Source organism: Prionailurus viverrinus, chromosome A1, assembly GCF_022837055.1.
Source record: "Prionailurus viverrinus isolate Anna chromosome A1, UM_Priviv_1.0, whole genome shotgun sequence".
NCBI classification, from domain to species: domain Eukaryota; kingdom Metazoa; phylum Chordata; class Mammalia; order Carnivora; family Felidae; genus Prionailurus; species Prionailurus viverrinus.
Genome location: NC_062561.1, coordinates 91755042 through 91819313, shown reverse-complemented (window position 1 = coordinate 91819313; position 64272 = coordinate 91755042). Strand labels below are relative to the sequence as shown.

The 64272-nt window shown below is 42.3% G+C and overlaps 3 protein-coding genes across 5 annotated transcripts in view; all 3 read left to right on the top strand.

Annotated features, from left to right (window-relative positions):
- Nucleotides 1-3525: 3525 nt before the first annotated feature.
- On the top strand, nt 3526-26049 carry ZNF354B (zinc finger protein 354B). The gene is made up of 5 exons (XM_047848804.1): nt 3526-3702; nt 4686-4771; nt 8901-9027; nt 10221-10316; nt 24403-26049. The coding sequence occupies exons 2-5, from the start codon at nt 4739-4741 to the stop codon at nt 25983-25985; spliced, it is 1839 nt and encodes a 612-aa protein (XP_047704760.1). The 5' UTR covers nt 3526-3702; nt 4686-4738; the 3' UTR covers nt 25986-26049.
- Nucleotides 26050-32366: 6317 nt separating this feature from the next.
- LOC125160171 (zinc finger protein 891-like) lies at nt 32367-55632 on the top strand. The gene is made up of 8 exons (XM_047848854.1): nt 32367-32573; nt 34603-34644; nt 35095-35191; nt 43552-43684; nt 43940-44032; nt 46538-46718; nt 53514-53584; nt 55262-55632. Exons 3-6 carry the CDS (start codon nt 35159-35161, stop codon nt 46693-46695), a joined length of 417 nt encoding a protein of 138 aa, XP_047704810.1. The 5' UTR covers nt 32367-32573; nt 34603-34644; nt 35095-35158; the 3' UTR covers nt 46696-46718; nt 53514-53584; nt 55262-55632.
- Nucleotides 55633-59562: 3930 nt separating this feature from the next.
- ZNF454 (zinc finger protein 454) overlaps nt 59563-64272 on the top strand; it is a 23010-nt gene continuing 18300 nt past the window's right edge. The window contains exons 1-4 of one of the 3 annotated variants that reach the window (XM_047848815.1): nt 59563-59778; nt 60815-60912; nt 63663-63789; nt 64209-64272. The exon at nt 64209-64272 is cut by the window's right edge and continues 26 nt beyond it. In XM_047848815.1, the coding sequence (XP_047704771.1) occupies nt 60880-60912; nt 63663-63789; nt 64209-64272 (224 nt within the window). In that variant the 5' untranslated portion in view covers nt 59563-59778; nt 60815-60879. Of the gene's footprint in view, nt 59779-59847; nt 60495-60814; nt 60913-63662; nt 63790-64208 lie in introns of those variants that run through there. The other 2 variants (XM_047848835.1, XM_047848825.1) reach the window with 2 other exon arrangements.

Here is a 64272-nt window from a genome sequence, read left to right as displayed (position 1 = left end):
CAGAATTGGAAACAGGCTCCAGGCTCTGAGCCATCAGCCCAGAGCCTGACGCGGGGCTCGAACTCACGGACCGCGAGATCGTGACCTGGCTGAAGTCGGACGCCTAACCGACTGCGCCACCCAGGCACCCCTATAGAATGTTTTAGAGTGTATCACTTTGTAGTTTTTTTTTTGATGGTTGCTCTAGATATAACAATATACATTCATAACTTATCAGTCAGCTGAGTGCAGAAACCTTATTTCCATGCCTCCTCACTTTTAAAATATAATTAAGTATTCCCATTATATACATCGAGAATGTCAAATGGTGTTATTTTTGCTTCAACCATCATGTCTGACGTAAGAAACTCATGAGTAGGATAGTGTATTTTATAGTATCCGTTTTTTTTTACCCCTCCCCTTAAAAGCTTTTTAAATGTTTATTTATTTTTGAGAGAGACAGAGTGCAAGGGGGGTGGGTCGGGGTAGAGAGAGAGGGAGACACAGTATCTGAAGCAGGCTCCAGGCTTTGAGCTGGAATCACATGAATGAAATCACATACAGGGAGATCATGACCTGAGCCGAAGTCGGATGCACGCTTAACTGACTGAGCCACCCAGGTGCCCCAATCCCCCATCCCTTTTTTAATCCATTTTTATGTTCTTTTCTTTCATCAGTTTCAAGCCTTTGTTGTTGTTACCATTTACTTCGTTTAGAGTATTTCATTCAGTAATTCTTTAAGGGTGGGTTTGCTGGCAATCAATACTCTTAGTTATCTTTTGAAAATGTCTTTATTTCCTTTTTATTCCTGAATGATATGTTCACTGGATATAGAATTCATTGTTGACAATTCCTCTCGTTCCACTTGAGAAACATATGCTATTTCCTCTGGCTTCCATGGTTCAGATCAGGGCAAGAGGGTGTTTTTTCCACTGGTATTTGAAGTAAGGTGGGCATTACCAACAAAGTTCTCTGTTAGGCCACCCTTTTCCTGGTTTTGACAAGGAGGAACAGGCTTAGAGCTTTTTTGGTTTGTGTCTGTTGGAGGTTCTGGTATGGCAGCTTCTGGAACACATTAGCAGAAAGATATGGGAGAAGATAAGAAAAAACAAAGGGAATTTATCACCATGTTGCTCCTCAGCCCTGAAGTTCTTACAATTTGCCTTCTTCTTTTCACATTTCAGAGTCTTCATATGCTTGTTTATTGTTTGCCCAGGATTTTTCAGTTGTAAGAGGAATGACTTAGGAGGAATGGTGGTCATCTGTTTTGTCTCAACCCCCTGATACAGAGTTTTTCCCAACATTTTATTATGAAAACTTTCAAACACAAAGTTGAAAGAATTTTATAGTGAACACCCATATACCAACACCTAGATTCTACTATTAATATGAGAAGGGGTCTACTTCTCAACTTGGGGAGATGTCTTTAGAATTAGGTGTTGGGGTGCCTGGGTGGCTCAGTTGGTTAAGCACTCGACTTCAGTTCAGGTCACAATTGCATGGTAGGTGAGTTGGAGCCCTGCATTGGGCTCTCTGCTGTCAGGTAGAGCCTACTTAGAATCCTCTGTCTCCCCCACCCTGCCCCTCTCTGTGTGCACACTCTCTCTCTCAAAAATAAACATTAAAAAAATTTTTAAATTATTTTTTATAAATTTTATAAATTATATATAAATTATTTTTTAATTATGTTATTGTTGGATTGTATGTTCCAGTTGCCTTTCTGGATATTTCACATTTTTAAAACTATGAAAAATATGATTCTATTTTTGTTTCATACACACAAATGTGTGTAAGCACACACAGTAGCATATATGAATAGACGTAGTGTTTCTTTATTAATATTTCTTCATTCCACATACTATGTGTAAACTTTTTATAATTTTATTTTCAAAATCAGGTAAACAAGAACATCTCTTTACAAAACTTGTGCATATGCAACATACCAAAATTTTGAAAACTTTTTTTTTTAACGTTTAGTTATTTATTTTTGAGAGAGAGAGAAAAAGCATTAGGGGAGGAGGAGCAGAGAGAGAGACAGAGAGACAGAGAATCCCCAGCAGGCTCCACACTGATATGGGGCTCAAACCCAGAAACTGAGATCATGAGGTGACCCAGACTTCAGATGTTTAACAGACTGAGCCACCCAGGCCCCCTTGAACATTTCAATATAAAGTACATATACAAGCAATTAAAATTGGAAAATATTTAAATGGTTCGATAAATATGAGATCATATTTAATTTCACAAGTACTCAAAATTAGATATAAAAAATTTGGCCTACTGAATAAACAAAAGCTTTTTCAAAAAAAATGTTAAAAAAAAAAAACAGAGTAGGCATGGATGCTAGGCACAGCACATATTGCCACCAACTGCTTATGGAAATAAAAACTGTAAAATCTTCCAGGAATGCAACTAGACAATGGGCTTAGAATTCCACCAGTCTTTGATCCAGTAACTCAAGAATTTTAAACTAAGAAAACAATCTTCAAAGATATAGGTACAAGAATATTAATGGAGCAAAAAACTGGAAATAATATAACAATAGGGTTAAATAAATTGAGCTTAGTTCAATACACGTAACTAAAAAAATTTAATTAGTCGTAGTGGGATGCGCTGAAGCCATTCAAAATAGTACTGAAGGAGACTATTTATTGGCAAATTCAAATGCTCAAACCACATTCTTAAGCAGGGAAAAACCCAAAAGAGGTTACAATTGCTATCTGCAAGATTCCATTTTGTTAAAAGGAGGTCAGCAGTGATTGAGAGATTAACATGGAGTTTAAAGGGCTGTTAAAAGATGTTCACCAAATCGTTAACCTCTTCTGTGTACTGGCATCAGGTGCAAACCTTCCAAATGGGACATATTCCTAGTACGAAAAAAAGGGAGAAAAGGGAGGGAAGGAAGGAAGGAAGAACGAAAAGATAGCCTTTGACTTCTCTGCACCTAGAATGCCCCTACCCTCCTTCACTGCCCCGGAATCTTCCCTCCATTGCCTCTCCTGGAGGGCTGCCAGAGAAACCCCACTCTTCCAAACCCACCCAGATCCCCCGACCCTGCTTTCCTTTCGCTGTTTTCCATAACGCGTATTTTTTTAAATGTTATATAATTATGTTCATGGCTTATTGTCTGCTCTGTACCAACTTCCCCAAAAGTTCTCAAAAGCAATGATCTTTGCTTTGTTCACCAACTGATTTCCAACCAATGGTGTTTGGCACGTAGCAGGTGCTAGATACCATGCGGTTGAATCACTGAAGGGAAAATAAGTTTGTTCTCGGCGGTTGTCTACTTGCCTTACTATCATTTACCCACATGCACAGCTTCAAGGCACAGCCCTTGGCGAACCTACGTTTGCATTCCGTGGTACTGGGAGACACAGCTTCGCAGCTCAAGGACTGTGACCCCCGAGCCCGGAAGTGGGATCTGGGCACGTGACAGGCTATCGCGCAGAACTACACTTCCCAGAATGCTTGGGTCCTCGCGTGAACTACATTCCCCAGAGGCCTTAGCGGCCGTCCCTAATTCACCCCCTGCCCCGCCTCTCTGGACACCCGGCTTCAGCAGCAAGCGGCTTCGGGCCTCAGGTCCGCGCAGGCAGCGCCCAGGCATCGCCAGGGGAAGGATTCCGACCCCGGGCTGCTGTCTGCCGAAGCAGCGCTGGAGCCTCAGCCTGCGGCGCACGGCCGGGGAGGCGCGGTGCCCAGAGCCCCCGAGGTCTTGGCGAGGTGAGCGGCGGAGGGTCGGTGGAATGAGGGAGGGAGGACCGGGGCCTCGGGAGGATGCGGCGCCGGGGCGCGGGGCACAGGCCCGAGAGGCGCGAGCGGGGTCTTTGTAGTTGTGGGCGGGCCAGGGGCCGGGCACCCCCGATGTGCCCGCCTGGGACCGGCCGTCCCGCGGTCGTGCCCGTGACCTCGGCAGGTCGGACACTTCTCCCCACCGGCCCAGGCCCCCCTCCGCTCCCTCCCAACCGGTTTCCAGAGTGCTACCTGCCCAGCTACCGGCTGTCAGCAAACGTGAGGAATTGTGTTTCCGCCCCTCACCGGCGCCACTGCCCTCCGGGCGGCGGGCGCAGAGATGCGTTTTCCGCCAGAAGTGAGTTGTCCGCTTCCCCCCACGGCAGATCCTGGACGGGAACCGAAGTTTTCGGTTTCTGTGCCTGTTCTCCAAATAGCAGCCATAGGAAAACTGATGTCATCCCATTCCGAAGCAGTTTTCTCCAAAAATCTGGAGATTCCTTGACAGGAGGGGAGTTGGGTGGGGAAAGCTTGAGGTGGAGAAAAGTTGTCCCATGCAGGCAGCGAGGTTGGGGCAGGTGTTCTGGAGGCGCGTGGCATAGATCCCGGTGCGCCCTCCCTGGCTGTGTGAACTGGGGCAAGGTGCTCCCGCTCTACCCTCGATTTCCTGATCTGTAGAATGGGGGTGCTGACAATGGCAGCTGTGCTGCTGGACTAAACCGGTGTTGGCAGTCCCTGGCATGCGGTGAGATTCAGTGAGTCGCTGCGGCTGCTGATAGTCCTAACACCCTTTTTCTCTGAGCCAGAGCGACCCGGCACTTCTCTGGTCCTGTCTGCTCACAGCTCCTTATTTCCCTCTCTGGGGGCACACGGGGTCATTCTCAGGTGGTGTGAGGATTTCAGAGTTGGTGATTCTGAGGGGGTTTGAAAGCAGAAGGGGCTTCTCCCTCCTGGCTCCCTTTTTCTTCTTTCAGATCTGCCTTCTGGAGACTCCACCCATCCTAAAGGAAGAGCCCAGAAAGAAGACATGGCTATTGGACAGAGGGAAGCAAGGCCTCGGGTGAGTTCATTGCCATCTCAGATCTTAGAGACAGATTGATTGATTGATTGACTTTCTTACTTACCCACCTGGGAACTGAAGTTCCCTACTCAGTATAACCTTCTCCAGGGGTTGGAGTCCAAGCCCTTTTCTCTTTGAAGAGTTGGTCCACCCTGATGGATGGCAGATTGTGTAGGGAATGCTAACCTCCTACCCGCCATGTCCAGTGTTTCTCTTTTCTTTTCCTAACAGACACTCTTTTATTCATCAATCACAATATACTGTCTGATTACTAACTTGACAGGTAGATGTCACATGGGGACAGAACAAACATGCACACTTGGCAGTTCCTTTCTGGCCTTGCTTCCTTGGCTTGCCCTGGTCTCCCTCCCTACCTTTGACTTTTCTTTATGATACCTTCCCTAGGCTCTTCCAGACCAGTGTTTTTTTCTCTCTCTTAACCTTTTGGATCATGTGCCTTGCTTCTGCACTCTCTTGAAAACTGTTCTTGACCTGCCATTTTCATCTTCATGTTGTGGAACGGGGGAGGGACCCCATTCCGGGAGGCCCGTGCATGAACAAGGAATAGCCGTGTTGGAGGGGACACAGTTGGAGAGGTCTCTTGACTGCGAGGGCAGAAAGAAGACTCCTCAGGAAGCAGCAGGGAGGATTTTGTGGGGTATCAGTAGTGGAGAGGCAGGGTATCCAGTGGCTGACAAGTGGGGCTTTTAAGCCAGACTGCTGGGTTTGAACCCATCTCCTTCGTTGTTGTCTCTGGGCCTTGGACAAATAGCTCCATCTCTCTGTGCCTGTTTCCACACCTGGAAAGTGGGGATCACAACCATGCCTACCTCATAGGGCAGGTGAGAGGATCACGTGAATTCAAGTGCATGGAAAGTGTTTAGATCGGGCCGGGCCCTCGCAGATGGTCACTGTGTGGCAGCTCTGGGAGCTGATGATGTTACTGCAGTAGTAATATCAGTGCTGACAGACGGGAACTGCCATCCAGTGTTTCCAGGACCCGGGAGATACGGGTCCTTCCATGACTCACCTTCACCTGACAGTAGCAGTTAATGTCCCGTGGGGGGACTTCTTGAGGGCTTTGCCTTTGTTCTCACTCTCCTGCCTGTGCAGCAATTATCATACCCATTTTACATATGAGGAAATGGAGGCTCAAGGAAGCCCGGTGACCTGAATTGAAACCCAAGTGTGTCTGGCCTCTCGGTTCATGCTCATTACTGTCCAGCCATTCCCCTGGTGCCTCTCTCAGAACTCAGGGCAGACCCAGCTCCCGTGTCACCAGCACCCTTCTCCACTGTGACATTGTGTTTCGGACCCATGAAACTCGCTAGTGTCTGATCTTTGGGCCGAGGCCTGCCATTGCATGTTCCAGCTGCTTTTCTCTAAGGCTTTCCTCTTCCATTCCATTGGAGCCATGTTACTCTCTTGGCCAGAATCTTCTCCATCCCTGCGTGTGAGTGAATCCTTGTGGCATTCTCCCTAACCTCACCTGCCACCCTTTTGTCACCTGCACGGGCTTGTGTGTAAAAGTCAGTGACAGGGTGTTTAAGAGCAGAGAGAGAATATACCGAGTGCTGGGTTAAAGGCAGACTTGAGTTATTGTCCTGCCTCTGCTACTAAGAAAGTATGTGACCTGGGTCTTGACTGCCCTGGAACTTCTGGTTCTCGTCCCTAAAATGAGGATTGAACTGGGAAACGGCATACAGCCCTGTCCAGCTACACAGTTTCCTTTCATTGAGCAAATCATTGCACACGGTTTTCTTCTGGTCTGTCAGTTGGATTGTAAATTCTTATGAGGGCTAAGATTATTTCTATATTAACTATTTCTAACTATATTAACTATTTCTAAGTTACCTTGTTATGCATGTATTGCATGCTCATGTTTAAAATTTCAGAGAATAGGCACACATGGGTGGCTCAGTCGGTTAAGACTCCAACTTCGGCTCAGGTAATGATCTTGCAGTTTGTGAGTTCAAGCCCCACGTTGGGCTCTGTGTTGACAGCTCAGAGGCTGGAGCCTGCTTTGGATTTTGTGTCCCCCTCTCTCTCTCTGTCCCTCCCCTGCTTGTACGCTCACTTGCACTCTCTTTCTCTCTCTCAAAAATAAACTTTAAAAAAATAATTAAATTTCAGAAATAAAAAATATATACATAAAGAAGAAAGTGAAATCACTCTTAACGCAGCATCGAGAGATAGTTGCTGTCACCCCTTTGGTATATGTCCATCAGAATCCTTTTCTATTCACTTTTGTGTTTTGTTTATGTATGTATTTATATGTACATAGGTATGCATCTGTTTTACCATTTTAGCTTTTTTATTGTAATAAAATATACATGACATTATCACCTTAGCTTTTTTTGCGTGTATAATTCAGTGGTATTAAGTACATTCACATTATTGTGCGATTATCACCACCATCCATCTCCGTTGTATAGATTATCCCATTTATTTCTTAACCTCATGAGGTAGACATTGAGAGGCAGTATTGTAGAGTGGTTAAGAATGGAGCCTTGGATGTCCTCCAAATTGCAATTCTACCTCTACCTCTGACCAGCTGTGATATTGTGATTCATAGTATGAAATATATATTTGGTCTTCATTGCTGTTCCTGGCACATAGGAGATTATAAGAGTTTGGAAGCTAAATGATGAAAAATAGTAGTTGGTTTTTATTCTTGAAATAACTTCAGAGCAACAAAGGTGAAATTGCTGTGTTTTGTTACTCATAACAAGTCATTTCAACCAAGCCAAAGTTGATATGAATGAGGTGACTTTTGAAAAGCCCCTAAGGATCCAATCCAATCAGGGGAACCAACCTTGATTAGAGGGTTCGATCTTTCAGGCTCTCTACCCCAACCCAGGGCCATTCATGCCTATGTAATGGCCAATGATTTGATTCATTGTGCCCATAATGAAGCGGCCATAAAAACCCAGAAGGACAGGGTTCCAACAGCTTCTGGGTGGGTGAACAGTTGTCGGTGGGGAGAGTGGTGCATCCAGGGAGGGCGTGGAAGCTCCACACCCTTCCCACATACCTTTCACCTCTTTCCCGGGTCTGTTCTCAATAATATCCTTTTGGAATAAACCAGTAATCTATTAAGTAAATGTTTTCCTGCATTGTGGCACTTTCCCTGCATTTACCACTTGAGCAAGTTAATTAAACCTGAGGAGGGGAGTGGTGGAAACCTGTGCAATTTATAGCCATTTGGTAAGAAGCAAAGGTTACCGTCTGGACTTGGGATTGGCGTCTGAAGTTGAGGCAGCCTTGTGGGACTGAGCCTTAACCTGTGGAATCGGGCTCTCTCTCCAGGTAGATGGCATGAGAATGGAATTAAATCGTAAGACACCTAGCTGATGTCACACAATTGCTTGGCGTGTGGAAAACACACATGTCTGGTGTCAGAAGTAAAGCAGTATTGTAGTATTGAGAGTCGATACACAGGGGGAGTGAGTCTTCCTCTATACCAGCTGTTTGGTTTGGACAAATTTCTTTCTTTTCTTGTGTAAGATGGGGGCAATATAGTACCTATTTTATAGGGTTGTTGTAAAGATAAGTATTTACACTAAAAGTTAATACAAATCTCTTAAGAAGAGCTTGGTCCAAAGAAAGCTTTCAATAAATAATAGCTATTTAGATTTCCATTATTATTGTCCTCTGGCTTCAAGACAATGTCTCAAGTTAGTTAACCTAACTTAAGCCTGCAGTGATTTTATCAGTAACAGCATGATAAACACCTTGGACGTGCATTTTTGCACACTGTTCGTTGTGATGCAAATATAGTAATTGTTAAGTTAAAAGATCCACACATTCTAAGTCTTTAAATATCTATTATCAAATTGTCATCAGAAATGTTATTCTAATTAACATTCCCACTAATGTCCTTAATTCCTCCCCACGTTGCCTTACAGTGTTTATTAACACAGGGCCTGGTTAACAATCCATGCTTTCATGAACACTTCAGTATATATTTGTCACTGGCCGATTGTTCATTAAACAAATGACCTGAAACCTTCAGAAACCAGAATAACATCAGAAGCGTTTCATGGGAGCCCATCTACCCCCTACTGCCACCTTCTTCACTCTGTGTGATGGGAGGTCCTGGGTGAGCTGGGATGGCTTGTCATTACAGGTGTCACTGACGTTCGAGGATGTGGCTGTGCTCTTTACGCGGGAGGAGTGGAGAAAGCTGGGTCCTTCTCAGAGAAACTTGTACCAGGACGTGATGCTGGAGAACTATAGTAACCTGGTCTCATTGGGTAAGGAATTTTTCTCTGTAGATAAAAAAAAATTCAGAAATTAGGATAAGTCAACACCTGCTTCCCAGGATAAAAGCCATGGGTCATCAGGAACTTTTAGCTGAATTTTGCCTTAAGACTGTACAAATTGTTAATAACTATTTAAAACTTTTTTCCCCTTATAGGAATGGATTTCTCCCATGACAGGACAACTGACATACTTTTATGTTAGAAGTTCCCTCTTGGTTAGGCAACATTTTCCCGCTATAGGAGTTTCTGTGATTTGTTTGCTTGGCTCACAGCAGACAGCATCCATCAACTGTCTTCATTAACCCACCACCAGCCTTTCCCAATTCGCTTTTACATCCCAATGAGCATTGTATGATCCATCTTTGAAAGGGAATCAGATAGTGTTTTCTCGTTTAAAAAAACTAAAAAGAAACTTTTTTTAATGTTTATTTGTTCTTGAGAGAGAGAGAGAGAGAGAAAGTGAGCAGGGGAGGGGCAGAGAAAAGGGGGACACAGCATCTGAAACTGGCTCCAGGCTCTGAGCTGTCAGCACAGAGCCCTGTGTGGGGCTTGAACCCCAGAACCATGAGATAATGACCTGACATGAAGTAAGATGCTTAACCTGAGTCACCCAGGCATACCTAAAAACGTTTTTTTCAGTTTATTTATTTATTTCGAGATAGAGATAGAGCGAGTGGAAGAGGGGCAGAGAGAGAGGGACACAGAGAATCCCAAGCAGGCTCCATGCGTCAGTGAAGAGCCTGACGTGGAACTCGAACTCACAATCTGTGAGATCATGACCTGTGCTGAAATCAAGAGTTGGATGCTTAACCAACTGAGTTACCCAGGCGCCCCTGTGTTTTCTCATTTTAAACAGGGGACTTGGTACCTGTTCACAAATATGTAGTCTGTACATCTAACATAGTCCCTCTTCTGTAGAAAGCCCTTGATACTCCATGAATCAAAGCTGCATATTTATCATATTTCTCTAACATACAATTATTACATAGGTATGTCCTAAAGGTCACTTGCCTTTTCCCTCATACATGCCCTCACATCATGGGGACACAGCGGGAGCACCCCCCAGAATCTCTTTGTACCATCCTCTGAGTTTTCCACATAGATCTGTGATGCTTCTTTGAGTCAAAACAAAGACTTGGGTTTTTTTGTCTCGTTTTATTTTTCTTTTTTTTGTCTATGAGCAGGACTCCTGTTTTCCAAACCAAAAGTGATCTCCCTGTTGCAGCAAGGAGAAGATCCCTGGAAGGTAGAGAAAGAAAGTCCTGGAGGCCCCTCTCTAGGTGAGTGGCTGGGACGGAGGAGCCCGGGAACTGCTTTGGGCAGCAGTCTGTTTACTAAGTGACGGTGGGGCTTGGAGATGTTGGTTGGGGAAGCTTCTCTGTCCTCAAGAAGTGGCGGGGAGGGGACACTAAGGCCCCAGACAGGAGCCTCCTCTTATTCTGCAGGAATCACTTCCCAAGTGAATCTCTCGGGATCTCCTCTTATTCTTTCCTGTTCTCAGAGGAGGGCGGCACATCAGGTATTCAGTCAGCAAACAGTGTATTTGAAGAATGGCAAAGAATTCATTTTGATGGAGGCTCAGGGGATGCATGTGAGACAAGGAGCTGAGAAAGGAAAGGGTGTCAGAAAGCTAGCAGGGGCCATGTTACAATGTGCTTTAACAAGATTCTTGGAGATGGACTGTCCCATGGAAAGAAAGGATTTTAAGCAGGAGAATGATATGGTCTTGGTGTTTTAGAAAAATTGGCCTAAATCTGAAACAATGTAGAGGTCTTCCAATAAACGCATGGCTTAAGAAGCTGTGGCAAGTCCCTTGCCCTGGCATGGAGCGCCACGTCAGACAGAAGAGCACGCTGGTGTGGCCAGAGCTCCAGGGCAGGTCACAGAGCATGATGGTGATGTGCCCCCATTTGTGTTTAAGGAAAATTACGTGGCTGTTTGTATGTATAATATGTGTGGAAGTGCAGAGAGAAAGGTTAGGGGACACACCTTAGCTGGTAACAGTAGTCCTACTTGGAATGGAATCGAGAATGGGGGCGGGGGTGGGGATCAAGAATGGGCAGGATGAAAGAGGGCTTTACTTATGTGGAATCTTAATATTTCAGAGAATACATTCATGGAGTCCTTATGTAATTTGAATTTAATAAGAATGGTCACCTTGGAAGCATTGTGGGGAATAGATTTAAAATGAGGGAAAACGTGATGTGGAACCTTCTGGTAACACTTAGTCATGTAGGCAAGATGTTTCTAGTGGGCTCCAGGAGGGAAGACGAGGGGTCCCTTTGTTAAGGGTGTAGCTGAGTTCGCTGTGGGATGGGTCTCAGTTGAGGCACAGGTGGAATGCTTCAGTAGAGACGCTGGTGGACAGTTGATTGAGGTCTGTGGGGACTCGAAAGAGATGTCAGGGAGCTATGGGTACAAAGGTGGCATCTGAAACCTTGAACTGACCAGGTGAGGGCACAGGGTACAGGACAGAATACTAGGAAACCTCACCATTTACGAGGTGGGTTAGGAAAGAAGAATCTGGCCAAGACTGAGAAGTCATCAGAGGAGAGGAACAGGAGAGGCTGCTGTCACGGAAGTTTGCGACAGATAGCTGATGAATGTTGGGGGGGTGGGGGGTACTCGGCTTCTGGAGCATCTGGGTTCAAACCCTCACCCATGGCTTTCCTGTCGGTAATAAATGGTGAGTGAGCTCCACCCTAGGCACTGGCAACGTTACATTGACAGAAAGACACAGGTCCCGCTGGCTGCAGGTCAGGGTCGAGTGGGGGCACAAGTGTTCAGGAACTGAGTGCACACAGGGTATGGAATGACAACTGGTCAGGCCCCCACTGGAAAGATGCATAGTGCTGTGAGAGCTTGTGGCCAGAGGGGACGGGCCCAGCAGGAGGGGGGATGGGTGCAGCAGGAGGGAGATGGCTCAGCGGGAGGGGTGGGGTGGGGGGGGTGGGGGGTACAGCAGGAGGGCAAAGGTGCAGGCAGAGTGTGCCCAGTGGGCAAAGACTTCCAGAGGAGGTGGGATCTGAGGATGCAGAGAAATAGTCCAGGCACAGAAAAGGGCATGTGTGTTTATGCAGAGAAAGGAAGCCAGCAGGTGCTGACGGGAGCCGGGAGAGAGCAGCAGGGACCAGAACCCACTGAGCCAGGGAAGCCCGGACACAGGATTTGGACTGTGTCCAAGAGCCACGCACAGTGCGTGAGGAGTCGGAAGTAACTGGCCACGGACCCAGGTTTACCCCCTGCAGAGATCAGCCTGCAGTGGACAGGGAGCCTGTTGGTGTAGAAGTGGGGACTGGTCCCAGCTGTCCTCAGGTCCACACGAGTCAGTGACGGCCTCCCATTCTATGGGCCCCACAGAGGACCCGCAGGATAGGTGGACTCCTTCTCCAAGTCCCCAGGTCAGGGGAGCCTTCTTCCTGCCATAGGTTGAGGTTTTTGATGTGGGAACCACCCTTGTCTGTATTTCTATCTTTTTAACTTTGATTTGGAAGAAGGACACAAATTCTGTGGCAGCTGGTAGAGGCCACCACGAAGTGATCAGAGAATGCAGGCCATCAGGGAACCAGGTGGGGTTGAGGAGGGTCCTCAGTCCCACTGTTGGGTGTGAGCCGGGTCTGGCATGGAAGGTCAGAGGAAGAGCCGGGCTGCCTTTGCCCTGACCTCAGGAGCCTCTGATCCATTAATGAATCTGAGTGAAGTGAGTATTCGTTCAGTTAAAGGGAATAGATAGTGTGACTGGAGTCCAAAGCTGTCCTGAGAGGCTCTGGGGCCACCGGGTGGTGGGGTAGGAGTCCAGTCAGCCTCCTCCTCCATTCTGGGGAGATGTCCCTGAGGGTAGACCGTGGGTGGACGTCGGACGGACATAAGGACATCACAGCTGACCAGTATGTGGGTGTCTCTAGATGGGATGAACCCCCTCTCTTCCCTCAGGTGGAAGTCACATGGGCCACCCTGGGAGTCCGGGCATGTGGCTGTGTCTGTCCTGTACCCCTGGGGGGTTGGGGGGCTCCATCTGTCTGGACTGAGGTGACCTCAGAGCAGCTTCCCTTCCCGAGGGCAGCTCACTCCCCTGCGAGCACGGGTGAGGGAGCCGGTGTTCATGGGAGTGCCTCGGCTTGTTCACTCTAGACCCAAACCAAAACCTTCCCCTTGGGCAGCCAGTGATGGAAAAGCCCGTGCTCCCGGGGTAGGACTCCTAGAACCTCTAACTGCCTCCAAATATCCTCTTTTTAAAAAAATTACTTTTATTTCAATACTATTCACAAATAGGAAAAACAAAACAAAAACGAACTGTCATCCCAGGTATGTATGCTTTAACTTGAGAGATGGAAGGAGATGGCACACAGGGTGTGTGTCTCTTCTGAGTCTATGAGCCTAAACTGTAATCACTGAGGTGGCGCTTTTCTGGAAGAGTTGTAATAAGGTGATACACATCATGAGTTTGCTTTACACCCAAACGTGGAACTATTCTTGAAATCTAAAATTCAAAAAATGCAGGGAGGGGTACCTGGGCGGTTCAGTGGTTGAGTGACTGGCTCCTGATTTCAGCTCAGGTCCTGATCTCATGGTTGTGAGATCGAGCCCTGCGTGGGGCTCCTTGCTGAGTATGGAGCCTGCTTGGGATTCTCTCTCTCCTCTCCTCTCCTCTCCTCTCCTCTCCTCTCCTCTCCTCTCCCTCTCTCTGCCCCTCCCCTGCTCGCTTTTTCTCAAAATAAATAAATATTTTTAAAAATTCAAGAATGATCTAGGTAAACAATTACCTCCAATGAAAATATGTTCTTCTTTCCCCATCATTTTCTCTTTGTTATCTGAACGCAAGAAGCCTTGTAGGGTGGACTGAACCTGGGCCACGTGGTCAGCCAGGGGGCCACCTGGGAGTTGCCTTCCACCCACCAAGCTGTGCTTGGACTGCCCCTGCACAGGGGGCAGGGGGCAGGGGTCTTCTAATTTGCACGAAAGTGCTGCCCTTAGCAGCCTAGTGACCCAGCAGATGGTGGTTTAAAGAGTGAATCTCTTAAGAGGTAAAAGCAGAGCCCAGGTGCTCCGGAGCCGTGTCCAGTATGTTCAGGTCAGTCTTCTCCTTGTTCCTTTCCCTCCCTAACAAGACCCCTGCATGGCCCTGCACCTCCCTACTGCCACCAGCATCTGTTCTTGTAGCTGCCAGAATGCTCTATTAAAAGGTAAATCAGGGGGCACCTGGGTGGCTCAGTCGGTTGAGCGGCCGACTTCGGCTCAGGTCATGATCTCGCAGTCCCTGAGTTTGAGCCCTGCATCGGGCTCTGTGCTGACAGCTCCTAGCCTGGAGCCTGTTTCAGATTCTGTGTCTCCCTCTCTCTGACCCTCCCCCATTCATGCTCTGTCTCTCTCTGTCTCAAAAATAAATAAATGTTAAAAAAAAAAATTAAAAAAAAAAAAAAGAGGTAAATCAGGTCATCTCACTCCCCTGTGCAAAACTCCAGGCTTCCTTCTTGATGCTTACCTTTCAAAGAGACAGCTCCCAGCCTCTTAAGAACATCTTTGGGTTATAATGTTCACAGAGGCTTTACAAGATTTATATACATATCCTATCAAAAGCATAGAGAAAGATTTACAAATACAAATTTTCTCAAAGAAATGCTTTAAGAAAAAGGTAAGGACACATGGTTCCCTTTTGAGGTGCTGCCACACTATTTTCCAGAGTGTTTGTACTCCTTGACATTGCCACCAGCTGTGTATGTAGTTAGCTTCCAATTTATCCACAGTGTTGACAAAACTTTCTGTCATCCCCTAATGATTTTTTTATTATGGTACAAATGTAAAATTTACCATGTTAACCATTTTTAAATGTACAGTTTGGTGGCATTAAGTTCATTCACGGTGCTGTGCAACCATCCCCACCATCTAGCTGCAGAAGTTCTTCATAATCCCTTCCTGAATTGTCCCCACTAAACTAATTCCCCATCCACCTCTCTCCTCATCCCCTGCTAATCACTGTTCTATTCTCTGTCTCTCCGTGTTTGACTATTCTAGGAAACTTACAGAATTAGTATCCTGTAACACTTGTCATTTTGTGTCTGGCTTATGTCACTCCACATTATATCTTCAAGGTTAATCCATGTTATAGCATCTGTCAGAACTTCTTTTCTTCTTAAGGCTGAATAATATTCTGTTAATATGGATATACCACATTTTGTTTATCCATTCATCTGTCACTAGAAATTTGAGTGTTTTCCACCTTTGGCTATTATGAATAACACTACTGTGAACATGGATGTACAGATACCTCTTTCAGTCCTTGCTTTCAGTAATTTTGGGTACATAAGGAGTGGAATTGCTGGATCACACAATAATTCTCCACTTAACTTTCTGAGGCACTGCTGTGTTGTTTTCCACCATGGCCCCTTTCATTTTTATTCCCACCAGCAATGTATATGTGTTCCAGTTTCTCCCTATCCTTGACAACATTTATTTTCTGGTTTGTTGTTTTTTAATAATAGCCATACTAATGGGTTTAAAGTGGTATCTGGTGGTTTTGATTTGCATTTCCTTACTGATTAGTGATGTTGAGTGTCTTTTCATGTACTGATTGGTCATTGGTATATCTCCCATAGAGAAATGTCTGTTCAAGTCCTTTGCCCATTTTGTTTTTCTTTTCTTTCTTTTTTGTAATTCCAGTATAGTTCACATCCTTTATTGTATTAGTTTGAGGTGTACAATATAGTGATTCGACAATTCTGTACATTACTCAGTGTTCATCAAAAGTAAGTATAGTCTTTAATCTCCATCACCTATTTCACCCATCCCCCTCACACCTCCCCTCTGGTAACCATGTTTTCTCTACAGTTAAGTCTGTTTATTGGTTTGCCTCTTTTTTTCTTTGTTCATTTGTTTTGTTTCTTAAATTCCATACATGAGTGAAATTATATGGTATTGTCTTTCTCTGACTTCTTTCACTTAGTATTATACTTTCTAGCTCCATCTATGTTGTAGCAAATGGCAAAATATCATGCTTTTTTATAGCTGAATAATATCCATTGTATGTATATATATGCCACTTACTCTTTATCTGTTCATCAGTTGGTGGACACTTGCTTTGCCCATTTTTGAGTTTTTGTTTTTGTTTTTGTTTTTTACTGTTGAGTTGTAGGAGTTCTTTGTATATTCTGGATATTAATCCTTTATCAGATATCAGATTAGCAAATATTTTCTCCCCATTCTGTATGTTACCTTTTTATTCTGCTGATAGTATTCTTTGATGCACAAAAGCTTTAATTTTGATGAAGTCCAATTATTTGTGCGCTATCTCAGAAATCATTGCCAAATCTAATATCATGAAGTTTTTGCCCTGTTTTCTTTTAAGAATTGTATAGTTTTAGCTCTTCAAGTGATAGATCCATTTTTGAGTTACTTTTTTGTGTGGAGTTGTTAAGGGCCTAACTTCATTTTTTTGCATGAGGATATCCAGTTTTCCCAGCACCATTTGTTGAAAAGACTGTCTCTTCCTCATTGAATGGTCTTGGCATCCTTGTCAAAATCATTTATCCTATATGTGAGGGCTTATTTCTGGATTTTGTATTCTATTCTATTGGTCTATATGTCTGTCTATGCCAGTACCACACTATTTAAATTACTAATAAGTTTGTAATAAGTTCTGAAATCACTATACTTTTGTAATAAGTTGTGATACTCCCAACTTTGTTCTTCTTTTTCAAGATGATTTTGGCTTTTCAGGGTCCCTTGAGATTCCATATGAAGTTTAGGATGGGTTTTTCTATTTATGCAGAAAAAAAAATACAGCATTGGAATTTTGATAGGGATAACACTGAATCTGTAGATCACTTCAAGTAGAATTGCTATCTTAATAGTAAGTCTTATAATCCATGAACACCTGGTGTCTTTTCATGTCTTCTTTACTTTCTTTCTGCATTGTTTATAGTTTTCATTCTGTCACCTCCTTCTTTGAGGTAATTCCTCAGCATTTTATTCTTTTTGATGCTATTGTAAATGAAATCATTTTGTCTATTTTCCTTTTGCATTGTTCATTGTTAGTGTATAAAAACACAGGTGAGTTTTGTGTTACTACTGCTGCTTTGCTGAATTTGTTAGTTCTAACAGTTTTTGTGTGGAATCTTCAGGATTTTCTACGTATAAGATCATTCCATCCATGAGTGAGATAATTTTATTTCTTCCTTTCCAATTTGGTATCTTTTAATTATTTTTCTTCACTGATTGCTCTGGCTAGAAATTCTAACACTATGTCGAATAGAAGTGGTAGCAGTGGACATCCTTGCTTCGTTCCTGATCTTAGAGAAAAAGATGAGTTTTTCATATGTGGCCTTTATTACCTTGGGTTAGTTTCCTTCCATTCCCAGTTTGTTGAGTGTATTTTATCACAAAAAGGTATTGAATTTTGTTAAATGCTTTTTCTGCATCACTTGAGATGATTGTATGGTTTTACCCCTTCATTCTGCTAATGTGATACATTACATTGATTGCTTTTCATGTGTTAACCATGCTTGCATTACAAGGATAACTTCCTTTGGTCCTGGTGTATAATCCTTTTATTATTATCCTGAATTATGTTTGCTAGTATTTTATTGAAGATTTAAAAGTCAGTATTCATAAGGAATATTGGTCTTCAGCTTTCTTGTAGTGTTTTTGTTTGACTTTATTATCAGGGCAATGCTGGCTTCATAGAAAAAGTTACAAAGTGGTTCCCTCCTCTTCAGTTTGTTGGAAGAGTTTGAAAAAGATTGGTGTTAGTTCTTTAATATTTGGTAGAATTCACCAGTGAAAACCATCTAGAGCAGGGCTTTCCTTTGTTGGAAGGTTTTTGAATACTGATTCAATCATCTTACTAGTTATCTGTCTATTCAGATTTTCCTCTGAATAGTATAAATTTTCCTCCTAGCACTGCATTCCATAAGTTTTGATAAGTTGTGATTTCATTTTCATTTATCTGTATTTTTAATTTCCTGTGTGATTTCTTCTTTAACTCATTTCTTTAAGATCGTGTTGTTTAATTTACACATATTTGTGAATTTTCCAGATTTACTTCTGTTATTGATTTCTAACTTCATCCCATTGTGGTTGAATACCTGTGTGATACCTGTATCTTTAAATCTGTTGAAACTTGTTTTTGGTGTAACATATGGTCTACTCTGGAGGATGTCTCTTGCATTTGTGAAGAATGCGTATTCTGTTTTTGATGGATAGCACATTTTGTATGTATCCATTAGATCTAGTTGGTTTATTGTATTGTTCAAGTCCTTTATTTGCTTTCTTCTTTTCATCTGGTTTTTCTGTTCCTTATTGAGTATGGGGTATTGAAATCTCCAACTACTATTGTATAACGATTTCTCCCTTCAGTTTTGTTAATTTTTCCTTCATGTTTTTTGAGGTGTGTTACTAGGTATGTAAATGCTTACATTGTAATATCTTCTTGCTGAATTGAAACTTTTATGAATATACTTTATCCTTCTCTGTGTCTTGTAAGTTTTTTTCTAAACTTTATTTTGTTTGATACTATTATAGCTACTCCCGCTCTCTTTTGGTACTTCCATGTATATGAAGTATCTTTCCATCTTCTCACTTTGAACCTATTTATTTCTTTGGATCTAAAGCAAATCTCTTATTCAAACAAAAAACAAACTGTGAGATACAGAGAACAAACTGTTGCTTGAGGTGGGTGGGAAGAGGGGTGAAATAGATAAAGAGGATCAAGAGTACAACTATCTTATGAGCACTGAGTAATGTGTAGAATTGTTGACTCATTATATTGTACACCTGAAACTATATGTTAATTCTACTTCAAGAAAAAGAAAAAGAAAAAGAAAGAAATGAGCCTTTTAGATAGCATATAGTTAGGTTATGGTTTTTTTTTTCCCCATTCTGCCAATTTTGAAGTAATTACTGATATGGAGAGACTTACTTCCATTTTGCAGTTTGTTTTCTATATGCCTTATATCATTTTGTCCCTGGTTTCCTGCATTATTGTCTCCTTTTGTGTTTGGTTAATTTTTTGTAGTGAAACATTTTAATTCTCCCATTTTTAAATATATATTGTATTTTTTATTACATTGCGATTATGTTTAACATCCTAAACTTATAACACTCTGATTTGAATTTATACCACCTTAAGTACAATAATGTACAAACTCTCTGCTTCTGTACACCTGTATCCTCATCCCCTTTTCAGTTATTGTTGTCACAGATTGCATCATTATACATTGTGTGCCTTAAAAACACAGTCTTGTGTTTAAATACACTTAATTTTTAATACATTTGTCTTTAAATCATATAGAAGATAAAAAGCAGAGTTATAAGCCAACATTACAATAATACTGGTTATTATATTGACCATGCATTTACCTTTACCAGAGATCTTCATTTTGTATCACTTTGCCTTGCATCCTTTCATTTCAACTTGAAAGACTCCCTTTAATAATTCTTGCAAGGCAGGTCTAGTAGTAATAAACCCCCTCCGCATTTGTTTACCTGGGAATATCTTAATTTCTTCATCATCTTTGAAGGGCAGTTTACCAGATGGAGAATTCTCTGTTGAAAGTTTTTTTCCCTTTCTTTCAGCACTTCGACTAGATCAGCTCACTACTTTCTGGCCTTTAAAATGTCTGATGAGAAATTTGATAATCTTATAAAAGATCCCTTGCATGTTATGCGTCTTGCTTCTCTTTTGCTGCTTTCAATATTCTCTTTTTGGCTTTGGGTTTTTGACAGTTTGGTGATAATGTGTCTCAGTGTTGGTCTCTTTTGAGTTTATCCTTTTTGGAGTTCATTAAGCTTCACAGATTTGTAGATTCATATCTCACATCAAATTTGGAAAACTTTCAGCCATTGTCTTCAAATGATCTCTCTGCCCCTTTCCTTCTCTTTCTAGGACTTCCGCAAGGCTATTTTGGTCCACCTGAGGGTGTCCCACAGGTCTCTTAGGCTCTGTTCACTTTCTTCAATATTTGTTGTTGTTATTCTTCCTCAGACTCAGTAATTTTAATGACCTATCCTCAAGCTTGTGGATTCTGCCTGCTGTAATCTGATTTTGAATCTCTCTAGTGAAATTTTCAGTTATTGTACTCTTTGACGCTAGTATTTCTTTTTGGTTTCTTTCTGTGTTTTCTATCTTTTTATTGATATTTTCATTTTTTAAATCATCTTCTTGACTTTACCCATATCTTTCCTTAGCTCTTGAAAACTATTTAAAGTTTAAAAGTTTTTGTGTAATATGCCTATCATCATCTCTTCCTCATAGATGTTTTTTGTCTATTTATTTTGTTCCTTTGAGTGAGTCCTATCTTATTTTTTTAATGCCTTGTGAGTTTTGTTTGTGTTGAAAATCGGACATTTGAATTTTATAATGTTGTAACTCTAGGAATTAGATTCTCCCCCTTCCCAGAGTGATTTCCTTCTCATACATTTCCTCCTTTTCACAAGGATAGGACTAGCTTAGCTATTTGATAAAGCCTCTTCCAGGCCTGAATCTCCTGACTATGATTTACTGTAGTGTCTGAATACTTTTATGTCACAGTAGCATGGAACATTAGAGAACAGCCTAGATTTTTAGCTGATAGAGAATCAGCTTAAATATCACCGAATTTTAGTTTTAGGAAAAATTGGTTTTATTTCCAGCTTTATTACTATTAGGTATTTGAGCTTGTGTAAATCGCTTAATCTTTGAGTCTAGTTTTCTTAGGAAATGAAAATATTATGCTAAATGATTTCCAAGTTTGCAGCTAGTCCTAGAGTTCTGTATTTGTACAAAATTGAAATATTCTATCGTGCTATTGCTGGGGAATACAAACCAACACTTTTGAAGCTACTAATTTTATGTTGAGCTTTGAAGTCCATAATTGTTATCTTGGAAAATAATATTTGACCTACAGTATGTCCACATAAATTCAAGAAAATCACTTTATAACAGGGAAAAATGTGTGTGTGTGTGTGTGTGTGTGTGTGTGTGTGTGTGTGTGTATCTTCATATATACAACTGATTTTTTGTTGTTTTTGTCAGGTGTCTCTGTGCCATGGACCAGCCTGAGATATAAACTAAAGGTTTTCTCATGTCTTTTCTGAGCCTTTGTCTTTCCCTTGGCATGTATGATGACTTTCTAAATTCCCTGTGTATGCAGTTACTTTTGAATTTCCTTATACTTAAATATGTGTTTCCCCAAAGTAGGAAAAAGGTAACATGCAAGTGGGAGAGGGTAGGGGGAAGACAGACATGGGCCCTGAAATTCCCTGGCAGCTGCTTCAGCTAGTGGGGCAACAATGGCAGCTTGCCTTTCTGTCTGTACCTCCATGATCCCAAGCAATAATCCTCAGACAGAACCCAGATCTACAATAATTGGAGAACAAGGTTCTTGTTGTCATCCTGGCTCCTGCAAGCCATCTCAAGAATGCCAGTACAGCTGCCTGCCATGGGGCTGGAGGCTGGGGCATGGGTAGCTGCTACTGACTGAAGTTAAACTGCAATTTCCTGATCAAGCCTTCCCTTAGAAGCTGCCAGCCTTCAAATAGATTCCACAGTTTCAAAATCCTTCCATCAGTCAGATTCTGCCAGTTCATTTGTTGTCTAGGTAGGGAGGCAGAATCCTAGAGCTTCCTACTCTGTAATCTTCCTTGATGTCCACTTTTCCCTCTTTTTTTTAAAGATTTTATTTTTAAGTAACCTCTACACCCAACCTGGGGCTCAAACCCACAACCCCAAGATCAAGAGTCACATGTGCCACCAACTGAGCCAGCCAAGCACCTGCACTTTTCCCTTTTTTAACTCACATTTTACAAGTTTTAGTATTTTCTTTCTTCTTTCTCAAGTAATGTTGAAGATGAGGACTTGGATAGAAATCTCATAGTTATGAAGTTATTTCTTATCATTTGGGGAAGCAATTTTGATAATTTGCTTACACTGAGCTACCATTGTCTTCAGTTATCCAGAAAGCTTTGGTATTTACTATTTATTTTTTTAAGTTTATTTATTTATTTTGAGAGAGAGAGAGAGAAAAAAGTGAGTTGGGGGCGGGGGCAGAGAGAGAGGGAGAGAGAATCCCATGCAAGCTCCGTGCTGTCAGTGGAGAGCCCAACACAGGGCTCAATCTCACGAACCATGACATTGGTCGAAACCAAGAGTTGGATGTTTAACCAACTGAGCTACCCAGGCACCTCAGTATTTACTATTTAAAGATAAGTTTTATAATTCTATAAGTATTCTAATTTTCTACTTAGGAAGTGTGTTTTTTAAGTAAAAGTATTTTTTTAAGATCTTGTCTTTTGTATATTGATATTTTTAAATTCAGGTGTGGAACACTGACTTTTAAAATTGCAGGTCTCAGGGTGCCTGGGTGGCTCAGTTGGGTAAGTATCTGACTCTTGGTTTTGGCCCAGGTCATGAGCTCATTTATGGTTCCTGAGTTTGAGCCCCACATTGGGCTCCATGCTGACAGTAAATAAAGTTGCAAGTCTCTTATTAGATATGATCTTTAAGAGGAAAAAGATTAATCTATTCACTCCTATTGCAATAAATAACAGAAAGTGGAAGAAGAGTTAATTTTTAGTTTTATTATGGAAAGTGTAAACATGGGAAGGTAGGAGTGGTAGAAAGGGTAGGTGCTAAAGCACAGGGCAGCCCCACAACAAAGAATTATCTATCCCCAAATGTCAGTTGAGGTTGAGAAATCCTGATCTCTACACAGGATTTAAAATATTTTTATGTATTTTCTTTAAATTATCTTTATATTTTTATAACAATAAGTTGGTCCATCCAAGAATAGAAGAGGTCATTCCATTCGTTCAGATGTACTTTAATGTCATTCAAGACTGTTTTCAAATTTTCTTCATAGAAGTTTTTTTACATTTCCTGTAAATTCATTCCTCTAATCCTTTGTTAGGGTCAGTGAAGGTTATTGTCTGTAGCATGTTAATTTTCTATCCTGCTACATCACTGACCAAGTTTTTATTGTTGGTTTTCTGGAGTTAAGTAGATAGAGTATAATATCACCGGCAAATAGGGCTAGTTTATTTCCTCTTTACTCATCCTTGTACATCTGATTTTTCTTATGTAACTGTATTAATACAATACAACACCACACAATACAATACAATACAATACAATTAAGTGAATACAATAAAGTGAAAATAATGGGCATCCTTGTCTTGTTCTTGATCACAGTGGAAATGTGTTTCTTCATTAAATAAGATACTGGTAGGGGCGCCTGGGTGGCTCAGTCAGTTAAGTGTCTGACTTTGGCTCAGGTCATGATCTCACTATTTGTGAGTTCAAGCCCTGCTTCAGGCTCTGTGCTGAGATCTCAGAGCCTGGAGTCTGCTTCATATTCTGTGTCTCCCTCTCTCTCTGTCCCTCTCCCACTTGCACTCTGTGTGTCTCTGTCTCAAAAATAAATAAACATTAAAAAAATTTTTTTTTAAAAGATACTGGTTTTAGGAGTAAAATATATGTATTTTAGCATGTTGAGAAAGTATCCCTAAATTCGTATTTTCTTCAATGTTTTTACTGCTGAATTTTTTTGAAGGCTTTCTCATTGTCTCTGAATATGCTCATAATTTTCTCCCTTAGGTATATAAATTAAAGTATATACCACAGTAAGTGGTTTAATAAAGGGAATGGATTGTGAAAGGGTACTGGAGCCTCCAGTGAACCCAGTGCCCATGGCACTGGAGCCTCCAGTGAACCCAGTGCCCGCGGCACACAGGGTACACAGGGTACACAGAGGAGTTAATGCTGGAACTGAGTCTGAAGGCTACAGAAAAGTTTGGAGGGATGACATTCATTCAGCAGTAGAAATAATTGCATTAATGAGAACAATGTCATGGAAATAAATAATGTGTAAGTCTGTCATAGGCTTTGGATGCCAGACCGCATGTCCTAATCCTCCAATCCTGCCTCTCCATTCATTCTCCTGGTCACTTGTACACTCTCACCTTACTTTTTTTTTTTTTTTAATTTTTTATAATGTTCATTTATTTTTGAGAGAGATAGAGAGAGACAGAGCATGAGCATGGAAGGGGCAGAGAGAGAGGGAGACACAGAATCTGAAGCAGGCTCCAGGCTCTGAGCTGTCAGCACAGAGCCCGACACGGGGCTTGAACCCACGAACCATGAGATCATGACCTGAGCCGAATTTGGATGCTTAAGCAACTGAGCCACCCAGGTGCCCCAACTCTCAGCTTCCTTAAATATGCTTCTTTGATTTTTTTAGTCACCCTTGTCCTTTGCCATCATCCATTATTATTTATTTTTTTCTCTTGCTAGGAAGCCAGAAAGCAAGCCCTTATTTAGGTATCATTAACATTTATTCTTTGTACACATTAAGTTTCAGCCAGTCATGTGAATCATAAGCATTTTTTTTTTTCCAGGATATAAGAGCAGTCCTAAAACTACAAAGTCAACTCAAACTCAAGATTCATTATTTCAGGAGCTAATAAGGAAAAGACTCAAAAGGGATGAACCCTGGAATTTCATATCAGAAAAATCCTGTGTATATGAAGACAGATTAAAGAAACAAAAGGACAAAAATGAAAGTTTACAAATAATTTCAATCACCCATACAAAACTCCTCACTGTAGAAAGAAGCCATAAAAATACTGACTTTGGCCAAAATTTCAGCCTGAGATCAGTCTTTGTGAAGCAACAGAGGGTCGCTAGAGAAAAAACACCCTCAAAATATGAAACACAAAGAAATAGCTTCAAGCAGAATTCAAATTTACTTAACCAACCAAAAATCAAGATAGCAGAGAAACGCTATAAATGTAATATATGTGAAAAAGCCTTCATTCACAATTCATCCCTTCGTAAACATCAGAAAAACCACACCGGAGAGAAATTATTTAAATGTAAAGAATGTTTGAAAGCCTTTAGCCAAAGTTCAGCTCTCATTCAACATCAAAGAACTCATACTGGAGAGAAACCCTATATCTGTAAAGAATGTGGGAAAGCTTTCAGCCATAGTGCGTCCCTTTGTAAACACCTTAGAATCCATACTGTGGAAAAATCCTATAGATGTAAAGAATGTGGTAAATCCTTCAGCAGGAGATCTGGCCTTTTTATACATCAAAAAATCCACGCTCGAGAAAATCCCCATAAATATAATCCGGGTAGGAAGGCAACCGGCCTTCCTGGATGTCAGAGAATTCACCTCAGAAAGAAGTCCTATTTATGCAATGAATGTGGCAACACCTTCAAGTCTAGTTCATCCCTTCGTTATCATCAGAGGATTCACACAGGAGAGAAACCTTTTAAGTGTAGTGAATGTGGGAGAGCCTTCAGTCAGAGCGCATCTCTTATTCAGCATGAAAGAATTCACACTGGAGAAAAGCCCTATCGATGCAATGAATGTGGAAAAGGTTTTACTTCGATTTCCCGACTGAACAGACACCGAATTATTCATACTGGTGAGAAACTGTACAATTGTAATGAATGTGGTAAAGCCTTAAGTTCCCACTCGACGCTGATCATCCATGAAAGAATTCACACTGGAGAGAAACCGTGTAAATGTAAAGTGTGTGGGAAAGCCTTCAGGCAGAGTTCAGCCCTCATTCAACATCAGAGAATGCACACTGGAGAAAGACCCTATAAATGCAACGAGTGTGGGAAAACATTCAGGTGTAACTCATCCCTTAGTAACCACCAGAGAATTCACACAGGAGAGAAACCATATCGATGTCTGGAATGTGGGATATCTTTTGGCCAAAGTGCAGCTCTTATTCAACATCAGAGGATTCATACAGGAGAAAAACCCTTTGAGTGTAACACATGTGGGAAAACTTTCAGACAGAGCTCATCACTTATTGCCCATCAAAGAATTCATACTGGAGAGAAACCCTATGAATGTAATACATGTGGGAAACTTTTCAGCCAGAGGTCATCCCTTACTAATCATTACAAAATCCACATTGAAGAAGATTCCTTGAAAGTAGATTTGCATGTGTGCAAGCCTTAAACCAAAGCTCATCACAGGATACATATTTGAGATTGATTTAATAAATGTAATGAACATGAGAAAACATATCTATTTTAATTTTGTTTTCATCAGATATTAAATTCTAAGGATAAAAAGCTTTGAGTATGTAATGAGTATATGGAAAACTTTTGTACCTTTCTGTCACTTTTGAAAATATCCCAAGACAAGTAAATCACAGTTGCAAATACTGATTTTAACCACTTGTAAGATAAAAGATGGGGATTTTTCTATCTCTTTATAGAGCATTATACACTATATGTGATAGGTAAACATGAGAAAAATCTGGGGGTAGGAATTCTGGGTTTCTCAAAGACATCCACTGTATGAGCCAGTAGCAAAAGATAATTGATCTTAAAATATATGCACATGTAGACCAAATAATAGGTAAAAAACAAACTGCAAACTACCTCAGTCTCTGGAATTTGCCTTTTGCAAAACTGTTGTCAAACGTTCTGCATGGTTTTCATTAAAAAAGAGAAAGGAAAAAAAAAAAAAAAACCCTGTTCTCTTGCTCCTTTATTCTTCTAGTTATTTCCAAACTACATCTAAGAGTCTCCCAAAATTTTTAAAACAATTTCTTTTTAAAAAAATTTTTTAACATTTATTTATTTTGGAGAGACATACAGGTCATGAGCGGGAGATGGGCAAAGAGAGAGGAAGACAGAATCTGAAGCAGGCTCCAGGCTCTGAGCTGTCAGCACAGAGCCCAACGCGGGGCTCAAACCCACAAATTGTGAGACTGAGCCAACCAGGTGCCCCTAAAACAATTTCTAATTTTGTTCTCAGAATTCCTTCTTAGTCGCCTTGAAGTCATGTATTATTTAACTGTACTTGCTGTGTTCTGAACAGCATGTTAATTTAAGTAGAAAAAATGTAGTTTTTTAACTTCCAGGTTAATAGCTTCAGAGTTAAAGCTATTAATATTTTTTTTTAGTTGGCTGCAAAAGAAATCCTAAGAAGTAATTTAAAGAACATGTCACTGTGGCAACATCTTGAAAATGAATCAATCTCATGAAATAAAAGCATGTTTTCCCTACTTGATCTTTTCAAATTAAAAAAAAAAAAAAGACTGCAAAGGCAAATAAAGGAAATAATTCTAAGCCTTAGAAATGGTTTGCTTAATCCCAGGTTTGAGCCAAGCACTATCCCGGGCGCTGGTAATTATACAGAAAAGAGAAACAGTCCCTATCTTCAAGAAGTCATGAATTGAGAGGATGGGGTTGAAGGGAATAGTGAATAAATAAGCAAATTATCATAACGTATTGAAGTATTTTTCACAGAGAAATAGAGGTTACAATGATACTGTGTTACAGAACATCTTATAGAGATTTAAACAGGATTCAGAAAGAAGGAACAGAGCCTAACCAAGGGACCTTGACCATATACATGACCTATATGACAGTGATGCCTGAGCCCAGTTTTGAAAGAATAGCAATTCTCCAGAGAGTGAAATAAGTACTCCCTTAAAAAAAAAAAAATTATTTGAGACAGCACATGCTTGAGAGCAGGGCAGGGACAGAGAGAGAGGGAGAGAGAATCCCAAGCAGGCTCTGCGCTGTCAGTGCAGAGCCTGATCTGGGGTTTGATCTCACAAACGGTGAGATTATGACCTGAGCTGAAATCAAGAGTCAGGTGCTTAACTTCTAAGCTTCAGTCTGTTCAGTTATCTTTGACCTCCTAAACTCATTCTCCACACATTATCGTCAGAGCAATTTCCCTTACATATAATCTTTAATTGGTTCTATAATTTCAGAATCAAATTCAAATTCCTTTAGAATAGCAATTAAGACCTTTGGTCTTAATTGGCCTCTGCCTTCTTCTCAAGCTTCAACCTCTGTCATTCTCATTATTTGATAGATGTTTTACAAATGTGCCATGCTATCACCCACCTGTACATTTGCATATGTGGCTCCCTCTCTTTGAAGTACTGATCTCTCTCACTCAGGGCGCCTTTATGTTTGCCGGTGGGAGATGATAAATCTTTAAATGGAAAGGTCAGGAACCAGCATCACTGGTAGAAGTAACGTCTGATCCCTGTATTCAAAAACCTGTCAGGAAGTATCTGTGTGTCTGGATATTATTCAGGTTCAGTAATGAATGAAAAAATCTGAAAACTGACAGAACGAAAGGATTTTAACTAAAGAATTCCTGGCCTGGAAGGGCTCTTCCTTTGCTTCAGGAAATGTGATATCTGTCCTTGTAAGGAGCCTCATTTACCAGGCTACTGACCAGGATTCTGTGGGTAAAGTCAGAGTTCCAGGTACACAGAGTCACAGGCCTGTTATCCATGGAGCTGCCCTGTGGGCCAGGACAGGAACTTAGGGCTAAGAAAGGTCCTAAGCCTGGGGTGAGAAATATAGAAAAAAAGAAAATGGATGTTAGATTGTTGTGATCAAAAGGCTGCTCTTGTCCCTCAGTTTGTCTTCCTTTGTTGCCTTAAAATTTTTAATATTTCATTAGCATAATACCCATCCATGTTGTCACAAATGGCAGCAGTTATCATCCTCTTTATGAATGAGTATAATCCATTGTGTATATATGCCACATCTTTCTTATCTATTCATCTATCAATGGTGGACACTTAGGTGGTTTCCATATCTTGGCTATTGTAAATAATGCTGCAATAAACATAGGGGTGCAGGGGCACCTGGGTGGCTCAGTCAGTTAAACTCATTCAGCTCAGGTCATGATCTCGTGGTTTGTGGTCCTGAGCCCCACATCTCGCTCTAAGCTGACAGCTCCGAGCCTGCTTGGGATTCTCTCTCTATCCCTACCCCCACTTGTGCTTTCTCTCTCTCTCTCAGAATAAACTTAAAAAAAAAAAAACCATAGGGGTGCATATATCTTTCAAATTAGTGTTTTTGTGTTCTTAGGGTCAATATGCAGTAGTGGAAATATTGGACCATATAGTATTTCTAACTTTTGAGGAAAATCCATATTGTTTTCCACAGTGGCTATGCCAACATTCCCACCAACAGTGTATAAGGGTTCCTTAAGTCAGACTGAGAAATACAAATGCCATATGATTTCATTTTTATGTGGAATCTAAAGAAACAAAACCAAAAACAAATGAATAAGCACACAAAAAGCAGAATCATACCTATAATATAGAGGACAAACTATGGGGGGGGGGCACAGGTAAAATGGGTGAGGGAGAGTGGGAGGTACAGGCTTCCATTTATGGAATGAATAAGTCACAAGAATAAAAGGTAAAGCATAGGGGGCACGTGGGTGGCTCAGTCAGTTGAGCATCCAACTTCGGCTCAGGTCATGATCTCAAAGTTCATGGGTTCAAGCCCCACATCCGGCTCTGTGCTGACAGCTCAAAGCCTGGAGCCTGCTTTAGATTCTGTCTCTCTCTGCCCCTCCCCTGCTCATGCACTGTCTCTCTCTCTCTCAAATAAACATTAAAAATTTTAAAGTACAGCATATGGAATATACTCAATGATAAGGTAATAGCATGGTATTGTGACAGATGGTAGCTACACGTGTGGTGAACATAGCATAATGTATAAACTTAATCACTATGTTGTACACCTGAGACTAATGTAACATTTGTCAACTATACACAAGTTAAAAAGAAAGATTCTTAATAATTCAGTTGAGTCACCTAATCAAAAAAATTAAAAGATATTTTAACATTAGGTAATCCATTAATGTCTTACCCGTGAATTTGTTAAAATATGGGAGATCACGGTATTGAAAATAATAATCTAATGTTTTAAGAACTAAGCTAGTAATATGTCATTTTAAGGTAATAAAGAATCTTGAGCTTCCCCTTCTGTCTGTAATGAAGTCACAAGATCCATACTTCCTTCCAGCATCAAATGAGTAAAAAGCCCGATGAACTACAATGAAGCATAACGACAGGAGTGCAGGGCGCTGTCTGGAGGCAGGAACCATCCTGGCTGTCCCAGCTCAGAACTTCTGGAGCTTCCAGGATGCAGTGAGGAAGGGATCCAGGCAGAAAGCAGGGGTCCCCCTGAGTTAAGGAAATAGGGATGACAATTTGAGAAGGGAAAGGCAGCCTCAGGTCCAAGTATTAAGGAGGCATGTATGTACTTGCTGCAACAAGGGGGCAGTTTTTAAAAAAGCTCAGAAGAGTCTGATGAGAGTGTGGTAAAGGAAAGAATCTGTTAGCGTGACTGGCCCAGTCTCTAAATAGTCCCTTTACCTAAATTTTTAAAGAAGTTTCTGATCTTTTAAAAAAAATGTCTAATTGGCATTGTTATGAAATTATGTGGTTTTTCTGATACCAGTTCTTTGAAATGTTCGAGACTACTTTATAGCCTAGCATGAGGTAATTTTTAAAAATAAAAGTGTTAAAAATGTGTTTTCATTAATTTTGGAATTTCTATATGTCTCTAAATTAAATCAAACATTAATTTTTCTGTTCAGAAATTCTATATACTTGGTGACTTTTTGGGGGGGAGTTGGGGATCAGCTTTTCTATCAGTTACTGATAATAATAAGTTAAAAATATCTCTGTAATGGATTTGTCAATTCTCTTGTCAATTTTTGCTTTATATATTTTGAAGCTACATCGTTAAATACATGAGTTTATTAATATTTTCTTGGTGAATTAACTTTTTATTGTTATGTAATTACTTTTCCTACTTCTAGTAGTGTTTTTTCTTAACGTGTTATTTTGCATTTAACCAAATGTAGCCACATGAATTTTCTTTGTTTAATTATTTGCCAGGTGTATCTTTTTCCATCTTTCTACTTAGAAGATGTGTGTATCCTTGTTTTAGCAGATATCTATATTTTTAAAAATCTAGTCTTACAGTATTTTTAATTTGAAAGTTCATTCCATCTGCATATCTAGTAGTTACTGATAGACCTAGGTTTATTGCTACCATCTCCTTATGTACATTTGGTCTAAATTTTTGTTTCTGGGTTGTTAGTTTTTTTTGTGGATGTAGTTCATGTCATGTCATGTCATGTCATGTCATGTCATGTCATGTCATGTCATTTATTTTGTCTTCCCTCTTCCCTGTTCCTTACCCTCTGCCTACTTGTTTGGAAATTGCACGCTTTATGTTTTGAGTTTTATCAAGGACCATTTCTATACCAGAGCAAGTATGATGAATATGTTCATGTAGTTGCTAATGTAAGAATGCCCTGTAGTGGTGGATAAACTGTTGGTTCAAGGTATTTGTCATACTGTAATGACATATTTTTTATTTAGTTTGGTACTATCTGCATTACCTTACTTAGCTTGGATAAATGAATTTGAAGACTTTCATATTTTTCAACATTTTGCAGTAGTTGGGGCTGCTCTCAAAGGAAATAAAGTTAGTTAAATAAAGACACTAGTTAAAAGTAGTAAAGAAATATTTTATTCAGTACTACTGCAATAGGGGAGAGAGGCTTCAGTAAAATTGAACTCCATTCCCAATACAGCAAAGACAGCTGCAGATTTACAGCAACAAGTAGAGTAAGGGGATCATGGATGGAAAATTACCAAAAGGAGACAGCAAAGTTGGGGGATTCTTGCAAACCTGTCTCAATAGGATTCTTGCTAAAGGCAGGACAAGAATGTAAACATCAAGAGTAGAGGATAAGGAACTTGATCATATATCAAGAATGGGGCTTCTACCTAAATTGACTTAGCAGGATTCTTGCTAAAACTAGGGCTCTGCAGGACAGGGATTGGGCCCAAAGATGTGGCCTAGAGGACTCAGAGGGAAATGTCTGAAGTTTGGTCAAGTCTTTGTCACAGCAGTAGAAAGAGACAGAAGAAACTAGCAGTTATCTTTATATAACGAAATATTACAATCTACACTACCATATTGATCTCTTGAGCTACCAAATGTCATCTATTTCTCCAGTGTTCCAGCTGAAACAACTCTGGCCATATATTTAACTGGAGATTTTTGCTGCATTCTACACTGTGCTAATCTTGAAGCACTTAGCATAGCGCCTGACACTGAGCTACGGTTGGGGGCACCTTAATCACCATTCACGTAGTGCCCACTAAGAATGCGGCAAGTTACTACCTTCTGACAAACTTTGGAAGAGACTGGTTATTTCACACCAGAAAAGTGAGACTTATTTAAGGTTCTCTTCCCCTTTCTCCCCTACGCCTGAGTTAGGCACCCACAGGCTCTAACGAGGAGGGGCTTCCTTGGGGTAGCGGGGGTAAGGTCGCCACGCAGTTCCCACCCAGCTTCTCAAGACAAAATCTCCCTAACTTGAGACAGCGCTGCTGGAAGCCACCACAGTCCTACAGTCGAAGGCGCCCCACCCTCCCGCGGGCTCGCGCCTGCGCACTCACTCCGGCGCCGCATCCCTGCGGCCTTGTGGGAAATGTAGTCCGGCGCCCCGGGCGTAGGCGCCGGGCAGGACTGCGTGAGCACTAGCTGCTCCTGCCCTGCTCGGAGAGGGAGAGGGTGAGTGCAGGGCTGCGGCGGGACCGGCCGGATCGGGCTGGCGCCAGGCGGAGACCCAAGCAGCAGGCGGCCGGGACGGCCTGGCGAGGCCCCTGAGGGGCGGGGCCGGAGGTGGATGGGCCCGGGGCCGCGCTCTCTCCGTCCCTGCGCGGCGCCGGGCCGCTTGCTCCAGGTGCGCCCTCTCTCGTCCTGGGAGCCCGGCCGGGTGGGAATACCTAGAGCTGAGGGCCGCCACCTGTCAGGAGCGGCGAGGGCGGGGGACCTGGTGCGGGCCCCCCGAGGGGCCAGTGAGGGGCCGAAGGCTCTGGGAGTCGTTAGCACACTGCGTTCCTCCCTGCCGGCTTTCTCCGGGCCCCGCTTTAGAAGTCTCGGGGGGATGCTGCACCCGGTGCGCGGTCTGGGGGCTCCGGCACCTGCCCTTTGTGTAGACCTCGTCTCGCGGACGCGCCCTCTATGGTTCCCGATTCCGAGCGGTGCTGGCGTGGGCTCCCCTTGACCCATCTCCTCTAGGAATGGGGGGGTGGGGGTGGACAACCCCGTGCAGATTTTCTATTTCAGGAAGTCCTTTTCTTTCCTTTTTTAAAGCAATTTTTTCTCCTCCTCCCCCATCCCCCAAAAAGAAAAAGTTCACTATAGGAAAACTAGAAAATTCAGAGGAGCATAAAGGAAAAAATTACCTGAAAACTGCATTTTGGCGTGTATATATATATGAACATTGAAATGCTTTGTTTTTACACAAAGATGTGGACTTCAGTATCCTTTTCTCCATTTACTGTTAATGAGTTTTGTGGGGCCTTGGGTGGCTCACGTCATGATCTCCCGGTTCTTGAGTTCGATCCCAATGTCGGGTGCTGTGCTGACAGCTCAGAGGCTGGAGCCTGCTTCAGATTCTGTGTCTCCCGCACTCTCTGCTCCTCCGCTGTTCACACTCTGTCTCTCTGTCTCTCTGTCTCTCTGTCTCTCTGTCTCTCTCTCTCTCTCAAAAATAAACAAACATTAAAAAGGAGTTTTGAAATACATTTGGAAAGGGTTTGAAGTGCACGAATGTTAAGCTTCGCGATTTTTTACAAATGTTTTTATCTAAGTACCACTTGAGCCAAGTGGATAAAAAACTTTTTACAAAACATTTTTTGAAAACATCTAGTTATACTAATGTTTAAAAACAACTCTCATTTTAAAGGGTGTGAGAAAAAGTATGTTTGTGCCCTATTCACTCCTTCAAGCCTTTGTAGTCTTTCTCAGTTTTTTTTTTTTTTTTTTTTTTTTTTTTTTGTCTTCCTCATCTGTTATAAACAATATAGGCCATCCCTGTCTCATTCTTTAAATCTCTTCACATGAAATTTCTGGGTCATACTGTAAGGCTTTTGATCCCACATCTTATTCTCTCCAGAAACGTAGCAGTTTGTAAACATTTGCAGTGTGTGCCTGATGGACCCACATCAAGTCTGGGTGTTCCTATACTCTAACTTTCTGAGAAGGTTGTTTAAATTTGCATTATGAACACTAATGAATATTTTTATGCAATCTGAGTTTTGTTTTTAAATTTTGTATGATACAGTGTTTTCTAACTAGGCAGAAATGTTACATTTTCATATGGTTAGACATGAAAACCATCCCTTCAAGTCTGTGTCAAGTCTGTGTTTGGACATCATCTATCCCATTATGATCACAAAAAGTTCATCTGTACTTCTAGTACTGTAGCTTCATTTTATTTATTTATTTTTTTAATTTTTTTTTTTCAACATTTATTTATTTTTGGGACAGAGAGAGACAGAGCATGAACGGGGGAGGGGCAGAGAGAGAGGGAGACACAGAATCGGAAACAGGCTCCAGGCTCTGAGCCATCAGCCCAGAGCCTGACACGGGGCTCGAACTCACGGACCGCGAGATCGTGACCTGGCTGAAGTCGGACGCTTAACCGACTGCGCCACCCAGGCGCCCCGGTAGCTTCATTTTATGTGCAAACTTTTATTTTCCAAATGGTAAGCCCTTGTTCTAAGTCCTAGTTCATCCTTTTCTCACTGATATGAAATATCACTTTTTCATATCCTGAATTCTTATGTGTAAAATTTTTTCTGAACCGTTTGTGTTGGAAGGGTTTTAATTTGTTCTACTGACCCTTTTCTCGGCTAGACTATGATCTGTGAGAGAGAAAATTTATCTGGTTTACAACTGTATTTGTAATGGTATCTCTCCCCTAGGAATGGTACCTGGTACGCAGTTGGTGGTCAACAATATATCTGGTAAATGACTCAGCCTGTTCCATAACACTGTGCTAATTACTGTAGCTTTATAGATATCTGGTGGATAGGTCCTCCCTCATCATTCTTCCAAGTGTTTCCTGGCTGTTGTTAAACAACACAATTAATTTTTTAAAAAAACCTCTTTTCCATAATGATCTTTAAAATACAATTACTTGGTATAACTTGGTTGGAAATATGTGAAGTTTATAAATTAATTTCAAAGAAGTGACAACTTAAGGACACTGTGACATCCTATCCAGGAATGTGGTATGTCTCTCTATTCATCCTTCTTTATGAATCTAAATAGCTTAGTAAAATAAATTTCATAAGTAAAAACCCCAGTTTTTCTTAAGTCAATACCACACATATCTTATTTGGTTTCTCTGTAGGTATTTTATTTTTTGTTGTTGCAGGAGCCTCATTTCTCATGGTTTCTTTTCCTTCCCTCAGCTCCGTCTCCTCTGGATCCTGCCCATCCCCTAGGAAGGGTCCCACAGGAAGGAAAGAGAAGGCAATGGCTGCTCGGCCTCTGCCACTGGGAACTCAGGTAAGCTCCTTCTCTCTGAAACCTCTCCCTTACTCCCTACTACTTATTCCCATACTGTACCTGGGCTTCACGGCAGAGGACAGGGCTACAGAAATCTCTAAATCTGAAAATTTCCCACATATCCCCCATTAGTGTCCCTCAGCTGGAAGCCCTCATTCAGCTGGAAGCCCTGGACTGCTGGGCTTTTGGTGGCGCTCAAGGGTCACAAAAGGAACGAAAATCATATGAAAATTGGTCTGGGTACTTACAGGGACTCTCAGGGAACGTAAAAGAAGTCACTTCTCTACAAGATAGTCATGATGACCGTACGTGAATAGGATAATAAGAACAAGTATGGCTAGGTACCCAGACTGTCAGTGTCCCAAGACCTGGAGGAGGACATCAGTGTGGCAACCGGGAGAAGTAAGGTTGGATAGGGATAACTGGAGAAGATTTTCTGTGATGGAGTTAAAGTGTCCCAAGATTAAATCCTGACTCTACCATTAATAGTTGCATTGTCTTGGATAAGTAACCTGACTTCCCTGAAGTTCCTAATGAGGATGATGGAAATAACCACACTAACTGATCCTTTGCTACATACTTGACATTCTTAAGCATTTCACCTGGTTCATTTCGTTTAATAATACGTACTTCCTGCGTCTGTTGAAACATGAAAGAATGTAAGTAGAAAGTGCCCAGCATAGTTACTGGAATGTTAAAGGTACTCTCCGTAAGGCATTCCTAGCATTATTCCAGCTTGGTGGAGCAAATGTGGCAGTGACTGGTGGTGAGAAGGAATCAGATACAAAGTTTGGGATCAAATGCCAGGAAGGAGGAAGGAGTTTGTGTATATGCTAGGCATGGGGGTAGAAGAGGAGGAATTTTTTTTTTTCAATATATGAAGTTTATTGTCAAATTGGTTTCCATACAACACCCAGTGCTCATCCCCAAAGGTGCTCTCCTCAATACCCATCACCCACCCTCCCCTCCCTCCCACCCCCCATCAACCCTCAGTTTGTTCTCGGTTTTTAAGAGTCTCTTATGCTTTGGCTCAAAGAGGAGGAATTTTGATAAGAGAGTTGGCATGTTCCTAGCTTTCTTAGGAAGAAGCAGTGTCCCAACAGCTAAAAGAAATCATGCAGGGGCACCTGGGTGGTTCAGTCGATTGAGTGTCTGACTTCAGCTCAGGTCATGATCTCACAGTTCATGAGTTCAAGCCCTGCTTTGGGCTCTGTGCTGACAGCGCAGAGCCTGGAGCCTGCTTCAGATTCTGTGTCTCCCTCTCTCTCTGCCCCTCCCCTGCTCGTGCTCTGTCTCTCTCTCTCTCTCTCTCTCTCTCTCTCTCTCTCTCTCAAAAATAAACAAACATAGAAAGAAAGAAAGAAAGAAAGAAAGAAAGAAAGAAAGAAAGAAATCATGCATGAAAGAGTAGTGAGAAGCCCAGGGTTTTTTGTTTTTTGGGTTTTTTTGTGGGTTTTTTTGCCCTGCGAGATTGCTTGCAAATGGAACCTGCTAGTTTTTTTTTAAATTTTTTTTTTTTCTTTTTTTTTCAACGTTTTTATTTATTTTTGGGACAGAGAGAGACAGAGCATGAACGGGGGAGGGGCAGAGAGAGAGGGAGACACAGAATCGGAAACAGGCTCCAGGCTCTGAGCCATCAGCCCAGAGCCCGACGCGGGGCTCGAACTCCCGGACCGCGAGATCGTGACCTGGCTGAAGTCGGACGCTTAACCGACTGCGCCACCCAGGCGCCCCGGAACCTGCTAGTTTTTACTAGAACCTGGAGGTGTTGCTCCTCTGGAAAAGGAATAAGATATTAGGGGGACTTGGTCCAGGAGACCCTAAGTTTTGTTTTTGTTTTTGTTTTCTTTTTAAGGTTAGGGTTGTGTAACCTTGTCTCCTCCAGTCCCACAGGACTTGTGTTTTGTCTGTTCGTAAGATCAGATATGTCGCTTACTTATCAAAGGAACCAGTTCAAAGAAGGCTTCATGAAGACAGTTATTAGCTGTTGTGATTTCTGTTTCTGTACTACTTTCTCTCCTTTGTATTGTCAAGCTCCATTATAAAAGGCTTCATAACGCACCAAAATATAGGCAGGAGAAAGACGGAATTTCTGGAAAAGAAGGTTTAAAGGGGGAATGTTCAGAAGATTTTGGTTGATGAAGGTTGTGATTTGGTTGTCAGTAGCCTTGATTCTATTTAGTTAAAACAATGTTAAGTTTTAAAATCAGCTCTTTTCCCAGGTATAATTTATATAAAATAACCCATTTTAAGCATATAATTCATTGAGTTTTGACAAACTTGTGCACCAACATAATCACTGCCCCAAAAAGCTAGACAACATTTTCCATCACCTCAGAAAGTGTTGTCACCACCATCCAGTCTACATCCCCTATGCCAGGCAATCACTGGTTTGATTTCTGAATATTTCAGTAGGTGTTTCCTAGAAACAAGCTCTTGTTTTATGTAACCAAAATACAAGTACTGAATGAGGAGATTTACATGGATACAGTGCTATTAGCTAATCTGCTAACCTTACACATATTTTGCCACAAATGTCCTTTGTCTGGTCCAGAACCAATCTAGATTACAACTGGGATTCAGCTGCTACATCTCCTTAGCCTCCCTTATCCTGGAACAGCTCCTCAGTCTTTGTCTTGGATGACCATGACACTTGGAGTTGGGACGCATCAGTGCGTCTTTCCCCTATTGGCCAGAGATGTGACTGTGAATCGCACAAATATGACTCATATTTGCCCTTAAATTTTATCTTCTTGGGGCACCTGGGTGGCTCAGTCGGTTAAGCGTCCGACTCTTGGTTTTGGCCCAGGCCATGACCTCATGATTTGTGGTTCAAGCCCCGCATTGGGCTCTGTGCTGACAGTACACAGCCTGCTGGCAATTCTCTCTCTCCCTCTCTCTCTGCCCCTCCCCTACTTGTGCGTGCATGCTCTCTCTCTCAAAATAAACTTAAAAATAAATTTAATCTTCTTTTTCTGAATATAAATACTAGGCATGTAGTTATAAAAAAAATTCTTAAGGCTATAATATATAATTACAGGTCTCAAGCCCTCAAAACTAAGCATTCTTCTGGCCTTTTAAATACCTATTTACATCCTTTGTCCAGTTTTATACTGGGTGGTTTATGTATAAAAGAAGCCTCTTATGTAATGTGGATACTAATCCTTTGCCATAAATCACCAATATTATTTATTCCCTGTCATTTTTCTTTTATATCTGTTTATAACATCTTCTGCCAGAAATCAGTTTTGGAAGTTTTATGCAGTTAACTTTCCTTTTCCTTTGTTTGGCTTTGGAATCAGGCTCTGAAAGGCTTTCTGTATCCTAAGATTATATAAATATTCTTCTACATTTTCTATTAGTTTTATCATGTTAAATTTACATCCTTGGGCTATATGGAATTTATTGTATATAATGAGAGATTGTAGTCCAACTTAATTTAAATTTTTTTTAATGTTTTATTTATTTTTGAGAGAGAGAGAGAATGAGAGCACAAGCAGGGAAGGGGCGGAGAGAGAGGGAGACACAGAATCCGAAGCAGGCTCCAGGCTCTGAGCTGTCAGCGCGGAGTCTGAGGTGGAGCTTGAACTCAAGAGCTGTGAGGTCATGACCTGAGCTAAAGTCAGACACTTAACCGACCGAGCCACCCAGGTGCTCCTAGTCCAACTTCATTTAAAGATGTGGTGAAGCATTTCATCATCCATTCGCTAAACGGATTGAGCACCCGCCTACCACATGTTATGTGGTTACGCTCCGAAGAGAGCAGTGAATGAGTCAGGATGGGTCCCTTTCTCCTAGATCCTGTCTGGGCACAGCAATGAAGAAGAAATAATCACTGAGGACACTGTTAGGTGCTGTGGTGGCCACCCAGCAGGGCGGCATGGTGGAGTGTGATGTCAGTTTTAGCTAGGCAGAGCCGGAGTGGCACCTCTGAGGAGCTGGCATTCAAACTGATGTAATCTACTCAATAATGTACTTATTCTCCATAGATTTGAAATCCTACCTTTAATGTATATTCTATTTATACATATGTTATAAAAAAGTATATGTATGTGTCTGTATACACACACAAGTTTTTCTGGATTCTGTTTTATCGCTCTCTGTTATAGTACCACACTATTTTATTTGTTTAGAATTTATTTTGTTGAAGCAAATCCCCCCCCCCCTTGATTTCCTTTTAAAAATTCTGGTTATTGGACTATTCATTTGCATTTACCTTTATAGTTGAAATTTATTATCACCAAGTTCCAACAGTAACTGTTAAAAAATATGCAATTCTGATTTGAATTCCACTAAATCTATATCAATTTGAGGAAGACTACCATCTTTTACAATGTTTATTCTTCCTATTGAATAAAAATACTACCCTTCGTTTTATTCAGACCCTTCCTTATGGCTTTTGTTAAGGTTGATCACAAGGATCTTACATACTCCTATTAAGTATATTCTAAGGTTCATTTTTTTTGTTGCTATTGTGATTGAGATTTAACCATGATTGTGGGTTTTTTTTTTTTAAGTTGGATTGCTAAGAATTATATCTGAAAACATTTCGTAGCTGTTGTGACTCAAACTTCACTATCATACTTTCTGTATAAATTATACTTTCATCATTAAAATATCCCTATTCATTCCATTTGATTCTTAATGTTTTCAAAGAATAACAATATCAAAAAGCCTGTGTTTTTAGGTTTAAGAAAGCTTTTTCATGAATGAGATAAATCCATGAATCTGCTTATTTCAAACACCATGAGTTACCCTGTGCTTTTAACGTGCTGGGGAAGAAAAAGACCCATATGGAGTGGAAAGGAGAAAGGGAAAAACATCTGAAGGGATTAGCAGCAAATATATTTTATGGACGACAGAGATTAACAACAAATATATTTTATGAACAATATCATTAAGTTTCACTTTGGCCTTTTAAAATGCTCTTTTGTACTTATCTAAATCAGTTTTCATGAGTCCTTTTATAGTTCAGGGATCCAGAGTGTTTCGTAGTAAAGACAAGCTCTGTGGCAACTTGGGAGCTCTGCTCTTCGGGTGACAAGAATACAGGGAAGTGGGGAAGACCGGTGTATAGCCCATAGGTGTCTGAATCTGAGCTTCTAATTTTGTCCAATATATTCAGCTAACAAGACAATTTATTGAAAAAAAAGTGGATTAATTTTTGGAAAGAGAATGTCCTATTTCTGATGTTACCTTCTTTTACAAAGAAGGGGCTTATGTTTTGTTTCCACATATATTCTACCTTATCTGCTATTTATATGTTCTCTTCCTTGTTTCTTCTTTTTTCTTTTCTCCTTGCTTTCTTTTTATTTGCATTTGCTGTATCTTGTCTCTATCCCCCTACATAATTATTTTTTAACTTTGTGTTTTAGGTCTATCTCTTATATGTGCTGGATTTGAAACCAACTTGAGAGTTTTTGTCTTTTTAAAAAAATTTTTTTTAAGTTTATTTATTTATTTTGAGAGGCAGAAGGACAAGAGAGCATGAGCTGGACAGGGGCAGAGAGAGAGAATTCCAAGCAGTCTCTGTGCTGACACATTACAGAGCCTGATGTAGGGCTCGAACCCACGAATCATGAGATCATGACCTGAGCCAAAACCAAGAATCAGATACTTAACCAGCTGAGCCACCCAGGTACCCCAAGAGTTTTTGTCTTTTTAATAGAGAAAGTCAATTCGTTTACGTATGTTGTTATACAAGTATCAGGTCTTTTTCTGATTATTTAATTATCTAGGTGTATTATGCTTTCTTGTGTCCTTTTTTTTTTTGTAACTTTATTTATCTTTGAGAGAGAGAGAGAAAAAAGTGTGAGTGGGGGAGGGGCAGAGAGAGACACACACAGAAGCTGAAGTAGGCTCCAGGCTCTGAGCTGCCAGTACAGAGCCTCATGCGGGGCTTGAACTCATGAACTGTGAGGTCATGACCTGAAGTTGGACGCTTAACTGACTGAGCCACCCAGGCACCTCTCTTGTGTCCTTTCTTCACATTTGTTAAACTGATGATTTTTCTTGGTTGGTTTTTTTCCTTTCATAAAATGGAAGTTCTGTCGTGTAATTAGATCCTACTAGTAGCTATCTTTATATTTCTTGACAATATTTGTGAGTGGTTTTTAACATTTTTTTTTAATGTTGATATATTCATTAAATAATTAGGAGAAAATGAGGAGGTAGAAAGCAAATGAACTCTGCCTCTGTTTTGACACTTTTTCTGGAGATTCACAGCCAGCAGGATGTAAAACACACAAATTTTTTGGACGTCGGTTCCGTCCCATCTGCGGTCTCTGGGCCTTTTATGCCCTCTGCCCACTTACACAGCACAGCACCTTGTCGACTGTTTTATTCCCATTATCTAGTCCCTACTTCTTTCCATACCGTCTTCCTTCATCTTTTTCAGAGAAGTTTGAAGTAATTTCATGTAGCTGCTTCTTATTCCTGATCTTCCATTTAGCGCTTCATCCACTGTAAGTTGATTTCTGCCTTCACCACTCTGTGGAAATTAGCTAATTTTCCAACCAGCAGCTCTCTTTTCAGTCATCATTCTGTTTGACCCACCCCTTCCTCCCTGAAACTCTCTCTCCTCCTACCTGAGTCTCCTTCCCTCTCAATCCCTCCTCCCACACCCCCTTCCCCCACTCTCTCTGATGGGGGTTGGTTGCAAGGGTTCTTTTCTTGGCTGCCTTCTCTTCTCACAACACAAGGAGTTAGATGTAGATGGCCTTTGGTTTGAGCCCCAGCTGTGTGATCTTGGAGATGTGATTTAACCATTTTCATGCTCAGATTTCTCATCATAAAATGGTGGCTTTAGTGCTATCAGTCTAACAGGCTGTCATATGGATTAAATGAGGTGAGGTGTCAGACACACTTGTTAGTGCAAAACTCAGGATGTTAGTGCTGCCTTCCTGTGTTAGTCAGGGTTCTTTAAAGAACAGAACCCAGAGGACATACATAGATACAGAAAGAAGTTATAAGGAATTGGCCCAGGCGATTAGGGTGGCTAGAGTCCCCACAATCTGCCCTCTGCAATCTGGAGGCCTAGGAAAGTCAAGGTGTATGTAGTCCTACTACAAACCCAGAGGCCTGAGGTCCAGGGGACTGATGCTCTAAGTCCTGGTCCAAGTCTGAGGGCTCAAGAGCTATGAAGGCCAGAGGAGGAGGCTGTGTTAGCTCGAGCAGAGCCAGCAAATTTGTCCTCTCTTAGCCTTTTTGTTCTATTTGGGCCCTCAGTGAATTGGATGATGCCCTCCCACATTGCTGAGGGCTGATCTTTACTCAGTCTACTGATTCACTGGGAGCGCCCTCACAGAAACACATGGAAATAATGCTTTACTAGCTATCTGGGCATACCTTAGCCCAGTCAAGTTGATACATAAAAGTAACCATCATGTGAACTCATTCAACAGATACTGAATGCCTATCCCATTTTGCTTCCTAGTCTAAGGGCTAGAGAACTAGGCTGAAATGGGCTTATAAATTTGAAATGCCATTTCCAAGTCAAGCTGGGTGTTTTATTGGTCCTCTCAACCATGTTCTAGATGTACCCTATTTGTACACGTTTTTCCCTCCATTAACTGGGATTCCCGCCTATATTGTAAAGCCTGAAATTCCATGTGCTGCCTTGACAACTTTGAGCCTCATGGGGGCTCCAGAGACCTAGCTATGAGTTCCCTTGGTCTCCTTGCCCCAACCCAGCAGGAAAAGCACCCTACTCAGCTAGCTCTCCCCTCGGCCTAACCGGGTGCACTCCTCCCTCCCAGTGAAACCTAATGGGTTTCACCTCCCTACCAGCCCATGCAACTGTTCAAACAAGCCAACTGCATCTTCCCACGGTTACCAAGGGTCACCTCACCCTCTTGTCGCTACACAGCCTGTCTCCCACAGCCCCTGCTGGTTCACAAGTGCAGCCCCTGCGTGGCCCTGCATGGTGGGTATTTCCTCCTTCCCCAGGCTATGAGTTACTGATAAATTGCTGTCAGTCTTTTCCATCCAGTGCTGGGTGTCATGTGTTCACTCATCTTGTGCTATTTAAGGAGCAGGATCCCTCCTTCACTAGTGGGGTAAATGGGAGGCGATCAGAACACCACCTACTTTTCTCCAGTGGTAATCTAGAGCAGCCTTCTGTGTGTTTCCTGGTTATTCCCTAATACCTCCTCTTCCTGTCCTTAAATGCCAAAGCATTTTCTATATTATACTTATCTCTGAATATTTCATGATAATGCACATTTTTATTTAGTTTCTTTTGGCAGATAATACATTTTTCTCACACAGATCTCTTTATCCTGTCCCTTCTAATGCTGCTTGTTTTTGCACTTCCCTCAGGGGGATTTTATTCGCATAATCCTTTGAGCATGAATTTATAGTTTCAGGAGTCAGTGACATTCAAGGATGTGTCTGCAGATTTCACTTGGGAGGAGTGGCTTCGTCTAGATTCTGCTCAGGGGAATCTGTATGAGAAAGTGATGCTGGAGAACTACAGGGACTTGGTTTCACTGGGTAAGGACCTCTTCTCGGAACTCAAAACCTCCCTGCTGACAGCCTTCCCCACCTCCTGACACCTTGTACAACCAATGAAATTCAGGAATCTGCACTTGTAGTCCTGCTGTTATAGGTCACTGTTTTAGGGTGTTCTCTTTGGATGTGGGCTGGAAAATGGAGCCATCAGAAGGCCTGAGGGGGAAGGGACAAGGACAGGTGCTGGGAATGGTTTACTCCATTCAGAACCCAAATTTAGTGTCTCCTCCCGAGCAGGGCATCGGCTTTCCAAACCAAATGTGAGTTCTCAGCTGGAACTGGAGGAACTGAGCCAGGTGACAAAAGAACTTCCAGCGTGCCTCTCTCCAGGTGAGTATCGGGTGGCGGGAACTGGCTGCCTGAGTGTGTACCCCCAGAAGAAATCACAGTGGAGCTCCCTGGGTCTCTAGGAGAGGCTGCACCACCAACATGTATTCTCTCAAATGCCTCCACCTTACTCATGTTGCTCATCCTCTTGCAAAAGTCATTACCAGGGAGGGAGGGAATCCTGGATGAGGATTTAAATGAGTTATTATATTCGTAGCACTTGTTAATTGCCTTGAACATCAGCAAATGTTAGCAATTATTATTTCCTCTTCTGTCTTCATCTGTACTCCGAGTCCCTTTCTGGCTGTCTCTATATTCTCTTTCCTGTTTCCTGAGTCTTTCAGCCATACCCTGTATCCATAGCTTTCTTTTCCCTCATTCATTTAAAACTTTGTCAGCCTTTCTAAAGGAAACTAACGTTGAGTTGCATACTTGTATACGTGTTTATAGTCTTCATTTAAAAACAAATGAAGAGGGGCGCCTGGGTGGCTCAGTCGGTTAAGCGTCCGACTTCAGCCAGGTCAGGATCTTGCGGTCCGTGAGTTCGAGCCCCGCGTCAGGCTCTGGGCTGATGGCTCAGAGCCTGGAGCCTGTTTTCGATTCTGTGTCTTCCTCTCTCTCTGCCCCTCCCCCGTTCATGCTCTGTCTCTCTCTGTCCCCAAAAAAATAAATAAACGTTGAAAAAAAAAATTAAAAAAAAAAAAAAAAAACAAATGAAGATGACTTTAGCCTTGTTATTTTCACTAGTAACCTCACATCTTACATATTCCCTTTCTTGTTCCTAAATTTTTAATCTGCATCCGGATCTTTCTCCTCTAAGCATTTAATGCATTTAGTCTTTGTTATCTGGTTTCTAATCCCCATTACAACCGAGATTTCTCTGTTAGATGTTATCACTTTTTCTGAAAAAAACACATTTTACACCCTTTTATTCTCTACTCAATATGAAAGCATTTACCACTTCTTCTTAATATATTTTTTTAAATTAAAGAGATAGACACATATTTTTTGATCTCTGGATAGTGTATGGCTATCAAGTATAAAGCAATAAAAAATCAGTAAGATAACATATTGATAGGAAAAATAGAATCTTCTGAACATTGCTGCTGGTTTCCAGTTAGCTTTCTGTTCTTTAGAACAGGATTTTAAAGAATCACTGGTTCAAAAGATGTATTTTGTAGGGCTCATGCTACATACTGCACAATTTTGGATATTTTATGATCCCTTAAGGTAGCTTTAAGTGCCTTTACTATATAGATTTCTGTGGATTTGATTACTATTGCTATTTTTATTTGTTCTTACATAAATGACCTATTTATTCAACAAATATTTTGTGAGCACTAGGCCCTGGCCCTAGCACTGTGGTTATAGCAATAAACAAGACAGGTGGTTTCCCCATGGAGCTTATTAGTCTAGTGGGAGGACAAAAAATTAGTAAGGAAATAAAGTAGGGAGGGAGAAGGGACAGGAAAGGAAGGAGGAATGAAGGGAATGAATGACTTAGAGTCCCAGTGCCATGTGGAAAAAGCAAGCAGCATAGGGGAACTAGATCAGGTAACAGAAGCTGTGTTTTATTTATTTATTTATTTATTTATTTATTTATTTATTTATTTATTTATTGGTGGGGTTTTTTTGTTGGTTTTTTTTTAATGTTTGTTTATTTTTGACAGAGAGAGAGAGAGAGAGAGAGAGCGCATGAGTGAGGGAGGGGCAGAGAGAGAGGGAGACACAGAATCCGAAGCAGGCTCCAGGCTCTGAGCTGTCAGCACAGAGCCCAACACGGGGCTCGAACTCACAGACCGCGAGATCAGGACCTGAGCCGAAGTCGGACGCTCAACCGACTGAGCCACCCAGGCTCCCCAGTAATTATTTACTTAATGTTTATTTTTTTGAGAGAGAGACAGAGCGGGGAGGGGCAGAGAGAGAGGGCAGACACAGGATCTGAAGCAGGCTCCAGGCTCTGAGCTGTCAGCACAGAGCCCGACTCGGGGCTCAAACTTATGAACCTTGAGATCATGACCTGAGCCTAATTTGGACACTTAACCAACTGAGCCACCTGGAGCCCCACAGAGGCTCTGTTTTAGAGGGAGTGATCAGAGAGGGTGGATATTGAACACCAGTGAGGGGGACAGAAAAGAGTAGTCAGAGGAGGAGGAGAGAACTTATGGAGAGCCACGGGAAGAGAGAAGCAGCGGGAGTGTGCAGGTGCGCTCTAAGAACTGGAGGGTGCTGTGGGCCTTCGCCATAAGGACGCTGAGGATGTGGCCTTGGGGAAGAGCACTTGTAGTGCAGAGGGAACTATGCTGTGGGTAGATGAGTAAAGATGTTTCAGACTGTCATTTCAACAGAGTTAACTTTAGAGGAAAAGGAAGAAAGGGCAAGAGCTGAAAGAAGTTAGAGGTCAAGTGCCTCTGGTTTGTTCACCAGCGAAGAGACTACTGTGTATTTACAGGAGCAGAGGGGAGAAACTGAAGACCCAGAAAAGTGGAGCAAGAGAATGATAACCAGAAAACTGGTGTGCAAACGCCAGGTCTGCTTTTTTCCAGGTTTTCTTCGATGTTACTGCCAGATTAAGTGACCATTTAGTCTTCTTATCCTGTCCAAAATCAAGACAAGAAAGCGTCGAGGACGGGGTGCTATATTCGGCTCTTGCCCAGCCACCATGACTCACTCCTCATAACCCTATGGGGTAAGTACTGTCAGCCCCTCTCCAAGTGCAAGAGATGGGCTCAGAGGGGGAATGACATGCCAGAAGTTGAACACAGGATTCTTATTTTGTTTTGTTTGTTTTTGCCTTCGGGTTTAATGCTAATTCTAAAAAAAAAAAAAAAAAAAAAAAAAAAAAAAAATCATAACTTTCTTTCCTTGCCTTGCTGTCCCTTCTTATTTCCAAGTATCTAGCAAAAATTGAACTTCTACATCCTGGCCCAACTTTCCTTTTAAATTTTTTTTTTTTTTTTTTTTTACATTTTATTTATTTTTGAGAGAGAGACAGAACGCAAGTTGGGGAGAGGCAGAGAGAGGGAGAGAGGGAGACACAGAATCCGAAGCAGGCTCCAGGCTCTGAGCTGTCAGCACAGGGCCCGACGTGGGGCTCAAACCCATGAACCATGAGATCATGACCTGAGCTGAAGTCAGATGCTTAACCGACTGAGCCACCCAGGCACCCCCCAACTTTCCTTCTAGATGATCGTTTTCCTTTTTTGTACTAAGGTTTTCATCTATACAGTTGGTACTTCATCATTAGATTTTGCCTCTTAGAAAAGCTGAGTAGAAAATGTAAAGACAGAAATGCTGTTCCTAAAGACAGCATTATTGCTAGTAAACTTGTTAATGTTGAAATAGATGGGAATTATTAGTAATATGGAAAGCAGTGAATTTTTAGCCTCTAATCAGTGGTCATTAGACTTAACTCCGTTGGTGATCAGTTTTGAAGGAAACAGATAAGAACACGTGTGAAGTATTAGAAATCTATCATCAAAGATTATGTCTATAAAATAAGAAACTGGGATTCTGTAATATTTTAAGATCTCCAGGAAGCTACCCTTTACTACCCCTAAACATAGAAACTTATTATTTGTGTTTTATACACAACTTTGTATCATTCTCAGAAATGTGCCGTGACGTCTGACGTCTGTGTGTATAAACACATGTACACATACACACAGAATTTATATACTGTTACAGAATCCGTATTTACCTTCATGTTTAGTACAAATGCATTATCTGTGCCTCCGTTAGTAGGAAAACTAATCTAAAAGACCATAATAAGTGTAGGAATATCTATAGTTCATTGATCCTCATACAGGGCAGGCCCACCCCTGCCTCAGGACCTCTGCACTGGTGGTTCCTTCTGTGTGGGATGCTCTTCCTTCAATAGTCCTGTGGCTCCCTCCTTAGCCCCTAAAGTCTTGGCTTCAGTGTCCCCTTTTCATTGTGGCCTTTCCTGAAAACTCTATACAAAATTGTAAACCTTTCCCCTCACTCATCAAGTTCCCTGTTTCCATTTTATTGCTTTTCTTTTTTCCATAAGGTATGCCAATAAACTCCTAAGTATTTTACTTATTTACTATATTGAATGTCCTTCTTCCTCTCATGAAAACATAAGTTTCCTAAGGGCACAAATATGTTTTGTTCATTATTATATCCTTAGCACCCTAATCAGCACTTGGCTCAATAAATATTTCTTGTAGGACTGATTAATCATGTTCAGAGGATCAATCTGGCTGCTATATGCGAATGCACTGCAGAGTAGGAAGTCCAGTCAGGTGAAAAGCCAAATAGTCTGGTTGAGTGGAAGGAGTAGCTTAACTACTACATAGGGGATAGAAGATAAAAAGAAATCGACTTGCCCTAGGAAGAGCGAGACCTGCTGCCCAAGTGCTATACCCACCCCAATTCTCTGCAGGCTCTTGGCCTCTGCTGTGGCCACTGTCAGCCTTAAAGACTGAAGGATCTATATTCTCCCAAACCCTTTGGTCCTAGGGACTCTTGTTCATGTCCTGATGAGTACCAAAATTATATAAATCCTATAACTAGACATTCTAAGATCATAAGAGAGTATGAGCTATCACTTGAAAGCCCTGTTTAGGAAAAAAAGGAAAGGAAGAGAGAGCTGTATATTGTTTCACAGGAAATAATAATGGTAATGATAACAGCTAACAATCAAAGAACTCTTATCCTGGCCAGCCATATCGCTGTGCACATTACAGGACCCTTATTTAATGAGGAAGCAAAATAGCAAGCATCTGAAACCTCATCCAATCTTGGAAGAGCTGCAATGGGTTTGTTTGTTTGTTTGTTTTAGCTTATTCATTTAATTTTAGAGAGAGAGAGAATTCCAAACAGACTCCACACTGTTAGCACAGAGCCCGATGTGTGGCTTGAACTCACAAACTGAGATCATGACCAGAGCTGAAGTCAAGAGTCGCTTGCTCAACCGACTGAGACACCCAGGTGCCCTGGAAAAGCGACAGTTTTTGATTCTTAGTGCTCCAGTCCCAACCCCTCAACGTTTCACTAATTCTGAGTAAAGCTACCCTAACAATTTTGTTTCCAGGGAGACAGTTGTGAGATCTGGGAAAAATAAAAAGTTCCTGCCCTCTAAGTTGCCTAATGTATTGGTCACACTTTGGGAACAATATTAAATAGTAATCATCCTTTCCTTGATGGTGTTGTTAGTATGAATTGTAGTAGGTTTTTTTTTTTTAATGTTTATTTTTGAGAGACAGAGACACAGCATGAGCAGAGGAGGAGCAGAGAGAGAGGGAGACACAGAATCCGAAGCAGGCTCCAGGCTCTGAGCTGTCAGCATAGAGCCTGATGTGGGGCTTGAACTCAAGAGCCGTGAGATCATGACCTGACCTGAAGTTGGATGCCTAACCGACTGAACCACCCAGGCGCCCCTGAATTGTAGTGTTTTATGTGTATGCTTGGGTACATTACTTATAATTTTGTTTTTGAATCGGGATTGGATGTTGGACATTATCAATTACTTTTGAAGCATCCATCAGGTTGGTCACATGTCCTTTTTCCCATGACCTATTAATATATTAACAGATACCTAATAGTGAACATTCTGGAACTCCTTGGATAAATCCTTTGTTCAAACTGAATATTTAAGTAGTATTTGAGAAATGGTTTAGGAGTACTGTAATTACTACATCTTTCATATTTAAGAATGTTTTGGTTTTCTCTACACATGTATAGAGTACTAGCCATGTGGAATTCTTGAGTCACATCAGTCTTTCCTCAGTCCCTTGTAGACATGGCTTCACTGTCTTCTGGCATCCTATGTTCTTGGAGAGAACTCTTAGGCCAGTTATTTATCTATCTATTTATTATTTTAAAATATTTATTTATTTTTGAGAGAGAGCACAAGTGGGGGAAGGGCAAAAAGGCGGGGAGACACAGAATCCGAACGAAGCAGGCTCTAGGCTCTGAGCTCTCAGTGCAGAGCCTGATACAGGGCTCGAACTCATGAACTGTTAGATCATGACCTGAGCGGAAGCTTGACACTTAACCAACTGAGCCACCCAAGCTCCCCTCTTAAGCCAGTTTTTAAAAAATTGTTGGTAGTCCATTTTTTTTTCTACAGCAAATCTTCAGAATTAACTTTAGATCTCCAAACCCCATGAAAAAATACTGAATCTTACTGTTAAGTTTTCTGCAGTACATAATGGTGTTTCAACTTAAAATTATTATTTTCCAAAACCACAAATACTTTGTTGTTCTCATTTGTTTTTAGAAATGTCATACAGAACATGTAAAATGCATGTACTATTTAGCAAAAACCTACATATGCTTCTAATCCCTTTGTAAATGTTAACTAATTTTTGTTCTTACATCCACACTATGCAATAGGTGCTATTTAACTGATGAGGAAACAGGAGCACAGATAGGTTAAAAATAACCTGCACATGGTCACACAGCTAATGGAGCCAGGTAGTCTGGCTCCAAAGTTGTTGTCTTAACCATTATGCCATGTTGCTTCTCTCTATAGTTCATAACAATAAAGATGAATGAATAATAAGGAAAGCAAACAGCCAGACACTAGAACCCAGATTTGTAACATTGCTAGTATCTTAGGAATGCTTTGTGTGAACCTCTCCATTTATATCCTCCTACCTCCACCCAGAACATAACTACTGTTCTCACTTTGGTGATAATTCCCTTTCCTTGCTTTTCTTTACAGTACTGCCATCAATAAAGGAATCTCTAAATGATACAGTTTAGTCTGTTTTTCACATTTACTTAATTGGACTCTTACTATATATACTTGTGTATAGATAAATTATTCATTCATTCTTTTTGTTATATGTACATATCTTATTGTTAATGTTCACTGTCGTAGTTGGGGCTGCTATAACAGAATACCATAGACTTGGTGTCTTAAACACCAAGTGTTTCTCATAGTTCCTAGAGGCTGGGAGTCTGAGATCAAGGGGCCAGTGTGATTGGGTTTCCAGTGAGGGCCCTCCTCCTGGGTCATAGACAGCTGCCTTCTCACTGCATCCTCCTGTGATAGAGAGCAGAGATAGAGGAGGCAGGCTCTGTTGTGTGTGTCACTTCTTTTTTTTTTTTTTAATTTTCTTTTTAACATTTATTCATTTTTTGAGAGACAGAGTGAGACACAGAGTGTGAGCAGGGGAGGGGCAGAGAGAGAGAGAGAAACACAGAATCTGAAACAGATTCCAGGCTCTGAGCTGTCAGCACTGAGCCCGATGTGGGGCCTGAACTCACAAACTGTGAGATCATGACGTGAGCTGAAGTTGGACGCTTAGCCGACTGAGCCACCCAGGCGCCCCGTGTGTGTCACTTCTTATAAGGGCTTTCCCCTCATGACTTAATGACTTCCAAAGGCCCTCTTAGTATTACCTCACTGGGGATTAGGCTTCAACACATGAATTCTGAGGAGACACAAACATGAAATCCTTAACATTCCCTGATTTCTACTGTTATATGTGTTTGACAGTTTAGTTATTCTGTTGTTGGTGGGCATTGGGGTTGTTTCCATTTTTGCTATTGTGTACAATGTTACCTTAAAACTTACGAATTGTGATATACCTTTGCAAGGTAGATTAAGTGTATGTACATACTAGTGGGTTTGCTAAATCATAGTCTTTGTACCTGTTCTAAGTTACTAGGTAGTGCTAAACTTTTTCAAACATCTGAACCAAACTGCATTCCCACCAGTGGCATGTGAAAGTTCCCATTACAGCACATTGCTAAAATCTGAAGATATCAGTCTGTATTTTTTCATTTTGTTACTCAGGTGTATGTGGTAATCATATCTCACTGGCATTTAATCAGCCTTCCCCTGGTTACTGTTGAGATTGGGTATCTTTGCTAGTTTACTCACCATTATGGTTTCCTTTTCTTAAGTGCCTATTCAAGTCTCTTCCCCATTTTTGTGGCAGGCTTAGTGTTATGTTTTATAAATCTAGGTTCTAGTACTGTATGGGCCAGGTGTTGCAAAGATCTCCTCCCAGTATGTCACTGTTTTTCCTGTTTTCTTTCTTTTGATGCCTTTGAACCTCTACATAGTTTCCAAATTTGGTATGTTTTGTGTATCATTTATCTTTGAGGGCAGTTCTGTCTGGAGTTTGTATTTGTCTAAAAGTGTGAATGGATCCTCCTTTGCCCTTTATGTTGTTTATTGGGTAGCACTTTGTTCTCAAAGAGCTTTAGTTGGACAGCTGGATAGGATAGGATAGTGAAGTGGGGTAGGAGGCAGTTCATGTGTTGCCTGTTGGTATTTCACACTCAGATAAGTCCTTTCTGGGGTTACTTGGTGGTGTGTGTGTTTTAGAAGTAGAGCCTGTGTGGCTTTCCATTTTTTTTCTTTTTTGTGTGTGTAAGCAGGTGAGGTTATAAGGAGGAGGTCCAGTTAGTGCATACCTCAGGCTTCATAGTAAATTCTCCTGCCCACAGGCCTTTGGTTTGTTGATTCAGTATTGATCTTGGTTCTGGTAATTTTGGTCAAGCTGACAACTGATTCTCAGTTTGTAGTTTCCTGTCCTCTGCTCTCATTGTCCCAGGCCATTTTGTCTAGGATAAGAAGTGGGTTCTGAGAAAATAAAGTCTTAGTGGCCACAAGGTCCTTCCTTTTAGCCTGATCTCAAGCAGCTCAACAGATCCTACTTTGCCTTTCCCTGACACCAGTTCACATCTTTAAGGAATGGATATTTAGGAAAGGGTAGAGCCCTTTCAGCCCCTCTTACCTAAAGAGAATGAGAAACTTATATCCTGTTGAAAGTTAGTGGGAGTGGGTGATAACCCTTAGATTGTGTCATTCTCCCTTTAATTTCAAGTAGGTTGTGGTATTTTATGTTCCAAACAAGCATATTCCCTAAGGGTAGTTTATGTGCATTATCTTACTTAATCCTCATCATATTATTTTTATTTTTTATCTGTGAAAACTCAAACCCAGAGAATCAAATAACTAGTTAAAATGGTAAGTTAATAGCTAGGCTTTAAACCCAAGTATGTCTGACTCCAGAGCCAATAATCTTTTGCTGTGTCACACTGTGATGTTATACAAAGATTTAGCGTCAGAACTAGAAACAGCATTTCAGGAGAGAAGAAACTGCTGGTGGAAATACCAGGTACAATGTGGCAGGGGTTTCTGATCTGCTTCCTGCGCGCCCCCCCCCCCCCAATCCCAGCTTGTCTGTATACTTCCCTTCATTGCATCTTCATTATTCAGCCTTGTCCAGTGGTCAGTGATTTCAGTGTCCATCCCTGCTGTATACATAGGCTCACTCTTTTCTGTGCTTACCACCTCCTCTCGTTCTCCTGTTATTTATGGACTGGTTCACTGTTCCTTCCCTATGTTTTTCTTCCCAGTTGTAGGGACATCTTTGAAAGCTCTCACATGTGCCCTATAGTTATTCACAGTTTCATTCTCTTATTCCCACCTGATACAGTTTTTAGTTTCCCAGCACAGAAACCAATGTGCATTTGAATTTTTTATTTTTTTCAGATTGGAAGACAAGACTTGAAACCAAAGAGTCAACTATAAAGCCTAATACTACTGAAGATATAGCTTATGGGGTAATAATGGAAAGGGAAGGTCTCTGGCATTCTTCTTTAGGGGAAACCTGGGAACCTGATAATTGGTTAGATGGGCAACAGAAAAACCAGGATAGACCTCTGGGCCAAGTGTCAGTTACTCATGAAGAAACCCTCACTGAGAGGAGGACATGTGGAGGTAATGAATTTGCAAGATGTTCTAGTCAGGGGTCAATCCTTGATATAAAACAAAGTATTCCTGTGGGAAAAAGGCCCCATAATCAGAATCCACATAAAGAAGACACTAAACAGAATTCTGAATTAATTAAAACTCAAAGTATGTTTGTTGGAAAGAAAATCTATGAATGTAATGAATGTAGGAAAACCTTCAGCCAGAGCTCATCTCTTCTTAAGCACCAGAGGATTCATACTGGGGAAAAACCCTATAAGTGTAATGTATGTGGGAAGCACTTCATTGAACGCTCCTCCCTTACTGTACATCAAAGAATTCATACTGGAGAGAAACCCTATAAATGTAATGAATGTGGGAAAACCTTCAGTCAGAGCATGAACCTTACTGTTCATCAACGAACTCATACTGGAGAGAAACCCTATCAGTGTAAAGAGTGTGGAAAAGCTTTCCGTAAAAATTCATCCCTTATTCAACATGAAAGGATTCATACTGGAGAGAAACCCTACAAATGTAGTGAATGTGGGAAAGCTTTTACCCAAAGCATGAATCTTACAGTGCATCAAAGAACTCATACAGGAGAAAAACCCTATGAATGCAATGAATGTGGAAAAGCCTTCAGTCAGAGCATGCATCTTATTGTACATCAGAGAAGTCATACTGGAGAAAAACCCTATGAGTGTAGTGAATGTGGGAAAGCCTTTAGTAAAAGCTCAACTCTTACCCTGCATCAACGAAATCACACTGGAGAAAAACCCTACAAATGTAACAAATGTGGGAAATCCTTTAGCCAAAGCACATACCTTATAGAACACCAGAGACTTCATTCTGGAGTAAAACCTTTTGAATGTAATCAGTGTGGGAAAGCTTTCAGTAAGAATTCATCTCTTACCCAACATCGGAGAATTCATACTGGAGAGAAGCCTTATGAATGTATGGTATGTGGAAAACATTTCACTGGGAGATCTTCGCTTACTGTACATCAGGTTATTCATACTGGAGAGAAACCTTATGAATGCAATGAATGTGGAAAGGCCTTCAGCCAGAGTGCATACCTTATTGAACATCAAAGAATCCATACTGGTGAGAAACCCTATGAATGTGATCAGTGTGGAAAAGCCTTCATTAAGAATTCATCCCTAATTGTGCATCAGAGAACTCATACAGGAGAGAAACCCTATCAGTGTAATGAATGTGGAAAAGCCTTCAGTCGGAGTACAAACCTTACACGACATCAGAGAACTCATACGTGAGTTAAGTTTTCACTGGACCCTTCACTAGGATTAACTGTTCAGTGATAATAGTCATGTAACATAGAAACCTCATAAATGTAATGACTGTAGGAATCTTTCAGTTGAAATATAAATTACTATATCAGATAATACAGACCACTGCAGGAAAAACCATATAAAATAGAAAAATCTTAATTCAGAAAGTAAAACTTCCTCCTTTGCATCAGAAGGTTTAAATAGCTCATGTTCTAAACGAGGATTTGTGTTGAAGATAAGTTCTATTGTGTCATACTGCAGATCTCCTTTGGACATCAGAGACTTCACACTGGAGAGAAAATGTGAGAGTGCTTAACTGGACAGCTCAAAGACCTGGTATGTAGTCCTCATCTGCCACTAACTTGGACAAGTCACCTACTTTCACCAGGTCATGGTGTCCTTATTTGGTAAATGAGGGATTTTGAATTTAGAAGGTCTCCAGAATCCTGATTAGTTCTAAAATGCTATAAATATAACCAATATTGGGAAATCCTTGACCTTTTACCATGTTATATATGTTATCTAGATGCTCCTAATCTGCAGTCTGGTTTCCCTGGATGTTTTGAGTCAAAAGTCTCTACCTCTACCAAATGCTATTATTATCCCTCCATTTCCCCACCCCCACCCCCCACTGTTATTTTCTCCCTAAAACATAGGTTGATTGCTACTGGGTGATGAAATAACTGTACAGATCTTAATGCCATAGCATGGTGTTTTGAGTTCTCAATTAAGTCATTAAACTACTGTTAAATAAGCTAATTACAAAACAGTGTAACTTAAATATAGTCTCTAAGTACATAGGATTCAAATACATATCTTTGTATCATAGTCTATCAAATTGGAAAGGAAAGGATGCTAAACACTAATAGACATGAAAATTTGACATAGTAATGAAATCTTTACAACTCAAAACATATTCAGAACAGTCATAGGTTTTATAGATCTACAGTGATGACATCAGTTAGGACAATTTCATTTATTTCATACACAATACGTGCTAGATATGTGATAGACATGATCAGAAAATCAGACTGGGGAAGGTATGTTCTTTGCTTTTCAAGGGCTAAACTAAGAAATTGGCAGTGGAGGAGAGGAAAAGAAGAATTCAAGCAATAAGGAGGCAGAATCTGGATAATGTGGTAATTGATGGAATGTAGGAACTTGAATTTATTTGGGTGGATGTAGTGCCATAATTAAGAACACATAAAGTTGACTGATTCTGTGGGTCAGTGATAAGTTCAGTCTGGGGGATTTTAAACAATCTGTAGGTATCCAAGTGAAGATCCTGACAGACTAAAATAACTAGCAGGGTGGTGATGAAGGATACTCTGAGCATACAGTCATCAAACAGGGTAAATGGAGGAAGCAGAACCAGTAGGAGCTAAGAGGAAACAACAGCCAAAAGAAAAATGAAAAACAGAAGGAAAAATTAGAAGATGGTGGCACAGAAGTAAAAGAATTTTGTGTAGGGTAAGAATAGTTAATATTTTCAAATGCTTTGGGGGGTTAAAGTAAGATAAAAATAGAAAATGACCTTTGGCTTTGGTTATTGATAACCTGTTAAATATTAGTAGGCTGGAGAGTGAAAAGGACTTAGTATCTTGACTGAGAAAGACATTTAGAAAGATAACTAGAGGGAGATTGGGTTGAGAGAGTATATCTATCAGAAGAGCTTTTTGGCTACAAATACTAGAAAGCCCAGTTAACAATCCTTACAAGCAAACAGGGATTTTTTTTCCTCACATAACAAATCTGGAAGTAGGCTGGCATTGTTTCAAAGACAAAATTAATTCAATGCCTTGAGTTTCATGGCTTTTCCATCAGGGTTATATGATGGCTGTTCTGCTTCAAGTAAAACATCTGCATTCAAGGCAGGAAGAAAGGGTATGGGAAGCACCAGCAACATCTGTGCCTTTTGTCAGGTTTTCCCAGAAGCCCCTCAGCAGACTTCGGCTTACATTTCATTGACCACAGCTGTGTTATATGGAGGCCAGTCGCAAAGGAGGCTGAGAAAATACTCTTCCAGCCTCCAAAGTGGAGGTAGGCAAAGAAAAGGAGATTGGAGAAAAGTGTTGATTTAGCCAATGAACAGTCTGCCAAGAGTGGGTTTACATGATCACTGAAAAGAAGAGGTATGGGAGAGTCAAAGGTGCAGAAAGGAGGGGATGGGCAGCTCAAAGTGGGAAAACAAGATTGGGGCAGAGGTAGAAGCTATAGAAATGTTTTTCAACCTTTTTCAAAAGGAAGGAAACTTTTCACTGGGAGAGGTGGGAATCAAGAAATGATGGGTGCAGAAGATGTTTGTGGGTGACAATGGAGGAGGTTCACTATGGATGCTGAATCCTTGGGCAGTTCAGTCTCTTTGGGCTATGTGACCTCTACAGTCTAACTCTTAGAACAAAGACAAAGGGGGACTGAAACACTAACCTGTATCCTCTGAAACTCAGATCTTTAATATTTGTCCCTTACATATAGTTTCCTCCTTTTCCCTTCACTTATTTCTTTTTCTAAAGGAGGCAGAGAAGAGATGAGTAGAAAATAGATGAAAATGATAAAGACAGCAGCAAAACAAAGGATCAGAAGGAGGCACGGGACAAGGGGGAGAGGAAAAATGAAGTGTATTGAAACCTAAGATGGATGCACTAGTTCAAAACGTGGTAAAATATTAACTTTTAGAGGAAGCAGCTGGAGAAATGGGTCAGCCAAATGGAGGTCTCGCTACTTTTTCAGGAGTTTTGGAAGTCTTAGGCCCTCAGTCATGCTGGGCAGCCAGTAAGGAGGACAGCCTTTGGTCCTCTCCTCTATCATCAGGGGCAGGACTCCCGGTTCCACTTACTGGGCATGAGAGCTTGGGCAAGACACTTAACATCTCCATGCTTCACTTATTTGCTAGTAGTGCAAACTCCATAGCTTTGGATTACATTAGATACTGATGTAAAGTGCCCAACATATTGAGAACATAGTTCTCAATAAATGTATTATTATCATCCTCATATACCTGAAAACAAAATAACATTCAGACTCCTTAGCATGGCATCAAGAAAATTATCTTAGAATCACTAGACTCAAAACAAATGCCTTGTAGAAAGGTTATATAACTGTGGGAGGCTGTCCCTCCCTGGGTCGGTTGTAACAGCCTCCTAACTAGTTTCCCTGTATTTGCGTTCTAGCCTCACCACAGTCTCTTCTCCCTACAGCTGACCAGAGATTCTTTCAAAATGTGCTCAGCCACATCACTCTTGCACAGACTCCTATGGCTTCCCATCACACATAGAACAAATCCAAAGGTCTTGGATGGACTTCAAGGTCTCTAGTACCCTTCAAACTACCTCTCCAACTCTCCCTTGTTCACTCTACGCCCTCTCCAGTCCCGTTAGCCTTGCAAACCCTCAGGCCCACCAAGCACACTTCTGTCTCTGGACATCGCTGTCCCCTCCCCCTTGGACGGCTCTTCCCCAGATAGTCACATGGTTTCCTCTCTCGCGGTATTCACATCTCTGCTCAAATGTTACTTCCTCAAAGAGAATTTCCCAAGACACTACTTAAAATAATCCCAGTCCCCACCCCACTGTCACAGGTTCACTGCGTCGTCACTACCTAGTAAGTATTTTTCTGTTTTATTGACTACTTCCTCTCGACTCCAACCTGCGTTAAGTGCAGGCTTTCGCTGCTCTTTCCCCAGCCCCTAGAACAGTGCCTGACGCACAAGTGCTCCAGAAGTGTCAAGAGGATGGAACCTTCCATAAAGCCCCAAACAAGATCCTGTGGTGTCACACAAGTCACTGACACTGCTTCCTAAGAGGTGGCCGACAGTTTCCCAAATGACAAACCCCAGGTCACATTTTTGGCGCCGTTTAATTCACCACCGACAACGTTAAAACCTCCTCTTTCCATCCCGAGCTCGGTGGAAAAGCGTATTCAAAGGCAACGAAATATCTGCAATGGGATTTTCTATCCATCACCTCATCCCTGCCCGCCCCCACAGACATAACCCCCACCCCGGCGTCCGACACCGTCTCCTCGGCCTCTGGCTCCTTCCTTCCCCGACGAGTCGCTGACACCCAGGTCGGCTCTACCTCCTCGGCGTTTCTCCCGCGCTACCGCCCGGGTCCCAGCCACCGTCCAAGGCAGCCGGCCCGCATCCCGCCTGCCGCCCCTACCGCGCCCCGGCCCGGTCCCCGGGGCGCAGTCCCGCCGCCACTTCAAGTCGTCTCCGCGCGGTCCTCCTCCAGGAGGGCGACTTTGCGGCTCCTCACCTCCTACTCCATCCTTGGGGACCGTCCCCGACCCTCTCCCCGAGACCGACCTACTTTAGCCCGTCGTCAACTTCTCGCTGTCTTTACGTTCCAGCGCGTTATTTCAGAGCTGAAGCGGACGCTGACTAGAACAGAACCAAAGTCGCACGAGCAGGGTAGGCAACAGGGAATAGCTGCGCTAAGGAACCGTGACGCCCCCGCCGTGGCCCCTGGGAAATGTAGTTTCAGCTCTGAAAGCTGCCAGTCGTGGCGTTGAAGGGCAAGGCCGTGTCTGCGCAAGCGCGCAATATCACTTTCTGCGCTGGCCGCCGCTTCGCCCTCTGGGAAGTGGAGTCTGGGAATTCAGAAGATAGCAGCCCTCTGACTTGCGGGTGTTCGGCTCCGCAGCTCCCGGGGCAACGCGCAAGCGCAGTTCCGACCCGGGCTGCCAACTCCAGCTCATTGTGTTCCGCCTGCGATGTGGCGGTTGCGGTTTCTCGCCACGGGCAGTGGCTCTTCAAAGGGCAATCCGGTGGTGACTAGGCACGGTGGCCAAAGCCGCGTCGGAGAGCGGGCGCGGCTGGGGGCGGGTGGGGGGAGGGAGATGGCGGTGTTCGGGGCCGGGGGGAAAGGGCCGAGGGAAGGCCGAGTAGGTACGGGTCGTAGTCCCTTCTGGAGGACGCCGATCTGATGCCCTAAACTTACCGGGACGTACGGCTGAGGTTTGATCCTAAGAGGAAAAGGGAGGATGGCCAGGAGTGGGCTCTTGGTTTTAGAGTCCGAGTCTGCAAGTGCATGTACAGGAGGATGCAGTTAGGGCCTCTGCGTGGGTCTCGGAGCCGACTCCAGGAAGCCCATTCTACCTGCAGGGGTGGATGACCCCAGGGTGTTTCGGAGCCCTGTCTGCGAACTCTCCGAGGCCGGGGCAGCCGCAACAGCGGCTCCTTGGGAGCCGGAGGGTGGGTTGTATGAAAGAGATTCCTAGCCGCCTACCCACCCCCAACCCCCCCCCCCCCCCCCCCAGCCACACAAATACACTGCTTCTCGCCCACCTTTGGCTCTTTGTCACCCAGACTGGGTCCCTGAAGGGGAGAGGCCTGAGGTCAGAGAGAAGGACTTGGCCTGAGAGGCCTTGACATGGAGATCCAGCCTTCTTACCTTGCCTTTTGCGGCAATCCTTCACTCCCCTCCCAGGATTAGGCAACCTTCCGGGCAGGAGAGAAACTTCTGTTGAGACCTCTCAGGGCGAAGGCCAGAGGGTGGGTAGAAAGATTGAAATCTGGAGGGTGACGGGTGCTTTCTGCAGGGAACAGCCAATGTATTTAAGATACGGGAGGGAAAATGTGGAGGATTTGATCCAGATGCTGACGGAAGGCGTCGGGGCGGGTAATGGCTGCATGGGAAGGGATTCCCTTTGCAGCAGAGGCCAGCATAAGTATCCTCAGAAGGAGAGAATTGAGAGCTAATAGAGACTAAGAATCTACTGCTTCAGGGTAACAGAATTCCTAGGATGTGAATGCTCCCAGCCTCACTCAGGACTGTGGTGTGATCTCTTTTAACCCAGTTTTCCTCATAACAGGTGTGTAGAAATTTCTCGCTTAAGTCCCACTCTGCCAGTCCCTAAAAGGGCTTATCAGAGAAGGAATGGCTGTCAGGCGCCTGCCAACCATGGTCCAGGTGAGTGGGGAGTTGCTCTGGGGTTCCCCCCCTGAATTGCCTTAAAAGTTTTTTTTTTTTTAATTTTTTTTAAATGTTTATTTATTTTTGAGACAGAGAGAGACAGAGCATGAGCAGGGAAGGGGCAGAGAGAGAGGGAGACACAGAATCCCAAGCAGGCTCCAGGCTCTGAGCTGTCAGCACAGAGCCCGACGTGGGGCTCGAACTCACCAACTGTGAGATCATGACCTGAGCTGAAGTTGGACACTCAACCGACTGAGCCACCCAGGCACCCCTTAAAAGTTTTTAATGTAGAGGTTTGAAGAGTATGGGCTTGTTTTTTGTTGTTGGTTTGTTTGTTTGTTTTACCCTGACCAGGACCTTTTCTCTTAATCCAGTCTCAGATGGAGGCCTGACCTTGTTGCCCTTTTTTCCCTGGCCCCCATGTTGGGCTCATCCAAATGGGTGAGGGAGCTAAGTCACTTGTTCAAGTTCACATTAATGACACACCCTGTAATCTGTACTCTTTCCACTAGCAAGGAAGAGTAGGGGTCCAAATGGGTTTTTTTTTTTTTTTATGTTTATTTATTTTTTGAGAGAGAGCAAGCCAGGGAGGAGCAGAGAGAGAGGGAGAGAAATCCCAAATAGGCGCCACACTGTCAGTGCAGAGCCAGATGTGGGGCTCGAACCCACAAACTGTGAAATCATCACGTGAGCCAAAACCAAGAGTCAGACACTTAACCCACTGAGCCACCCAGGCTCCCCGGGGTCCAAAGTGGTTTTAAAGGTAGTACCTAACACAGGAGTTGAGTGAAGAGAGAAATTAGAACACTCTCTCGGGGAAGGGACTTACTCTTTTCTTTTTTAATGACATACGTTTTTTATGAAGTCATTCAAAAGATACATTTTCAATTTCAGTAAGTTACGAAAAGACTTAGAGCAGGGCCAGCCTTCTTAGAACAAGGATATGGACTCTACCACTTTGAAGGAGATAACCTTCATTTGAATGTATAAAATCTGTTGACTTTGGTAAAATCATTCTAATTCCCTCACATGTTTAAGCCTGTCCGGAGCTGGAATCCTTGGCAGAAAACACTGGAAGAGTTGAGCAGCTGGTTGAAGGTGCTGTGTTCAGTCCCGTCATGGCTCACTGGCTGTTCACCCTGCTCCTTCCAGTTTGACCTGTCCCTTAGCACCCCATCTCTGGTACCACTTTTTTCTTGAAGCCTATCTCTGTGGTGCCAATCCACTGTGATAATTCCCTTCCCTGACCCTTTCCTCAAATGCATTGTTGGTGTCACACAATTTATTTCGTATTTATAGGCTGCCTTAATTTGGTTGTCATTCAGTAGACCTGTATTAGGAATGTAAAATGTGCTGGGTATTATGTTATTATGACAGTGCTGAAAAAGTACACAGTGGTCCCTGACAAGTTGGTTCATGGGTTCAATCTAAAAGGTGTGCAAAGCTCTGGGTACAGGTAATGAAAACTGAAGTCAGACTACCTTAAGCAAAGGCAGGCCTGTACTGGAAGGATACTGGGATTTCTCCCAAGTATTTTTCCACATGCAAGGAAACGACTGGACTTATTAGGCTATGGAGGTAGGGTCTACAATAATCAAAAAGTCCTTTCTCTGGGACCCTTGGCTTTCTTCTCAGGGCTTCTGTGTAACTCTTTCTCAGTGCACACCAGCTCTCTTGGCTTCTCAGCCAACAGTTTCTGAGGAAGGCGCTCTTTGTGATCAGAGGGGACAGGGTCATCTTGTCCAGAATGACTGTTTCTACGGGAACCGTGTATGTGCCTGGGGGTGAGCAGCTGAAGACAAGCAGGTGTTGGCTAAGCAACGTATAATAGGGGTTGGGTACATGGGCTGTGTTCTAGAAGACATGCCAGGAAGACAAGAGAGATGTAGAAATTGTCCATAGCTGCTCGGAGCGAACAGTCCAGCGGGGGAAGCCAAAAGTAAATGAAAACTCACAATAAAGCAGGACAGTGCTTTGCTGTGCCTGCACCAGTGATAAAGGGGTTGAAGAAGGCCATGCCCAGGAAGTAATGTGGAGGCTGAGCCTGAATAGGATTTGGTCGTGGGGTAGGGGTGGAGGCAGGGCTGGGCAAATTGAGGGAGATGGGAGAAAATGTTCATGTCAAAAGGGACAGCAAGAGGGTGCCTGGGTGGTTCAGTCAGCTGAGTGTCCTGACTTCAGCTCAGGTCATGATCTCACGATTTGTGAGCTTGAGCCCCACATTGGGCTCTGCACCTACAGCTTGGAGCCTGGAGCCTACTTCGGTTTTCTCTCTTTCTCTCTCTCTCTCTCTCTCTCTCTCTCTCTCTCTCTTCTCCCTCTCTCTTTCCCTCTCCTTCCCTCCCTCTCCCCCCTCCCTCCTCCCCTGCCCTGCTTGTGCTCTGTCTTTCTCTCTCTCTGCCCCTCCCCCTGCTTGTGCGTGTACTCTCACTCTCACAAAAATAAGCTTTAGAACTTTATTTAAAAAAAAAAGGGAACAGCAAGTCTGAAGTCTCAGTGCTGAGGAAGCATAGAAGCATATCTTCTTCACAGTATACATTTCTGCAAAGCAGGAAACAAAGTCTGGTAAAAGCCCAGCCCCTAGGAGCCCCTGAGGAAATGCTCATGTTGTCACAGAGCCCCAGCCTGCTCTATGCTAACGGTCCTGCAGACCTCAGCCAGCTCCTGGGGCCTGCCAGGCTCAGCATTTCTCAGAGAGCCATGGGAGGGGTAGCTGCAGGTCACCAGGGATGGGTTTGCTGTTACAGGAATCAGTGACCTTCAAGGACGTGGTCGTGCTCTTCACCCAGGACGAGTGGGCACAGCTGAGCCCCACTCAGAGGGCCCTGTACAGGGATGTGATGCTGGAGAACTACAGCAACCTGGTCTCGCTGGGTAAGCAGGGGCCTCCGAGGGCTTATCTTCACATTTAGGGATCTCTTGCGGACCCTTATAAACTCTTAAACTGGTTCCATCCAGAACACGGGACTGGGAGTGGGCTGATTGAGGATGTTATCTTCAGGGCACTGCATGCCTACCCCTGGTGTCCCAGGTACATGACTGTTTTGTTGGAGTCTAAGTGCAGATGCTTCAAAGGTGACTAGGTTGGATCTTCTCTCCCTTTCAACAGGGAGAAGGACATGGGACCAGATTGTGTTGGGCCCCAGCCATCTTTTCTTCCTCCTGGGAATTCATCTGTCCCCTGGCCTTCCTATTGGGTCACCTTTTCCAGGAAGTCCCCAGGACCAGATCTCCTTGCAATGATATTATCGCTGGTATGAACAGATGTGGTCTCTTTTTCCCCTCAAAAACAGGACTCTTAGGACCCCAACCAGATGTGTTGTCCCAGCTGGGAAAAGGAGAAGAGTGGATGCTGGA

Bases quoted from the DNA above. Each gene is read 5' to 3' on its own strand.
- ZNF354B (XM_047848804.1), top strand. From the start codon at position 4,739: ATGGCTATTGGACAGAGGGAAGCAAGGCCTCGG. The intron at 4,772-8,900 runs GTGAGTTCATTG...TTGTCATTACAG, and splicing joins AGAGGGAAGCAAGGCCTCGG to GTGTCACTGACGTTCGAGGA. The intron at 9,028-10,220 runs GTAAGGAATTTT...GTCTATGAGCAG, and splicing joins TAGTAACCTGGTCTCATTGG to GACTCCTGTTTTCCAAACCA.
- LOC125160171 (XM_047848854.1), top strand. From the start codon at position 35,159: ATGGCTGCTCGGCCTCTGCCACTGGGAACTCAG. The intron at 35,192-43,551 runs GTAAGCTCCTTC...ATGAATTTATAG, and splicing joins CTCTGCCACTGGGAACTCAG to TTTCAGGAGTCAGTGACATT. The intron at 44,033-46,537 runs GTGAGTATCGGG...AATGATAACCAG, and splicing joins TCCAGCGTGCCTCTCTCCAG to AAAACTGGTGTGCAAACGCC.